General features: G+C 40.6%; 1 protein-coding gene across 1 annotated transcript; it reads right to left on the reverse strand.

Annotated features, from left to right (window-relative positions):
- Window positions 1-5062: 5062 nt before the first annotated feature.
- On the reverse strand, window positions 5063-49770 carry slco4a1 (solute carrier organic anion transporter family, member 4A1). Its single transcript, XM_067591327.1, has 12 exons — window positions 49616-49770; window positions 47161-48339; window positions 43842-43932; window positions 43409-43530; window positions 25348-25459; window positions 24567-24721; window positions 23398-23668; window positions 15715-15874; window positions 11358-11533; window positions 9296-9360; window positions 9066-9214; window positions 5063-8447 (listed from the first exon to the last, which is right to left on the reverse strand). Exons 2-12 carry the CDS (start codon window positions 48005-48007, stop codon window positions 8277-8279), a joined length of 2319 nt encoding a protein of 772 aa, XP_067447428.1. The 5' UTR covers window positions 48008-48339; window positions 49616-49770; the 3' UTR covers window positions 5063-8276.
- Window positions 49771-72089: the final 22319 nt, after the last annotated feature.

The following is a 72089-nucleotide window of genomic DNA, read 5'->3' on the forward strand; positions in this document are numbered from 1 at the left end:
AAAGCGATTTTTGTTTATATACTATATAATTAAGGCTAATTACTTGCATAACACTTACTGTGACAGTAAAATGTAACTATTTCTAAAGCCATCCAATCTCAAGCATGACACCTCTGCTACTCACCACCTGACCTCATCACCTGCCTGCCCAGCTGCTTCATATCAGTAATTAGCCACAGTATAATGTATACCAGACTCTTCATACTCTGCCAGCCATGTGTGTTGCCTCAGTTTTTCAACTCACATAATCTGCTGACCCACAGTCCTTTTGACATCTGCTTGCTTTAGCCCTATGTTTTTAGGCTGATCTGACTTCCACTCACATTGTTGAGTCTACGCCTGCCTTTTGACCAATTAAAAACTGCTTTTATCTTCTATCTGTCTCTGTGAGTGAGTTTGCATTTAAGTCCTTCTTCCTGAGCCCAGTATTCATAGTTTTTTACACTATGAATTCATGACAACCTGTTGCTCTTGGCTTCTTCACAATTTTTCACACTCCACTGCCAAAATGAACATGTCCAGGGCCCTGACACACCAAGCTGACAGTTGGCTGTTTGGTGTGGTTGGGCCATTGTGAACGTCTGTGGCTGATGATTGCCTATAGCTTTTGGGTTATGTCTAGTAGCACTGGCATTAATCGGTCCTTATCAGTGGCCTTTTGCCTAATGGAGTGGTGAAGGCAGTCAGTCAGCTGGCCTTTTCAAGAAAAAATCTGTTGGCAGTCCTTGTAGTGTGTCTGAGTGTAACTTTTCAGACACTTGATGTGTCTGAACTAAACTCCACACTCCATGGAATAAACATTACTTTATGTTAACTTAAAATGCAATGTGCAGCATTTTATAAATACAAAAATTACTGTTTTGCAACTCCACAGCTGTCAGTCATGACACAAAATGATGATGATGATGATGATGATTAATTTACTTCTCACTAAAGAACCAGTCCTCCCAAGAAAATGAGCTAATAGGTTGTGATGTCAGTTGCCAAAAACGACCTATAGTTACATTAGAGTGACAGACGCCATCTGGCAGCCATAGTAATTATGACCTGGAGAAGTGGCACAGTTCAGATGACGTCTAACATTAACCCTGCCGACTGGGGTACCCGCAGACCCCAGCTGTATACTTTTTGTCATATCTCACAAGTGCTTTATTCTATCATTCCAGTTTTTCATGACTTTGTCAATCACTTTGTTCCTAATGAATTCATATCATTGTTTTTCTCTCTGTTTCTGTTTTGAATGAGTAAACATTCCTAATTAGAAAACACTTCTATGTGTCATTCTGAAAATGCTCCTATGGGTCATCTTGGAGTGCATGGTCAAACAACCTATAAAACACAGTAAAAATCACGACAATAACAGTTATGGCAAGGTAATAACACAAGAACAGATCCACCCAGGGCTGAGACTGAACAATACTGGAAGAGCATGTGGGAGAAGGAGGCATCACATAACACCAATGCTCAGTGGCTAGTGGATCTAAGAGCAGACCACAGCAATCTCCCAGAACAAGATCCAATAACATTGACATCCAAGAAAGAGTGTTAGGTATGAAGAGCTGGACAGCACCAGGCCCGGACATGATCCACACCTACTGGCTAATCATCAACCCTAGACCTAAATTTAATTATAACTCATTCGAAAGCCTTGTTCTTAGTCTCTCTCAGCCAACCTGGAAAACTTTACAGCCAGTTCTATGTGTTATAGTGTACAGTCCTCCTGGCCCGTACTCTGAATTCCTATCTGAATTCTCAGAGTTTTTGTTGAATTTAGTCCTTAGTACAGTACTTAGTACAAGATCAATAGAGGTGGGGATCTACCACACCAGACAGGACCCCAGGTGCAGGCTGTGCAAAGATGCTCCTGAGACAGTTCAGCACATAATAGCAGGGTGTAAGATGCAGGCAGGAACAGTGTACATGGAACACCATAACCAAGTGGCTGGCATAGTGTACAGGAACATCTGCACTATGGGCTGGAAGTCCCAAGGTCAGAATGGAAGACACCTCCTAAGGTGGTTGAGAATGACCTAGCCAAGATCTTGTGGGACTTCCAGATCCAGACTGACAAACTGGTGATGGCTAACCAACCAGACATTGTGTTGATCGACAAACAACAGAGGAAGGCAGTGGTGATAGACGTAGCAATCCCAAGCGACAGCAACATCAGGAAGAAGGAAAATGAGAAGCTTGAAAAATACCAAGGGCTGAAAGAGGAGCTAGAAAAGATGTGGGGAGATGTGGGGACCCGAGCTTGAGGAAGACACACCACCACTACCGACCCCCATGGGAGAGGGGGGTAAGAGGGGGGTTTTATTATTTTTATTTTATATATATATATATATATATATATGTGTGTGTGTGTGTGTGTGTGTGTACATACATACATACATACATACATACATACCAACACAACCATGTTGGCTGACTTGTGACAAATGCTGGTTGAAGAATGGGATGCCATCCCACAGCAGTGTGTGACCAGGCTGGTGACCAGCATGAGGAGGAGGTGCCAGGCTGTTGTGGCTGTGTATGGTTCTTCCACACGCTACTGAGGCTCTTGTTTGTTAAATGAATAAATTGTTAAATTGCCAATATGTCTTGTTTCTTCAAACTTCAATCATCCAATCCACCAAACAACTATCAAAGGCAGAATAAGCTGTTTGGCATTGGCAGAGAAGATTTGGCAAATTTTTCATTCTTCATACTCCGCTCTGCTGCTCATCCCACAAATGCATCTTCCTTACAAATGTGGCACTCTTTAAAAGTTAAATAAACAGGCTTTCCAACGATGTAAGATTTATTGCCAAGAAGCATTGTTACAACAAAGAAATAATCTACCAAAAACAAATTTCCTTACTTTTTGGGCTAAGTTTTTATATGTATGTGTGTGTGTATGTGTGTATGTATGTATGTATATATGTGTGTGTTTTATTTGCTCATATTTGAAGGTCAGTGCAAACAGGCTACAAAAAACTATCAAATTGCCAGTTCACAGTTGCACAGTGGCTGCTGAAACACTAGGACTTGGCACCACCTAGTGGTTAGATTGGGTAATGAAAACAACTGGTGTTGATAGATGAGAGGGAGCATATTTTGTAAAAGATAACCTTCAAGACATTCTATATTGTCCTCCATATCAATACACTTCAATTCAAATTCTTTGAAGCTCTAAGAATTTAACATTTTGGATGGAGAAAGTATTCAGATCCTCAGTAAACTTATTAATACTGCAATATAAAATATTTGTAGTAAATGTCTTGCATTGAAAATGTCACAATATAATTATATGTATCAAAAGTGCTCATAATGCAGAAAAATGGCCCCTGTCAGTGTCATACTCTTGTACTGTGTTATTTTGTACTTGTACTGTGTTATTTTGTACTGATGTATTAATGTCTAAGTACCATAGCATTTTAAATGGTAAATGAACTGCACTTATATAGCGCCTTTCTAGTCGTCCGACCACTTAAAGCACTTTTACACTATAAGCCACATTCACCCATTCACACACACATTCATACACTGATGGCAGAAGCTGCCATGCAAGGTGCAAACTTGCTCATCAGAAGGATTTAATCATTCACACACACATTCACAATTTGGGGAGCAATTTGGGGCTCAGTATCTTGCCCAAGGACATTTGAACCGCCAATCTTCCAATTAGTGGATGACCTGCTGTAAATCTCAATCCCCAATTTCACTGTTGTAGATGGTTGAAGCTGTGCTAATTTTGACTATTATTTACTGTTGGGTAGTTAAATCTATAACAGTGCCTCATATTTTACAAGCTCATCATTTGTTGTCTGTAAAATCTTTACTCTATGACATAACTACAGCTGTCAAATAAATGGTGTGGAGTAAATAGTATAATTGTAAATAGTATATTACCTCTAAAATGTAGTGGAGTAGAAGTATAAAGTAGCATAAAATTGAAATACTCAAGTACCTCAAATTTGTACTTTTGTGTTGTAAGTACAGCAATGATGGAATATAATTAAGTACATTTACTTCAGTATTGTACTTACTTGTCCCTAACTTGAGTATTTCCATTTTATGCCACTTTATACTTCTCAACAGCATTTCAGATGGTACTTATTTTTTATTGTAATGTTTATTTGTATAGGGACAAATATAGCATGAACTTATGCCACATATCTCAACATTCATAGCCTGAGCTAGTTTGCAACACCTGGCCCTAGATTGGCTCTATTTTCTTACATTTTTAATTATTATACTTATGTAGCACATTTGAATTGAAAGATTTGAGAGATTCTTCTTCTGTCATGTCATCAGAAGAAGAATCTCATCTATTTGCGCTGTGTTCAAGCCAGATATTTAATTTGTGCATTTCATTTTCGGATGAGCTGCAGTTCTAGTCTGTGTATGTGAGTGTGTGTTAATGATGTCTGTGTGCTTGTGGTGTTCAGTGTCCCCTCTCTCTCTCTCTCTCTCTCTCTGTCTGTCTGTCTGTATGTCGCAGACAGGCTTCATAAAACATGTCAGCAAGGGACCAAAGGTGTGACGGTGGACCTTAACAAGTTGTGATCTGACAGTAGCCATGGAAACACATCCTCTACATCCAGTTTTCCCCTGTTTCTGAGTTTTATTAGGCTGCTAGTGTACAGGTAATATTGTGCGCAATTTAGATCACAAATTAGGGCACTGATCCCGGTAACAGAACAGGGGAGGGAGTGAGATTATTATTGACCATAAAAGTATAGAACATTGTATTCAATTTAGCAAATGTAACATTTTTTAACCCTGATTTCCCCTTTTCATTCCCCTTAAATATCAGTTTCTAGTACTTTAATACAATGTTGTTTATCTCTTTTGTACTGGCTTGTTCCAACACTTCATTGAGGCTATGACATGTTCTTTTAGGCTTGTACAGTCATTAAGTGAATAATTGAAGGAAGGAAACAACTCAAAAATTATAAATAATTTTTGCAGGCTTGAACAATGCTTGGCTGCCTTTTTTTCTTTTTTCTTCATGTGTTATTTGTCCCTTTCTGTTCTCAAGAAGATCACAGGCACACACACAGACACAAAAATAATCCGCTGTTCAAGCTTCTGTAATTAGAAAACTCTTGACATTTAAATCATCCCATAAAAAGATAACTGATTCCAGGTCTTTTTTTTTTAAAAACATACAGTACCAAAAACAAAATAAAAAAGAATAAAAATTAATTTACAGAGTGGTTCGTCAAAGCTCAGGGGGGACTGATTGGAAAGTACTCCTAGGAGGACTACATATACACATTCACATGGAGATCAAACCCCTCAGCATTAGCTGGAGGATGTCAAGTTCAATTCTTACATGAGCAAAGTACATGATAACAACACAGGCAACATACAGTAGTCTGTAAACTTGTGTTTCCCTATCACATAAATAAGAAGTACAAGACAAGGAGTTTTTATGGATAAAGGACGGCAGGAGGAGAGCTGGGGAAGCATTCCTTTTTATCATCGCACATTGAATGCAAAAAACAAATATAAGTGCTGTAAAATTATAAGTAAATAATTTGCATAAAGTCAATGTTAAAAAATACAAGAGTTGTTAGGCAAAGCAGCTTTGGCACATCTGTGGACTCACAGTACTATGATAATTAGGTCCAAATAATAGTGCTGATTTGTTTTTACTGCATGTCATGCCAAATGCACATCATCCTTCAACCTAATCACCAGAATAAAACGTTTCTGCAAACCACGGATATGTTAAATCTCTACGTTTCAATCTCTATGTTTGAATGTTGATCACATTTTGAGCTTTTCGCGTGTTGTTTAACTGCGCATTTAATGGCCGTTATCAGTTGTATAATTATGTTTTATGGTGTGACAATGCTGTGGTTAATGTCTGGTTAGGCCACCTGGTTAGGGTTAGGGTTAACAATTTGATTAGGGTTAGGAAAAGATCATGGTTTGGGTTTAAAACGGTTGAAAATGTCCCGACATCTTGCTAGAAATACCAAGTTTTGTTGGTTGTAACAGGAAGCGAGCAGTGGGCTCTGCTACTTTGAAGCTTTTGCAACTTTCTAGCCAACCACCCAACTGCCTGCTACTAACAGTGGATTGCAGAAACTTATAATGCCAACATTTCATTCTGGTGACTGGGCTGCAACCTTGGCAGTTCCAATTTACAGGCTAGGACTATTTCCTTAAATGATCCTCTTGAAGGCTTGGTCGCACCAGAATTCACAACAGTGAAACTTCATTCCTGCGGCAAAGTAAATCAGTGCAAATTTCAACTTTGGTGAACTTTGACACACAAATGTGTGTTGTTAATAGCAAGCTGTCTTCACAGTGCCAGAGAGAGCCAGAGAGTCCAAAAGGAGAACGCTATCATAGCTTGTTAGCTGTGTTGCTGCATCCACTTTTATTTAATGCCATACTGTTGGAGTATAAACTGCTCCACATCAGAGACATAGTTTGCAGACAGTTATGAGACAGAAATCCATGGCACAATATGTCTTTTAATAGCTTGATTGCTAAATAACAGCAAGCTTGCTTTGTTTTCCTCTTCAATAACTCTTTACTGAATTAAATGATGTACAGCCCTGAGAACAAAATACCAGGAGGAAGCAAACAGCACAGTGAGCTACGGAGAAAGTGGACAAGCTGTTGTGACTGACTAGTATTAGCATGTTTCCGGTTGGCTGGTGTGTTTACGGTTTATCATTTATTGTAAATTTAGCTGGCCAGCTGCACTTGGTCACTTAGCCTTGTGAGTAGTCACCACATCACTGTCCCTGTTTTGTGGAGAAGTTTATACTCCAACAGAGGAGGATTAAATAAAAGTGGATAGTGCAACATAAGCTACAATATAGAGACCTCTATGTTGGACTCTTGGTTCTTCATTCCCTCAAACATCAGTGCCATCCTGGCGGTTTTCCAAATTTGAGTGTTACTACAACTGAACGTGACTCAACAGATTTGCATGTATACTTCACCCCTGCAAGTGAATGCACTGGTTGTGGCATTCTATAGGAATTAAATCATTTCACCACAAAATTTGGCCTTTTTACATGCTGATTATTTTGTCAACACATACTTTCCAAGCTTTTCAGTGCTTTTGTTTTTTCAAAGTGCAGCTATGCAATTTCTATGGAGAAGAAGCTGAAAAGCTCTTACGACTAAACTCTGCAGAGCAGCACAATCAAACCAATGTGTATGTGTGTATATATAGATCTATTTTATGTAGATCACAAAAGCATTGTAGTTTTCTTCTTCTCTGTATTACTACTTTTAAATACAAGCCAATACTTGGTCATACATGTGTCCATGTAGCTATGAAAAATACACATGTGCTTTAATTAAAATCTAATTGAAAATATTTGTGCTGCTGTACTGTGACCAATACTCAATAATGTGCACATTATATTAATATAAGTGCCTTAAGATAATCTTTGCTTAAAATATGACATATGCTATGAAAATGATTTGGCTTCATTATTAATGGCCTGGAGATCTTGTGCAGTATATAAGACCATGGCTTTATCTGTAGGTAGAAAATAAAACTCCTAGAGATGGGAAAAGAGCAGAAGGAGCAGATGGATATACTTTTCCCACATGGTAAATGCTTCATTCACATGGTATATAATATACACCACATAACTCACAGCTGTTTCATTGTCTGTTGAAGGAAAATGACATAAAACATGAAACAAATATGTCATCAGGTATACATTCTAAAAAGTCAATTGAACTGATTTAACATAGTTTTGACAATATTTGTAGAAATGTTTACAAGTACATAAAAAGTTGTGTTGCACTGCCCTGTGAATCATCCACTCAGATGCACACACATGCACACACATGCACACACATGCGGTCACAGCAGGATTTCCTTTCCAGAGAGCAGCATGTTAGAAGTCATTATGTAGTATAGAAAGTTTCTGTGTGTGTGTGTGTTTGTGTGTTTGTGTGTGTGTGTTTGTGTGTGTGTGTTTGTTTGTGTGTGTGTGTGTGTGTGTGTGTGTGTGTGTGTGTGTGTGTGTGTGTATTGATGTTCATGAAGGCATCCTGGGGGTTTCTGAGTTTGCGATTTGCATGTCTGCATTTACTTTCTCCATTTGTGTGATTGCATGTGTTTGCATTCACGCATGTGTATGTTGGGGGATGGTGTAATTATGGCTGATGGAAAGCTGTCAGCAGGAAGCACTGCCTCCATCACCACCAACACACACATTCACACACACTGCATTAAGCAGCACCTACACACACACACATGCACACACACACGCACGCAGAGTCTCAGCAGCTAAGGGTCTCTGATGTCATAACCTAGCATGCAGGTTGATGATGACGCCGTCTTCAGGCAGATCTTTCACAGGCAGGTCGCTCATGTCTCCTACTCCGTGGTCTGTGCTTTCACAGCTGCTCTGAGGCGACTCTGGGGGTGGCTGGTACAGGATGCTGGCTAACAGGAAAAAGAATGTCCCCAAAACCTGGAAAAGAAGAGGACAGATGAAGCAAGGAGGGAAAAATGTGTAGTCCAGATAAATAGCACACAGAGAATAATTCAGACATAGTGCTGTACAGTATGTTTGCATATAGGCACCAAAATGGGTGTAGGCTATAGTTTAATTCTTCATCTTAAACTACATTTATATTTTGGGAAATAAACCTATTTGCTTTCTCACAAAGAGGTAGATGAGAAGATTGATTCCACTACACACATGTAGCTAGCATAATGACTGGAAACACAGAAACAGCTCATCTAGCCACCTACCAACACCTAAAACTGTTACTAATTAACATGTTATAATGCTCTTGTGGATTTATGGGCATTACGTGCTGTAACTTGGTGACCTTTAGGAAGTCACTGCACCCAGCCGCTGTTCAAGAAATAATTACCAAATGGATCCACAAAGTTTCACACTCACTAACTCATTCATGAATACATTAACATGTTGAGACATTCATTTATTTACTCATTCCTTCACTTAAAGTTAACCTTACTGTCTGCTAGGAGCTAAGGCTGTGTGATGAAACACTGTTATTCAGTTTTTAAGTAAAGCAGGCATACAGTGACTTACAGTACCCCACTAGCATATTAGTATTACCTTATATATGATGCCAGCTACTAATGTATACTGACTCATAGCTGAATTCTGATAGAGGTAGCAGGAGCCCTGCTCACCACACTGATCCTGCCACAGTAAGCAGGAGATGTCAATCACAGAGCCAAAAGCTATGGGTCCTGGAATACCACCTGTGAGGAGAGGCGAAAATTAACATTGGGTGTGATTGAGAGGTTAAAGGTAAACTTTGTGAAAAAATACAGTAGGCCTACCAAGTGTGCGCACCACAATCCACTGGATGCCAAGTCCAAAGGATCTCTGGCTGTCTGGCACACACCTACACAACACAGCACAGGCAGCAGTGGTCAGACTGGCAGGCATACTGAATCTTAGACTTCATTACATTTCTGTTTGACTCTTTCCTGAGCTGCATTTGCTGCATTGTTTTTGTCTGTTCCTCTGCACCACAGTTTGCCCTGACAGTACTGTCACAGGCCATGGGATCATTCCTGAGCTGTTGTTACAAGACATCAATAGTGGTAATAATCCCACAGGACTTTTCCCTTGTGCAGCAAAGAGGGTGACTGATTGGTAGCCCTTTTAGAGCATGCAATGAAAGGTTTCATTCACCTACAGCCACAGTGGGAGGATTCCAGTTTTCATAATTTCTTCTTCAAAGATAATGAATTTAAAGACTTTAATGACTTGCTGAATTGACACAACAGAGTAGATAATATTACTGTTTTTAACATTCATGAGTGCTGGGATCTGAAATATAGTAGTCAACAACAAGTCATTATTTACTGGGTGAAATTGCAAAAATTTAAAAGTGCAATGAGTGACATTCAGCCTCACTGGATGTCAGCAAACAACTTTGCTATGTAAAGATATAGTGGGGTAATGGCAACCTGAGCAGTGAATGAAGTCATACTCCCACTGTGTGTGTTATCTGAGCTTCTCTGTTCTTTGTTTTGGTAGCTGGATTGTCCGTGCATGCATGTTAGTGCATGTGAGTGTGCATGTTAGTGTGCATGTTAGTGCATGTGAGTCCCTCCATGACACTAGCTTTCTCAAATTACGGCTAACCATGTTTGTTTTGGTCTGAGATGTTGGTGCTATAGTGCGACATTTAGTGGCTGAATGTCGTGTATTGTAACTTTAATAATGAATAGAAATGGTTATTCAAATTTACATGATAGAAAAGCTACCATCTGGCCCTCCATCTGGCAGAAACTCGCACTGTGAGTACTGTCAACACTGTATGGAAGATTAACAATGCCTATATAAAAACATATAAGAAATAAAGTCAAATACCATACACATTGTTATATGTATTTCTTATTCATGTATGCATTAATTGAAAAACAGGAGCTTTTACTTTTCAGAGATGGAGACTCATCCATGCCCAAAAACAATCAACTATCCAATCATAGCTTAGGGGCAGAACCGTAGTCGAAGCTTGTCATCGCTGACATAAGCTGATGGCAGCAATGAACCTTTCACATTGAAACAGTTTCCTGTGGGCCCAACTTGACACATGAGATAGTTTGTTACACAGAACCATCTGAAAAATCGTCCATGGAGACTGTTTGGAAAAGGGCAGGCACTTTCAAAAAATACTTGGCAGGCAGTTGAATGAACCACCTGTCTATCACCTTCTTACCTTGCGAGGCAACTGGATTCGCAACGTTGATTGGTCTGAACCACCAGTGGTTTGGACACAAGCACATAACTTGAAGCCTGACAGGATGGATTCTTGTGTGCTCTCTTGATGTTGTGATCTTGGAAATCCAGCTGCCTCGCAAGGTAACTGTGGGCTAGCTTGATAAAGAGACTCTACTATTGACTGCACATTTAGTTACATTTGTGATTGATTGTCAGCAGTTTGTAAGGATTTATTGTGCAACTGGAAGCTGTACAAACATATACTTAAAGGGATCTTCTTGACATACTTAAAAGGGAAATAGATATAACAATGCTTATTGTATTTAACTTTATTTTTTTGTTTGATCATTTCAATGAGGCATTTTCAATCTTCCATAGTATTGCACCATCAATATTATGTTGTTGTAAATTGGAGGTTGAAAACATTGCATTGGACAGGGATCAAATCCAAGACAGACTGTATCACTGACTGAAGTGTAATTGAACAGTTATCATATTTTTTCATTGTGAAGACAGTTAATAGCTGGTTATGTGTTACAACATAATTAATGTAATATTAGTTCAACTGAATGGTAACAATACAATTAGTATTTTACTGTATGTTCAACCACAATCCACAGTGCAGGGATTTCTTTTTTCTTTTTTTAAGATTTTACTCTGGCCACCCACCTGAGCGTGGCAGTGAGCGCTGGGATGCTACAGAGGAAGGTGAAGGAGATGATGATGAAGAGGAACGAGAGGAAGGCTGGCATGTGGTGGCAGGAACTGCCACACTTCCCTGCCAGAGCGAAGCCCTCCTTGCCCCAGGACACATTACCCACCACACAACTACATCCAGAGTAGACCTAAAAACGCACATATACTGAACTAGTTATGGTCATGAGATTGTTAGTTCAGATCATGAAAACATTAATTTAACATAATTCCATATGTTAATAATTTGTTAATGAGTTCTGTACACATCCTAAAGCATTAAAGAAAGTAGGTTTGAGTAATAAAGTAGGTTTGAGAAAATATTATTCTTAATTAATGACATATTTACTGTATGCAGGTTCAGGTTTTTTAATCTTTTTTTAGTATCAGCTAACTTGTTAACTTTACTGTTGTTTAATAAACACTGATATACATTTAAAGAGAAGTCTTTTGTCATTATTGTGTTTATATATTGTGAAAAGTGGCTGATTGAGAGAGTCAGAGCTTGAACTCAAACCTTCCTCGTTCACCCATGAATGTTGATATCCCTCAGATATTAGCATATCTAGGTGAACTCTTATGAGACTACCTTATTGTCTGGTTATTGGTCCCAGTTTCCGGGTGGTGCTCCATTACTATTAATTAATATTAATAGTTTTATTTATTTTAATACTGAATAATTATCTCTGATAATTATTAATTATTGCTAATTATTGCAATCATTGAAAGAGCTATGAGTTCTGAGTTGTACCAGCACATTCTATAGGAAAATGTCAAGGTATCCGGCTGTGAGCTGAAGCTCAACAGAAAGTAGGTCATGCAGTAAGACAACGACCCAAAACACACAAGTCGTTCTACCAAAGAATGGTTAGAGCAGAAGAAAGATAATGTTTTGGAATGGCCGAATCAAAGTCCTGACCTTAATCCTATAGAAATGCTGTGGAAGGACCTGAAGCAGGCAGTTCATGCAAAGAAGCCCACCAACATCCCTGGGTTGAGGATGTTCTATAAGGAGGATTGGGCTGATAAACAGTTACCGGAAATGTTTGGTTGAAGTTACTGCTGCAAAATGGGGTCACACCATTTATTGAAAGCAAGGGTTCGAATACGTTTGCCTCCCACAAATATGTAATATTGGATAATTTTCCTCAATAAATAAATTAAGAACTTTTGTTTTTTGTCTCATTTGTTTTAATTGGATTCACTTTATCTAGTTTTAGGATCTGTGAATATCTGATCACATTTTTGGTCATATTAATGCAGAAATACAGAAAATTCTAAAGCGTTCACAAACTTTCAAGCACTGTATATATAAAGTAATAAAAAAAAAATCCTGTTTTTGTTTTTATTACAAAAAAAGACATTGACAAAACATGACAAAACACTGTCATTCGAGGTTTAACTGGTGCTACTTTAATTAGGTCATCATCTTGCACCCTCTTCTTCTGCAATAGTTTAATGGCCCTTGAATGGAGAATAAGCATTAATTCAAAATTTACATTACCGATATTCTGGAAATTTGGTTTAAATTTGTGCTACATTTGGTTGGAAACCTGGCAAGTCTTGTTAATTTGTTACTGAATGCAATACAGGGTTTTTGCAGAAACAGAGATAAAGCTGAGCCACTGACACACGCAAAGTGCTCCCAAGGGACTCTCCATAACCTGTTGCTTTCCTTCTCTTTTCCACAAAATTAGGTTGTAAAAAATAGGCAATAAATGAAAAGTGCAAAGCAATAATCGCCTTTGAAGTTCTTCCCTACATGTTGCACGGTTTGCTGTCTCTGTGCTATGGGCGTATCAATAGGTAGAGGTCCGTTTGCAATGAGGTGATGAGTAAAGTTTTAACTCAGTGGTCAGCACAGTTGTCTATGATCTGGGAGACTCCAGTTCGAGACCCGGTGTGGGGACCTCCTTCGTAAGGTAGTTTATTCATAAACACTTACTGTAACACTTAAATTTTCTAAAATTAAAAGTGTAATAAAAACAAAAACAGGACTTTTAAGCCTCTTTCCACTTTTATTTGAATACAAATACAAATAATTTTGCTGCCTCAACAAATACAGATTCAAATACAAATACTGGGCCCTCTGCACATCCCTACCCTGTACATATACTGGTTTATACCATTCATTCCCTGCTAGTTCGTCTAAATTGCTTCATTGTACACTTGCACTCAAGCAATTCTGTGTCCTGATCCTGTTCCTGTCTGTTATCTGTTCCTGCCATTCCTGTGGTTTAGACCTTTAGCCTGTTTATTACCCGCCTGCCTACCTTGCCGCTTAGGACTTGTTGCCTGCACATTAGGATAATATGTTACACAAAGATTACAAGTTAATCCAGCCAAATTATTTGGAATAAAACACCCATTGTCATGATGAGCCCCGAGTTCCATCTAATCTGTCAGGACATTTCAATTTTAACTAAACAACAACCTCTCTAATCATCAAAGTAAACCATTTTATTGTACCATAAGTTGCAGTAGTTGTGTCCTCATTGGACAGGAATTCATGAAGGTGAATTTTTTTAGTTAATCAAATGCATAGTGGTCTTTTTCATCCCACTCCATTTAAAGAGTAATTTCACCCAAATTACAAATTGTTATTTGTCAATACAGAACACTTAACATCTGTGGCATTCTTAGCCTAACTGATGAAAGAGAGCAACATGGAGTGCTTCTCATTTGCTTTAATCTGTGTCCTCAATCATCATCAACCCAGAAATTGATCTGGTCTGCCATAATTGGGGATGTCTCAATTCCCTTATTTTTGCTTGGAGGCTTTCTTGAGGTGGCCTGAGGATACACAAACCAGCCTTCACAGAAGTCTTCTATCAGAGCACTCCATCACTGCTGTCTGTTGTCTTCCACCAAAGCACGCATCTTGATTGTTTGCGTCCTTTCCATTTAGTCACTGTGCATCACAATTAAACTATTCTGAAATGAGCTATCATTTCCATTTTCCCTCAAATGTTTAGGCCACAAAACACGTCACATGCAGACCTCGCAGTCCCCATTACGTTGGGCGAGTTCAAAGTTGAATACACCCCCGTTTTCACAGGTCTGTCCCTCCCGCCTTCCATCCTGGAAGGCTATCGATGTAGCACTTTTCTCCTTATGAAAGTAACACGGCGATTATTTGACCAATGAGAATTCGGTCGGACGAGAACATGCTGACCAACTAACCGACCAGGAGACTACAGCCCTAGTTCTTATCACTATGGATGTAATCCCATCTCACCACAATGTGGGTTGCAGAGTGGTTCTGTCTGTATTTCCGCTCGTTCAATCCACACACAGAAGAAGAAGCAGAAGCAATGTTTTTTGTGAAGTATTTTTATATATTTCTGAACATGCCTGAGACATCCAGCACTAAGTCTTGAACGTGCATGCCAAATTTCATTCACAGTACACAGTTCAATAGTAGAGCTTATGCCTCTCAAAAATTTTCAAGTCATTAACACTATGGGTGTAATCCCACCTCTGACCACAATGTGGATTGCAATGGCAGAGTGGCACTGTCCATATTTCCGCTCGTTGACTCCACAGGCAGAAGAAGAAGCAAATCAATGTTATTTATGAGGTATTTTTATATATTTCTCAAGACCTGCTCATCCAAACAGCTTCACACATCGACATTGCACTTCTTCATTTCCCCAGCAATCAACCTGCCAGGTATAAAGTAGATCAGATGAACAGCTCTAGAGATGCGCGAAGGACGAGCTTACATACATACAGACACACAGACAGACAGAGATTCCTTGCTTTATATTGAGAAATAATGCAGAGACAACCATATTTTAGTTTCGCCATGTGGGAGGACAAACTAATATTATTATGAAAACCTGAAACCTCAAATACATTTGACTTGCACTGAAACCCCTCAGGTTGGTTTACTGAACTTCTACTGCAAATTAGTGCCTCTGCAGCGGTATTTAGCATTTAAGTTTTTACTAACACTATAAATGGCCATAACTGCATATGAGTTCATTTTGAATGCCTGCCTTTGTCTGATGCTGGGCTGTTTGGCATGTCTTGCAACATCTGGAAAGAAATATAGCCCACACTGTAGGAAAATGTATGTTTCAGCTACTGAGCTTGAAATAATGGTTAAAGAAACCAATAATCAGGAATGCTACAGCATATGGGAGAAAATCTTGGTAACATAATGCTGTCAGCTGTATTTACAGACGTTCCTTCTATGACTTTTTGCTCTCTCCTTACAATGCTTTTGCTTTGAATTACTCTTTAGCATCTTAAAAACACTTCCCCAGACCCTAAAATCAAATCTGATTTTGCCTTGAGTCAGAGTAAAGTGACAGTGTGTGTACTGTACCTGTTTGCCAGTGGAACGCTCAGTGTGGTTGATGGAGCTGCAGCCAGCGTGGCAGGGGGAGTAATACATCATGCCATCTGCCCCACACACTGGATTGTAAAGCTCTCTGACACAGCCACAGTCTGCATTACAGCTTACTGTCAGGTTTTCTTCTAAAGAGCTGCAGACATGAGGGCAAAGACAGAGGAAGCAATGTATAAAGAAGGATAAACAGACTCAGCAAACAGACAAAGAATAGAACAAGAGGATAAAGAAGAAAGTGAAAGGGAGTGTTATTAGTCTTGCACAGGATGTCTCACTTACTCTGATAATTTAAGACACTACTGTAGCAGTCACCATGATGGTAATACTTTTGAAGTACATAATGAGCAGTAGCTGCGTAGAGGTTTGATTTGCTGAACTGTGACTGGGCTACATGTTTTACATGTAAGTGAACTGTACTGTGTATGATATGATGATATGATGAAAAAGCAGGTAGTACTGGTTTATTTCCATCTGTCTGTTAAAGGTGTGTGTTGCAGACTACCTGAAAGGGCAGCACACAAAAGAAACAACATTTTCTATTCCCCTCCATTGATGAAAAGTAAGTATACCTCACTGTGCTCACTGTAGTACACCTGAGAGCTCGCCAGTGGTGGAAGAAGTATTCTGATCCTTTACTTAAGTGAAAGTACCAAAACAGCAATCTAAAAATACACCATTACAAGTAAAGTTCTTGCATGATAAATCCTACTTGAATAAAAGTACATTAGCAGAATTAGCAGCAAAAGAATTAGCAGCAAAATGTAAGTATTACTCGTTTTATATTTCATCAGTATTTTCTACAGCTAATGCCAGTAGAGCAGGGGGCCTAAGTCTTATACCTGGGACACACTGGATGCGTGAGCAGCGCGTGTGCGTCACGGAACCTCTAGCTTTTCATTTCGGCACCCATGTTAACAGGTTAGAGCAGCCACACAGGCTGGGGGGCTGCTGCATCGCGTCATCTAGAGATTCGAGGTCTCACATATTTTCTCCGCATGACACGCGCGGGTCTCAGCAGAAATAGACAGGGAACACAATAGAAAGATAGGGCTGCCAGTGGCAGAAGCGCCGCAGCAGACATGCTTCCAGTGTGGACACTGCAAGCATGAGAGACGCAGCAGTTGAGCGACGCACACGCACTGCTGAAGTTCACACATCCAGTGTGTCCCAGGCGTTAGGGGGCTACGCCTATACTCATAGAATCTGGAGTTATGATACGTAACTAACGTTCTATTTTGTATAGGCTTTGCCCTCTAAGAGCTGTTACTATTGGGTTAAGGGTGAAGGTTATGTAGTCAATGTCCACTGTGACACCAAGGTCCACTAGCAGATAACATACACCAGTTCTTAACCCCATAAATGTGAAGTGTAATAAGGCAGAGAGGCACTGGCTGTGCCATGGTTAACACCATGTCAGCCCTGTGTGAAAAGGGGCTTACACTCCCTCCACACAGCACTGCTGGGAGTGGGGGGTGGGGTTGGAATGTTGATTAGATGCGCACCGTTTGGCATGTACACAAAAGCACCTGATCTGACAATGTGTCATCTACCATCTGACATGTTTAAAACTGTGTTGGGCCTCATACCACGTGCATGAGACAAAAACAGGCCTGCAGGCAGTCGCAAAGCCTGATAAAAAAGAAAAGCGCCATGTTAAACAAAAGGACTTCAACTCCCATCATGCTTTGCTCAACCTCCACCAAGGTGTGAAATCCGGCAGAGTCAAACTCTTGGCTCCCATTGGATGAGACCCGCTGAAAATGCAAAGGGATTTCCCCTTCCTGGCCATAATGTCACAGAGAGTATAAACACCTGAGAGGGTCTCCAAACTGCACTTTAAGCTGTTTGCATGGCTAATGTAAGGAAGTAACTCCCGTACATAACTGTGACTAGGCCACACAATCTCAACCTCGCTGGACAAGTAGAGATTTTCTCTGTGTTCAACTGAACACACGACAAAGGATAACCTCTGTGTCCCGCGTGTCTTTAAGTGAGTCAACTTTGCCGTTCTGAGGATCAACTGCCGTGAAACCTGTCGACAGTGTTTGAGGACAGCCCCTGTCATCCCCCAAGCCTGAGGAACCAAGTCGGACCAGAAAGATCTGTTTTCTGCTTGTTTTGGTTGTGTTTATCACACTACACTGGTTTGTGTTTGTCCAACTGCTTGGACTGCTTTGTGTTGCATGCTTGCATTTTATTTGTGAAATCAGACCGCGGCCGGCTAGTAAGGACATTCGCACGCCATGTCTCTGTGGAAATAAAAGCAAACCCTCTCTCTCCACGATCGCTGAAATCTTTCGTTCTTTGGTGTTGTCACCCTCTCCTTTCTACTAAACCCACTCGCATGTACACACACACTCACACACACGTTTAGACTTTCACACATGCTATTCTGAAATGAGACACGTGTTGCTAAGCAACAGAGATGCTCAGCTTTGTCCAACACCATTGTAGGGATCAGAGGCACGTGTTGACTGGCATTTGCCATTTAATCATAGCTTCTGTTCATATCTCACGGTCAGCCCCATTGACTGGAACTCTCACGTGATGTAACCCCACATGGTTCATGTCCACCACCTTGCTTCTCCTCCTCCTTCACTCACATGCACACACACACACACACGTTTGTTTGAAGCATTATTGATTTATAATTGATATTGCTAAAGTTTCCTGTGCATACATACTGTGAAAGTAGCTGTTGTTAATATCTCTCAGATGTTGACATTCTTGGATGAACACCCCTGTTGACTGTTTTCACTGTTTGGTTATTGGTCCCTGACCTCATGGTGGTGCCCCATATATTAATTCATATGAATAATTTCATTGATTTTTAACAATTTATAATACAGTGGAAACTGCTTATAATGATCACAGTTACAGTGATCAACCGCTTATATGGATCAAAAATGCTGTTTCAATAATTTGCTTATAGTAATCAAGTAGTCAGCTTACAGTGTTCATTTTGGGTCTTTTCATACATGAAAACATGATTTTTTTTTTAAACTACCATAATTCTTTTACTCCCATGATACAGGTATGACATGCAATTAGCAGCTGCGGCACCATTATCAGGCATTGCAGCGCACCTCCGCAGGGTTGTGTGGGGTGTGGTTGTGGGCATGTTTATTTATAACCACCGTGAAACAATCAGAAAATAACATTTTATTCCTCTCATTCACTGGCTCTCTCGCTGCCGCTGCTTGCTCTTAGGGCTGGGCGATATGACCAAAATGTCATATCTCGATACAGGCCATTTCACATCCTGATAATGATACCTATCCCATTTTAATTCAATGAATAAATAGTTGGTCTATGCCCTCCTACTTCCCCCTGTTGTCTGTCCATTCTTTGTACAGATTAAATTAAATTACTCTTCTTGGCTTTTTACTCTCAAAGCTTTCTTTGCACTTAAAGGTACATAACAAATGTAGTTGTCATCAACTCAAGTACTTGCCTGCTTCACTGTCTCAGCCCCACCCGCAGTAAACCATAGAGAGCAGAGGAGAGTAGCGCGACCATAAATGACAGCAAAAAGCAGCAGAGACTCTCACAGTGAGCTGAAATTATACGAGTGCACATACATTTGGTAAATAAAGACAGTCTCTACTGCGCTTTGCTGTCATTTATGGTCGCCGTCTTGCTGCTTCTCTGCTCTTTCTCAGCGCAGGTGGGGCTGAGCCCTCCGCGTGTGTGCAGCGCAGCAGAGGAAACAGACAGTGGTGGAGAGATGGAGAGTTCACAACAACTAAACTTGTTATGTTACTCTAAGTGCAATAAAAGCATCACGAGTAAAAAGCCAAGAAGATTAATTTATCAATGTAATCTGCACAAAAGATGGACAGACTCGAAATGACAAAAATACTGCCATAAAGAATGTGATTTGCATCACAATGATATAAATGATAGACATTTTTCTCTTGTCACATAATATATATTGTCATATTGCACAGCCCAACTCCCTCTCATCATCCACTCTCTCTCTCTTGCTCTCTCTCTCTCTCTTTCTTTCTCTCTCACTCTCTCTCTCTCTCTCTCTCAAATTCAAATAGCTTTATTGGCATGACCATAACAAATATAGTATTGCCAAGGCACTGTATGAATAATGAATGTTGACAATAACCGAATCTATACATATACATTTATGTATATATATTTTGAACAGCGTACGAAACTCCAACAGCAGAATCAATATCTTTTCTTTATGAGGAAACTAAGGTGCTTTTTTTTCCTTTTTAAACATGAATAAGCAAAAGCAACAAAAATCAAACCCCACCCCTTAACCTCGTAATGTGGAAAAAAGAAAGAAAATTTACATAAGTATATTATTAGTTATTGTGCATGTGCAGGATATAGCCAATAATATATACATATAATACATTAAAAAATTTGAAACATGAATAAATAAAAAATAAAATTGTTGGTTATCGTGAACGTGCAGTACACGTCAATCAAACTTTGACCAGGTCATGTGGGTTAAAAGTCTTTACTTTTCTGAAAATAAACTTGATGAAAATTAGGAAATTAATTTGTTTTACACACACACTCATCAAGAGTTTTCTGTTTACTAATTGAAATTCAAGTGAATGGACCCAAAACTTGCATAATTTTGATGCCACAGGTGTGAGCAAGACAGACATGTCTCACCCTGCTGAAAATTCTAATCCTCACACCGTTGAGATTTGATGCTTCGCCATGACAGAGGAAGTTGCTATAACTTTATTGTACATGTTCCAGTCTGCACCAAACTCCCCCTACGAAATAGCAGCGAAGCAGCCCCAGCGGCAGGCAAAACAGTGGACAAAGGAGGTGATGTTTATCTCCTTTTTCCACTGTCTGAAAACAGCCCGGGTCTGAAGACCTCTGCATGCCCATGACATGCGCTGCAGCTTGACGTGCGCGGAGGCGCGAGGGCCCGTTCAACGCTACTTGCAGCTTTAATTAGTTTTTCATTTTCTGAGTTATTAAAATGTGGATGCCTGTGAGTGAATTTTGGGAAGAACTGTTCCCGCACAGGTTTAAATTTTGAAAACTACTGTTCCACTCTCTTGGCAAGTTCATTAAAGTTTTAATGCTGAGCTCCTGAACTCCAGTCTTCCTGAGTTCTTCCTTCATATATTGTCTTTCTTGATCATACTTAGCACAATCTATGATTGCATGTGTAATAGTCTCCCCAGCCAGGTGGAAAAAATGTGTGCATATATTGCCATTGGCAATCGCCAAAAATGAGATGGAAAATATCGGATATCTGCAAAAAATCCAATATTGTGCATCCCTAAAACACATACACAGTGGGATATTCACTAAATGCAACAGAAATAGACTTGAAGTGTAGAAAAACATGAGGGGTCTCCATGCGATGCATGGCGTCAGTGTCGATTGCTACATTTAATAAAATGGAAGTGTTTCTGTTCCATGAGTCAAAAAGTAATCATGTTAAATAATCGTGATCTCAATATTGACCAAAATAATCATGATTATGATTTTTGCCATAATCAAGCAGCCCTAGACCATAGACTCGAAGAAAATTATTTTCAAAAAACAAATGTGGAGGTGGAGGAGTTTAAATACCAAGTCCAGGATAAATGTACACAATCATGGGCAGAAGAAATTTGTCAAATGCCAAAATTGAGAACCTATTGTTTATTTAAGAAAGATTATAAATGTGTGCACAGTTAAGATGTGGCATATTACCACTGCATATTGAAACTGGAAGATACAAAGGTGTTGTTGAAGATGAAAGAATCTGTGAATACTGTGAGCTAAATGAGGTGGAGAATTAAATTCATTTCATTCTATACTGTCCTTTATATCATGATTTACAACAGATTTTGTTTGAAAAAGTTTATGTCCCAGACTTAGATCTGAGAATCTGAGAGTGGAGCTTTAATTGAATATCTTTTTGATAATGTTTTTGTATTTTCTGAATACCTTTCTAAAGCATGGGACAGGGGGAGAAAAGTAACATAGTTAAATTCCATAGACTATTGCACTGCAGACTATTGGTTTATGTACAAGATCCTGTAGCATCATTTGTGGGAGTTTTATGTTTATGTTTTTATTGGTTTATGTATTGGATCCTGGAGCATTATTTGTGGGAGGTTTATGTTTCAAGTTTGATAATGCCTATGTTCATGTTTGGCTGATATGTATGTATTGTGCTGTTATATTATGGTGGGTAACATGCTGGAATGTTTGGTTTGTTGTTGGTTAATGTGTCTGAATAACCCCATGAGGGTTGGATCATGTAAACCAGACACGAAAATAAAAAACTATTCATTCATTCATTCAGTCAGTCACTGCGCTCCCTTCGTCTAGTAGGGATAATAGAAATGCAGGACAGTGAGATGGACAGCGTAGTCCGACAGTTCACTTCCTCTCTAATGTCAGGGCTAAGAGGAACGCTGTTTTAAAAAACAGCATCTTGAGAGAGATTTGGGCTATCAGCTAGAAAGGGGGACGTCCGGAGCGAGCAGCACCAGTGATTAATCCCACTGTGGTGCTAGAGAGCACACAAGAGGTTTCTGACATCTGACTCTCTTGAAAAAGCACTTCACCAAGGGATGTGCAAACACTGATCTCTCTCCATAGCCTTTATGGCAGGATCAAATGGCTGCAGCATACGCATTAATCATAGATGGAGCCAAATTGTTATCTACGAACATCTAAAGGCAGGTTAACACAAGAGACAGAGGACACGACATGAGATCTGAGCCTCTCTCCACACAACAGTGCTGAAAAGCAGACTATCTACCCACATAACATGTTGTAGTGGAAGGGGCTCTCACGCCCTGGATAGTACACACTACTGCAGGGGGCAGTCCTAATCTTTTCAAGCGCTCCTGTTCAGCAGCCAGGCCCACAGCTGTTGGCCTACGAATCTGTGCACGGTTTATAAACTTAGCAATGATTGTTAGCTGATATGTTGCATGCTACATGCATGAACCACAATGTTTGTACGAAGATTTGTGCCAATCCATCTAGGAGATGTTGAAATATTTCAAGTTAAGATTAATTTTAATTATCATTATGCAATGCAGGATTACGAATTCAGTTGTGGCCCCCTCCAGGCTACACACATAGACAATGTATTTACACATATTAAAACAGAACTATATACATTGGCACTAAACTATATACAAAATACAAGAAATATACAGTCATACTGTATATAGTCACAAGTTTTTACAATATGTGCAAAATAAATGTAATATGCAAGTTATAGTGCAAAGAAAAGGAAAAAAAAAATAGGTAGAAGTGGGAGTGCGGGTAGTGCAAAGGTAATGGTATGTAATGTACATAAGAAGACCAAAAATAACACATTTCAATGTAAATTTCACAGATGCAGTACTATATACATCTTCAGAATCATGCAAGTCATTAGGATTCAACTTCTGGGAAACATAAATGTACCATATTTCATGCCAATAGTGGTTAAGATATTTCTCTAAAACCAACAACATCAACCTCATGGTGGTGCTAGAGGTAAAGTCAGGAAATAAGTCAAATTAGGTTTCATCCTTTCAGGACCATAAATGCCTGTACCACCACTTCTCTTGTAATGGGTATATAAACTTCCTTAGCAGAACATAACAGTCTAATAGTATTGAGTATAAAGGATTTACAACAGGAGTTATAAAACATAAAGAAGACATTCCCCACCTGTTTCTGAGGCGCAGCCTGCTGAGCTTGTCATAGAGATGTTTGTACTGGTCCAGTTCATGCTTCTCCATCAGACTGGACTGGTATGGTGCTGTGACACCAGCCATGGGTACATTGGGGCAGTGGATGAGAAAGATGAAGATGGTGAGTAGGCTGACCATCGCACACATCATGCAGAAACGGATTATGCCTCGACAGCGCAGGTTCAATCTCTTCACAATGTAGCCACCCAGGAAGGTGCCACCACCTCCTGCTGGTACCACCATGTATCCTGGGAGGGGTCAAGAGTAGCATAAAGAAGCATGCAGTCAGACTGACAGGCAGTAAAAGCAAGACATGTTGCATATGGGATTGCATATAACACAACTTTTTCAAGACTGAAAAGAAAAAAAACTCTGCTCTCACTACTGTTGCAATTTATTTAAATGCAGTAACTATCTATTCTCTATACATTGCTTAAAAGCATTCTGGATATGTAGTAAACCTCTGAGACAGAAAATAAAGATGTGGGCATTAACCTTATGCAGCTTGTCCATATGCAGCTGTATAATTAACCTTATGCAGCTTAAAAACACAGCCCCAGAAAAGACTGGGGCTGTGTGTTCTGAGTTGAAAGTGATAAGTGACTGTTAGGCTATGTTCACATTGCATGCTGAAGTCCTGAAATCCCATTTTTTTGCCTCCAAGATTAGATTTTTTCATGGAAGCGTGAATAAACCAAACACTGCCACGGACCACCCCTAAGAGTATATCCCAGCCCATGAGGAATTTAAGTTCTTTCAATCCCCCTTCACCAACTCTCCCCATTAGTCAATAAATTTATGTTGCATTTGAGCCTCATTCCTGTGTCCAAGTAGTGATTCACTTGGCCTCCAATTACCACAAGGCCATCAATAGAAATAAAGTAAAATACAACTATCAGCATAGTTTGATTACATAAACTAGTGAGAAAGTGTTGAATTTTACAGTAAATAATTAATTTCTCCAATATCTCCAATAGACAGCTCAGTGTCCACTTATGACTGTAACCATGAGTGAGAAATAAAAAAAATAATACAGAGCTAAAGTGTCTTTGTAAGTGTGAACAATTTGACCAACCTTTAAGGTTGACACTGGGTTTCACATCTCAAAATGTATCATATGATTTGACCTATTTACTAGTTACTCACCAAACCATGTGGCAGCCTCTGATGCACTGAGACTGAACTGTGACTCCAAGAACTTTGGACCAAATGTGGACATGCCAGCTATGAGGGTGGCCTCAGTAGCCCCAGCCAAGCACAGGAACAGAAAGGTGGGATTCTTTAAAAGGAGCAGCACAGATCTGGAAATATAAAGAGAAAAAGAGGGAGGGAGAGTGGTTATTATTATTATTATTATTATTATTATTATTATTATTATTATTATTGTTGTTCTCCCAGAAAAAAGCATGTTTCCTGTGCATAAAATAGCATAGCAATAACATTCCTGAAATTCAAAATAAGATGTGCTTTTATAAATTTCTAAAATAAATCCAGAAACTGACTGGTATGATTTTGAACATTTGTTGTTCTTTGTTATCATATTGCATCATGCAGCTCTGAATTGAAAGTGAACCTAAGAGGGTTAGAGAGAGAGAGAAGGGGAAAGTAGAGGGTGTCAATAACTGAATAAATCCTTTGTAATTGAACCAGTCTACTCTAATCTCAACAGCCTGGAGACACATACATAGTCATGTTACATAATGTGCTGTGATTAACGTCTTACTCTATGTCTGTAATCCCCTGTGCTGGAGAGATGAAATCACACTGCGGTTGTTGAGTTTGTGGTAAACACGGTTTACTTCAAACTTACACACATTCACATAAAGTGAATGTGTGCACTGTCTGACTGCATATTAATTCATTAGCAATACTACATCTAAGGTAACTCCTTGACTGTCCCCTGTGGAATACACAGAAATTAATCTACCTTGGCATGTCTTTGACCGATTTTCCGAACTGAGGGTCTGAGGCTGTGGTGTGGCTGCCATCTTTAAGCTGGTGGGCCTCAGACACTCGCATGGCCACGTACTCCTGAGAGCCTGCAGGAAGATGCAAGGAGCAAAGGAGGAATGAAAAAATGTTATGTTATATCAATCACCGAATTTATAATAATAATTTATATATATATATATATATATATATATATATATATATATATATATATATATATATATATATATGTTGGTACTGGCAGGAATGTGTGTGGTTATTAGCAATAATTAATAATTATCAGAGATCATTATTAATTATAAAGAATAGTAGAATTATTAATATGAATTAATGCTGAAGGGGCACCACCTGGAAACCGAGACCAAACAAAGTAGTCTCATTAAAGAGTTCACCTAGAATGTTGATATCTGAGGGATATCAACATTAACAGGAGAACAAAGAAGGGTTTTTTTTCGAGCTCTGACTCCCTCAATCAGCCACTTTTCACAGTATATTAAACACAATAATGACAAAAAACTTCTCTTTAAAGATATAACAGTGTTTATTATACTTAGCAGAATTAACAAAGTTAACAAATATTTCATTCAATAAACCACTGTCCTAAAATCTAATTCTACCTAAGCAAACAAACGACAGGTGAATGCGTGTGTGTGTGTGAGACAAGATGGCGACATGATCTGATGTGATGACGTCAAGGGTTTAGACGCAGACATGACTATGTGAGGAAGTCACATCACACGAGAACCAAATGGCGGAAGTAATAGCCGTGTCTTGGCGCCACCTGGTGATCAGCATCTCACCCAATTCCGTGTCAAAAGAGAGGGAAGAAAGAGGAGGGAAAGCAATCGTGAGGGGGAGAGAAGCAGTTCCTTTGTCAACAGAGAGCGCGCGTACAGATGGCAGTCTGTAACGCACGTTGTCTGGTTTGGTTGTCTTGGTATTTTTTGAGCTTCTCGTGTTCCTTCTTCCTGATGTTGCTGGGTTTGAGATTGCTACGTCTATCACCATTTGTGCTGCACAGCCTGCACCTGGGGTCCTGTCTGGTGTGGTAGATCCCCGCCTCTATTGATCTTGTACTAAGTGCCTGTTCTTGTGCTGCCATGATTAATGCTTCTGTGCTGTCCTTCAGTCCAGCCTTTCCCAGCCACTGGTAGGATTTCTTGATATCAGCCACTTCTTCTATCTGTCGTTGGTACATGCCGTGTAGGGGCTTGTCTCTCCATGATGGTTCCTCCTCCTCCTCTGCATCATCGGGTTTCTGCTGCCTGAGGTATTCACTTAACAGTTTATCTTTGGGGGCCATCTTCCTGATGTATTCATGGATCTTGGTTGTTTCATCCTGGACAGTGACCCTGATGCTCAATCTCCCTCGTTCTGCTTAGTGTACAGTCTCGGGGTGCTGAATGTGGGATGAAACCCTCCATGCATTGTGAGGAGCTTCTTGTCTTGATATCAGTGGCCTCTATCTCCTCCTTTGGCCAGCTTATTATACCAGCAGGATATCTGATGACTGGCAGGGCGTACGTGTTTATGGCTCGTATCTTGTTCTTCCCATTCAGCTGACTTTTCAGGACCTGCCTTACTCTGTGTAGGTATTTGACTGTGGCTGCCTTCCTTGCGGCCTCCTCATGGTTCCCATTTACCTGCTGGATCCCAAGGTATTTGTAGCTGTCCTGAACATCTGCAATGCTGCCTTCTGGTAATTCAATCCCCTCGGTTCTGATCATCGTCCCTCTCTTTGATACCATCCGATCACACTTATCTAGTCCGAATGACATTCTTATGAGGCTGCTGTAGATCCTGAAGATGTGGATCAGTGAGTGGATGTCTCACTCATTCCTGACATACAGCTTGATGTCATCCATATAGAGGAGATGACTGATGGTTGTTCCACTTCGCAACCAGTATCCATAGCCACTGTTTGAGATGATCTAGCTGAGGGGGTTCAGGCCTATGCAGAACAGCAGTGGGGATAATGCATCACCTTGGTATATGCCGCACTTGATGGTAACTTGTGCAATTGGCTTTGAGTTGGCCTCTAGAGTCGTTTTCCACAGCTCCATTGAGCTCTTGATGAAAGCTCTTAGTGTCCTGTTGATGTTGTACATTTCTAAGCATTCCAGTATCCGTGTGTGTATCATTGAGTCATAGACTTTCTTGTAGTCAATCCAGGCGGTGCACAGGTTGGTCTACCTGGTCTTGCAGTCTTGTGTGACTGCTCTATCGACCAGTAGCTGGTGCTTGGCTCCTCTGGTGTTACTACCAATTCCTTTCTGGGGAATTGGGCCATGTGCCTATTCATCTTAGCCGCTGTGATGCCTGACAGGAGCTTCCATGTTGTACAGAGGCAGGTTATTGGCCGGTAGTTGGTCGGTGCTGTCCAGCTCTTCATACCTGACATGTCTGGTATGAAGGATGTCTGCCATTGTAATAGTTACTGGATCTTGTTCTTGGAGATTGCTGTGGTCTGCTCTTAGATCCACTAGCCACTGAGCATTGGTGTTATGTGATGCCTCCTTTTCCCATATGCTCTTCCAGTATTGTTCAGTCTCAGCCCTGGGTGGATCTGTTCTTGTGTTATTACCTTGCCACTGAGAGTACATTTTGGATGGTTAGGTGGAGAACATCCTATTTATTCTCCTGGCTTCTGCTTCTCCTGTGTATCTCTTCAAGTGGGTAGCCAGAGCTGTGAGCCTTTGCTTGGCAGTCTCCAGTGCCTCAGGTATAGACAGCTTGTTGTACTTCCTTTCGTCCCCACACCTTTCTGTAGCTCTGAGAGTTGACTAACTTCTCTCCGTGGCATCTTGAACTTGGCCTCCAGCCTCCTTCTCCATGGAGGGTAATGCTCTTTGTGGCTTATGGTGTTCATCTTGTAGCCAAGCATCTCTAGGGTCACTGCTGCTGTGGTGTATATCAGCTGATTGGTTTCAGTTATGGTCCTCGTAGGGATAGTACGTAGTGCTGCATTCATGTCCTCTAGCAGACTTTCAGAGGGTACTTTGTTACTTAGCCTTGGTAATCGGCTACGGGGGTGCCAGGTGTCCAGCTTGGTCATGATTTTCAATCTCAGGTCAGTCGCCCTTTTGTTGGCACCCAATCTCGGAGTGTGGCGATGATGATGATGATGATGATGATGATGATGATGATGATGATATCTCCCTTCTGACCTGTCATCCTGGCTCCCCCTTGCCGTAGCATGTTCATTGTACCTCATCAATGTCTAGTTGCGATTGTAGTTGCCGTTTGCGGATGTTGGAGCACTGAGCTAGTAGTTGTTTCTTTGTCAGCTTAGATATATCCCACAACCTCACATTCCAACAGATCCCTATTCCCTGCTGTACTCCATCTATATCGTGTTCCAGGAGCCCATTTCTTATCAGGATGTCCTGGTTCCCAAACACCTGACATGGACCTTGTTGACCCGACGACATCCGAGCCAGTATGACTTTTGTGGTTTCACTCATGCTGAGGTAGGCTAGCAGCATCAAGGACCTTGCCTAAGGGTCCACACTGGATATGTGTTACCCCGCCCTGACCAGGAATCAAGCCTCCGACCTTCTGCGCCAAATTAGGCAGTGTTAACCACTGAGCTATCCAGCTGCTTATATATATATATGTATGTATTAAGAGGGAATAAGTCTCTGATTTCAAGTCATTTTGTGCAGTAATGGCCTTGAGGACCAAGGGTTGGTGAAGCACAATTTCAATTTCAATTTGTCATTGGTTCTGCCCATATGTCAATCAAAAGGACACAATCAAAACCTAATTGTGTTTTTTCATGGACCAATCAGAGGCATAGTAAGGCGGGTCATGACTTCACCATCCTAAGAAAAAAAAATTTGGCAGACCGGCACAGGGCACAGCGCCACTAGTGCTAAATAAAGGTAAGATAATGATGTAACTCACCACATTTTAAATTAATATAAGTAAATATTCAGAAATGATGAAAATTTATTAGCAGTTATTATTTTCATTAGTTATTACTAGGCCCGTTGTTCTTGTTTCGTTTAAATGTTATAACTAATGTTAGATACAGTAGCTTGTCCTCCAGCGAACGTTATTAGTGTTAACTGTTCACTGATGTGAATGGTAAATTAGCCTGAGAAATGCTTATTTTAGCAGTTCTCTTATAGAGCGATGACAAGACACGGTAACTGAGGGCTGTTCATTTTCAGTAAGCACAGAGAGACAGGAAGAGAATGGGCGAAAAGGATTAGTTCAGGATGATGTGTTTTACTTACTAGATAGTCATTTGTGCATACAAAATGAAGGCAAAAGTAGGCCTAAGTGTTGGAAATTATAATGCATTTTGCTTGCCATGATAAAGTTACAGATGGCAACAGTGGTGTTATATGTTGAAATACATGTTATATGTGCTATAGTTTGCCTTATTCAATACCATTACCAAAGACTAATATATATAAATAAAAAAGTAATAATTCCCGCTCTAAGTTTTGAAGGTTGTGCTCAGCTCTGGGTCTGTGCATACTGGTTATTGTCCTGCTAAGTTAATGTTACTTATATTAGAGTGTTGGCTCACCATTCAAGGGTTTCATGCAAAACATTTTTCATATTGGAAACATGAAAAGCTATTTAAAATTAATTAATTTTGAGAGACTGTAGGGCTGGGCAATTAATTGAATGTATTATTTTGGCTTCTAACGATTTTGAAATAAGATAATGGAGATAAAACGATTATTGTGCCGCATTCAATTTTACAGTGATGCTCTAGTTTTGTCTTGTGTTATAAATCCAGCACATCGTGTGGTGGAGCAGCCGGACAGCGTAGTGAGAGACAGACAGGCGGAGCAGAGCTCTCCCTCATGGCACCAGTGTGTCTGAATTTAACAAACAGTCAAATGTTCAGCAGTGGAAATGGACTTATTTAGACACCTAAAGACTACTTTGTTTTAGTTTCAGTCAGACTTTGGATGGTATTATTTTAGATACGAAGACGCTTCGCTCTGTGTAATGATCCCCCCTGTCATCCACCTGCTCCGCACCGTGCTTTCTCTGTCTGCAGTCTGATATGGTGCACATGCTTACTAGTAAAAAGCTGATTGGTTATACGTATACATGGCAAAGAAATCTGTGTTCTCCAAGCAGTAAAATCTACTTGTGGAAACCAGGTTGCTCTAATCCCATACTCCGATTACAGAAAGCAGGTTTCTTGTTCAAATGACAGTCAAGAAATCAGCTTTCTGGAGAAAACCAACTGTAACCTGGTTACTCAAGTGCATGTAAACACACTGTAGGATAATACAAGTCAATGATTTCTGTCAAACCTCTTGTTTCTCAAAGTACCATGATGAATGATCATTTTTTACTATTGATCACTCTTCACACAACATGCATCACTACAATAATATGATCTCAATTATTTTGGTCAAATTTATTTTTATTTATTATTTTTATATATTAAATATATTTTTAGTAGTTTTCAGTGGGTTATGCAAGTGCACTACAACATAGCTGATCTTCTTGATATATATTTATATTTTTATTTAGTTATGATTATTTAGTATATTTTATTTATTTACATATTTATTTACATATTTATATGCTATTTAATTATATATTTACATATTTACTTAGCCTTTTTGGTCATATTTGAAATTAACTGATGCTTCATAATTAAATTGATTTCATGAAAAATCTTTTATAGAGAAAATTGCTAACATAATTAAAGCTGCAAGCAGCATTGAACGGGCCCTCACACCCTTGCGTATGTCGGGGCACGGCACAGTCGAAAGGTTTCTGTCATGGGCATGTAGATGTTTTCAGACCCGGGCTGTTTTCAGACAGAGCAGGAAGGAGTTAAACATCACTTCCTTTGTCCACTATTTTGCCTGCTGCTGGGGCTGCTTTGCTGCAATTTTGTAGGGGGCGCTTTTCAGCCAGTTCGCATTACTGATGGGATATTGTTATGTAGACGTGTTCAGGCCAGGACTCTTATCAAACATGTAAAGTTTGTTGCAGATTGGAGCATGTACAATAAAGTTATAGCAACTTCCTCTGTCATGGTGAAACATCAAATCTCAATGGTGTGAGGATGAGAATTTTCTGCAGGGTGAGACATTTCTGTCTTGCTCATGCCTGTGTCATCAAAATTATACAGGTTTTGGGCCCTATACTGTAATTTCAATTAATAAATTGAAAACTTTTGATGAGTTTGTGTGTAAAAGAAATTCTAGTCTATTTTTAGAAAAGTAAAGACTTTTAACCCACATGACCTGGTAAAAGTTTGATTGACATGTGTACTGTCAGGTGTGTAGAGACAATAAGTAACTGCAGCTGGACACAGAAAAATACTCATATATTTGAATGGAGAGTGTGAGCAAACCACTAGGTGCTCTGGCCCTAATAAACGAAAAACTGCAGTACAGAGCTACAAAATGTAGTTATGATTTTATTTTTCTACAGCACTTTATCACTAAACAGTCACCCTCAGTCCATTTTTTCCCTTCCCCTTATAGGTCATCCCCACTACTGATTATACATATAAGACCTATAATTATTGTAAAATAAATGATAATAACCCCAAACTTCATACAAAGTTTGTATATAATGTACTGTATGTATATAGACCTTTCTGCTGTATCCTATAAAACTGAGCTACATTCAACTGTCACACCCATCCCCCGCCTTTCTTCTCTCCTCAGATTGAGAGCAGGATTTCAGAGCAGTCTTCTAGTGGAAACATCTTCATAAATCCCATGACTTTGGCCAAATCTTACATTAAAAATCACATTTTAGTCGGAATTTTCGTTGCGAATCCATTGATACAGGTTTGAAAGTGGTCTGACTTATAATTAAGACGTCAGACGTCTCAGTATGGCACAAAGTCCATGCCCAGAGATTGCCTCCCCATTGGTTTACATTGTAAGGTGCGATGTGGCACTCCAACTTTCGGGGCTTATAAAATCCAAACCGTTCGACTAATCAGATGAGGTCTCAGACAATTAGGCTATTATTACTATTTTGGTTTGTTTGTTTTTTTTGTTTGGTTTGTTTGTTTGTTTGTTTTCTCTCCTTCTCCTCTTTCTCATGCAGAATGAATTAGCCTATTTGTTGTTGATCATTACTTAAAAAATGAAGAGTTTATCTCTGGCATTACAATACTAATCATAATCTGTTTTGGTCTTTTACACTAGATTTAAAGAGGGTCCTTCTGCATGGCTGCATTTATCTGCAACAGCTAAGCAGAATGTAAAATTCCGCAAATTTGGTGATTAAATCAATTCATCAGTTAGTTAATTATAAATAAATAAATAAATATTACTATTAGTCGACTGAAATTTGTCTTTAGTCAAAGACAGCCCTACCTTCCATTAAAACTGTAGGTTTATCTCTTCTTTAAAACTTTTTATATTTGTATTTACCAATAGTAACAATGAAGCCTTTAACTATTTGTATGTGGAATATTCAGTCTTAATTCTTCACTGTACGGATGTAAGAGTGTATCCCCTGAACTCAGAGAAAACACCAAAGACACAGACATCATCATCCTCCAAGAGACCTGGTGTAGATCAGGCTCTGTCACTCACTGTCCCCCAAACTACAAAGAAATCATTCTGTCATCAGTCAAACTCCCTATTGTCAAAAGAGGGAGGGATTCAGGAGGGATTATTATCTGGTACAAGTAAGAAATATCAAATTACATTACCCTTATAAAATATGAACGCTCACACTTATGGCTTAAGGAATCATTAACCCTCCAGCAGACATATTCCTATGTGCTGTCTATATTCCCCAATGTGACTCACCATACTATGATGAAGATATCTTCCCCCTTCTCCATGAGCAGATCTGCAGCTTCCAGGCCCAGGGAAGTGTGCTAATCTGTGGGGACCTGAATGCATGCACTGGCTCTTTACCTGACTACAATACAGATCTGGGTAACATTCATATATTTGGACAAAACTTCCCACAAAACATAACTAACCTTCCCCGCTCCAAATCTGACCCGCAGGTCAACAAGAATGGCAGAGACCTCCTGCAGCTCTGTCAAAGCCTGGGTCTGTACATTGTTAATGGTAGGTTACAGGGAGATTCTTTAGATAGACATACTTTTTGCTCACCTCTTGGCAACAGCACAGTTGATCACATGCTAACAGATCTAGATCCTTTCTCTCTCAGTGCATTCACAGTTAAACCAGTGACCCCTCTCTGACCACAGCCAAATTACTGTGTTTCTCAAAAGGACAAAGACAAACAACACCACACCTCCACAGCCCAGTGAGCTGTTTAATATCAAGAAATCATATAGATGGGCTGAAAACAGCACAGAAGAGTTCCAGAAAGCAATAGGCACTCCTGAAATTCAAACATCATTAGATTCCTCTCTGGACACCACATATGTTCACAGTAAAGAAGGCATAAATGATGCAGTTAGACATGTCAATCACATCATCATGCAGACTGCAAAAAAATCACAATTGGAACAGTCCAAAAATAAACCAAAGAATCCCAAAGATGACAACTGGAGTGATAGAGAATGTAAAGAAATTAGACAAAAGCTTAGAAGTTTATCCAATCAAAAACACAGAGATCCAGGAAATGTGGACTTGCACCTTTTTTACTGTGATACACTTAAACACTACAAACGTACACTCAGAATCAAAAAGGCACAATACACACACACAAACAACTGACATTAATTGAGGAATCCATAAAGACAAATCAATTTTGGGAAAAATGGAATAATCTTAAGAAACCTAAATCTGTAGAATTGGCAATACAGAATGGAGAGATATGGGTCAGTCATTTCGAAACGCTTTACAAGATTTTACCAAGCAATCCAGACCCAAATCAAAACCAAATAATAACAAAATTAAATGACCTAGAATTGGCAATAAAAGAAAATCAGAATCCCCTGAACTCTCCCATTACTGAGCAGGAACTGAAAGAAAAAGCACTAAAACACAAAAAAAGCCAGCGGGCTTGACGGCATCATGAACGAAATGCTGAAATACACAAGCCCAAAATTCCAAGTGGCCATCTTGAAACTCTTCAATTTGATTCTGAGTGTAGGTTACTTCCCTGACATCTGGAATCATGGTCTCATCACACCAATTTTCAAAAACGGAGATAAATTCGATCCGAATAATTACAAGGCATCTGTGTGAACAGTAATCTGGGGAAGCTTCTTTGTAATATTATAAATTCGAGACTCATAAACTTCCTCACCAAACACAATGTCTTCAGTAAAAGTCAAATTGGATTTGTACCAAAAAATCACACTTCAGATCATATTTACACCCTACACATCTTGATTAACAAACATGTTAACCAGAAAAATAACAAAATCTTTGCATGTTTCATAGATTTCAAAGAGGCATTTGAATCTATTTGGCACAATGGTTTATTCTACAATTGAATTATTATTGAATCTGGTGTAGGGGGGAAAAATGTATGACATAATTAAGTCAATATACACAAACAATAAGTGCGCTATAAAAATTGGCAACAAAATGACAACATTTTTCTCTCAGGAACGTGGAGTGAGACAGGGCTGCTGTATGAGTCCGACTCTATTCAACATCTATATTAATGAATTGGCCGCAATTCTAGAGAAATCAGCAACACCTGGTCTCACTCTGCATGAGTCAGAGATGACTCATGACCTGGTTCTGCTGGCTCCTACAGAACAGGGATTACAGCAGAACCTGGACCTGCTAGAGCAATACTGCCAGACCTGGGCCCTGGCAGTAAATGACTTTTCCAAAAAGATCCAGATCTCAGGGAAACACATATATCTTCACATTAGAAGCACACATGTTAGACAGCTGCACAAATTATAATTATTTAGGACTGAAAATAAATTCCACTGAAAGTTTTAACCCAGCAGTAAATGAACTTAAGCACGTAGGGCATTCTATGCAATAAAACAACAAATTTACATTAAATTTCCAATTCGAATCTGGCTCAAATTATTTGAATCTGTCATAGAACCAGTTCTCCTCTATAGTAGTGAGTTCAGGGTTCCTCTTTAATACCAGAATTTGGCCCAATTGGACAAACACTCAGTCGAAATTATGCATTTAGAGTTCTGCGAAAGCATCTTGCAGGTGCACAGAAAAACCAATAATGCCTGCAGGGCTGAATTAGGCCAATTCCCATCATACATCAAAATTCAGAAAAGAGCAATCAAATACTGGCTTCATTTAAAAACCAGTGGCCCCCACTCCTATCACTACAAAGCCCTGCAATGCCAAGAGCTGAGTCTTCTCACTCAGTTGGTCCTGACACTTAGTTTACTCTCTAACCTTGTTCAACTTCAGGACCAGTCTGAGAATATATCAATTAGAGTCAACCAAATTATAACACACCGGAAACAAAACTACCTCACTAATTGGAACACACAAACAAAAGCACAAAGCAAAATGCAGTGCTATCTGGCCCTAAAAAGACAGTACAGTGTGACTGCAGTGACTGACACTGAACATAGAACTACCTTAACAAAGTACAGACGCAATGAGCACAGCCTGGCTATCGAGACAGGCCGATACAAAAAATCATGGTTTCCCAAAGAGGAGCGGTTCTGCCAGCTGTGCAAGGAAGACAAAGTTGAGACAGAGCTGCACTTTCTAACAGAATGCACAAAACTCTAGCCAGTCCAAACAAAATATTTCCCCAAATTTAAATACATACACCCTGAATTCGACCACATAACAAACATAAACAAAATACCAATCGTATAGATAGCTGCATAGAGAGCTGCAGCCTGGCAGCAGAGTACATCTTTACCTGCCACACTACTTTTTAAACATTTTTTAAATTATTTATTTATTTTAACTATTACTATTGTAATGTGTATATATATATACATATATACATACATACATATATATATATATATATATATATATATATATATATATATATATATATATATATATATATATATATATATATATATATATATATATATATATATATATATATATTTATATATGTGTGTGTGTGTGTGTGTGTGTATGTATATATATTGTTTTCAAATCAAAACTATTACTATAATTATTATTATTATTATTTCCAATATTGCTGATATTCATCAGTTAAGTTCAGTTTTCTTCCTTCAAGCAAAATATATGTAATTTGCATTCCAAAAATTGTTGACATTGTTGTTGTTTTCAAACTGTAAGGTTTATATATGTTTATATGTTAAAACCTGTACTTGTCCCTGTTTGTACTACTTTGTACAACATGCTTTGGCAATACTGTACTTCAATATGGTTATGCCAATAAAGCCTCATTGAACTGAACTGAATTGAATTGATTTAATGTGAGTGCAGACAAAGTAGATCATATACTGCATCCTCTTCTTGTGACAGCTATAAAATGCACGTTTTCAGGGATGTTGTGTCATATAGTTTTGCCCATTATTATTACGATCAACTGTTTGGTCAACTCTGATATGTCACATAACATGAATGCTACTTATCCTGGCATTGTCTGTGTTCTTCTCTCTTTACAGCATGGATTTCAAATTGGGCTCGGTATGTCTTTTTGGATAACATTTTTTCCTTTTTCCTCTGTCCTCTGATTTTTCATCATTAATTTTTTTTTCTTTGTTTCTTTTTTTCTGGGGTTTGTTGAGGATTTTGGAAAGTTGTGACCAAATAGCTGCATCAGAGTTTTTACGACAAACATTCCTCTTCAGTGTGCTTCACTGCTTTATCAACACCAAGAACATACAGGAGAGGGAGCCTCTGTGGAACAGAACTGTGCAGATGAAAGAGATGTTGATGATCTATTCTCTCAGAGCAGTAATAGTAGCAATTTGGAAACTAACACCATACTCTGACGTTCCATTGCATAGTGGGCAAATGAATTTCATGTAAAATACAATGCAGTTGATTCTTTGTTGAATATTTTGATAGAAAATGGACACTCAGAGGTGCCAAGGACAGCAAAAACACTGCTTGACAATTTCTAAAGTGTAGAATTTGAAGTGAAATCAGGAATGCAGTATATCTACCTCGGCTGCAAAGACCAGCTCCTGAAACATTTGAAAATGTAATCTCTACAGGACATTTATGGATTAGATTTAATTGACATTTCTCTCAACATCGATGGCTTGCCGCTTTTCAAAAACAGCAGCCAGATTCTGTGGCCAGTATTGTGTCAACTATGATCATATCCGTTTGGGTCAAATTGATCACTATCAGCGGATGATTACTATAACCGATTTTTCTTTTTTTTTTTTTTAAGTTTCTCATGCAAATTACCATCTAACTGACATTTCTATATTTAGTACATGAATATAAAGTAATGAAATGGGCAGCTTCACTATTTACTATTTACTATAAAATGCAGTACAACTGTTTCAAATACTTGATTCGCTGCTGCATCTTGTCGGCTGGTTTTTGGCAGTTTGTCATAAGCTTCAAGGAGACTATATTTTTCATTGAGAGAAAACAACTTTCTTTCTCCCATCATGATTTCAGTGTGCACGCAGCATGCGGCTCAGGTAGCCAGCCGGCAGGCTGACGGGTTGCGTGCTTTGGCTGCAGGGTTGGGGGCCGCAGGGGCGCTACAGTGAGAAAGTTGAACCAGAATAAACTTTTGGAGAGACGCAACCTGTAACGCTGTACAATCCTGCCATGAGGGAAGACAGAAACATTACTAGGAAGAAGGGAAGACATTCCTCTTCATTTGAGAATGTTAAAAGTAAAATTAGGCTTTGCTGGCAACTTCCCGACTCATTTTAAAAAAGATGAGAGAGAGAGAGAGAGAGAGAGAGAGAGAGAGAGAGAGAGAGAGAGAGAAGCAGTGGTCGAACGAGCTGGAGAATGAATGAGGAGAGCAAGCAGTGGTAGAAAGAAAGCCAGTGAATGAGAGGAATAAAACACCTGATAATGGTGCTGCAGCCACTAATTATACATCATATGTGTACTATGGGAGTAAAGTAAAAAGAAAATAGAATTACTGTAGTTTTATATAAAAAAAATTTCCATATGTTTTCATGTATGAAAAGACCCAAAATGAACACTGTAAACGGACTGTTTGATTACTGTAAGCAAATTGTTTAAACAGCATTTGCATAGGAATGATTCTGTCCCAAGCTATCTGACCCATATAAGCGGCTTATCACTGTAAACATGATCACTATAAGCTGTTTTCACTGTATTATGGAAAATGGACTAGATACAGACAGTGGTTTGATTAGGGTGAAGCTGCGTTGTGTTACATGTGACACCCCAGCCAAGGCTCTTGTGAAGTCCATAAAGCTGTGTTCAGGCTATTATGGGTGTGACAAATGTATACAAAAAGGATTGTGGGATGGCCATCGGGTGATCTATCCCGAAAACATCTAACATTGAGAACTGATGAAACATTCTGAGATCAGTCTCAGGAGAAGCACCACCTGCATTTAGTTGAGTCACCATTTTGCCAGCTCCTGATAAATATGATGATATCCCTGCAGATTATATGCACCAGTGTTGTCTTGGGGTCATGCGCAAAATTATCCTTTTGTGGCTGAGGGGACCACGGGGAATCAGATTGCCATCTGGGCATGTTAAGCAGGTTAGTATTCAGCTTCTGAAGCTAAGATCATGCATTCTAAATGTGTTTGCAAGGAAACTGAGAGGCTTGGAAGATATTGACAGATGGAAAGCCACAGAACTGAGACAGTTTTCCCTCTATACAAGAAAAATTGTGCTTAAGGGCATTATTTCAGAGCAGCTCTATGAGCACTTCCTGGTTTTCATTGTGGCATTATCCATCCTTGTTTGTCCAAGACTGGCAAAACAGTACAATGACAATGCAGAAGAGTTGTTGGTGTACTTCATTGCACAGGGAAGGCATTTGTATGGGGATGAGTTCCTTGTCTACAATGTCCACTGTTTGGTACACCTTGCATCAGATGCAAAACTTTATGGCTGTCTTGATGAGTGCAGTGCTTTCTCTTTTGAGAATTACTTGCATCAGCTGAAAAGATTTGTTCATTCTGGGCAAATTCCTCTCTCACAGATTGTGAGGTAGCTTGGGGAAGCAGACAAAGTGAGAAAGATACAACCTGAACCAAAAAGAGTGTAGAAATAAAAAAACAACAACAACAATGTCTTCACTCTTAGTGAACTAGTGTTCTGTGAAGTTGTTGCAGTCTCTGGTGAGATAGATAAAAGATGTTGCTCTGTTGTGTCTATGATCGACTTGAGCCATACTTCATGCAACCTTGTGACTCAAGGTTGATTGGTGTCTACACAGCCAAAGACAGTCAAACTTGCATGAAAACACTATCTGAGAGACATTTGGGCAGGCAGGCATCTATAACTGAGGCAGACAGTGGTTTGAGGATTGTAGTTACCTTGCTCCATTCATTCTAAGGAGCGCACAGACTTCATATTACTGTAAATACACACTTTCATAGTATTAATAGTATTGTTTATGTATCATTATCTTTTTTTGAGCAATGCTTTCTAATTAATATTGATAGGTGGTGTGGTTTCAGAGGACACATTTGGCTGTGTGGCTTACAACTGTCAGTTGCCTATTTTTTTTTCTTTCTGTTTGAAGCCAGATTTCCATGTAATGCCTTATTTCCTCAAATATATTTTTGCTCCTGTTTTCCAATGTGTGTAAATAAATCACTATCAGATCCCTCACATCCAAGCTTTAAGTATATGGGAGTATATATAAATATAAGCACTTTCAACGGAGGGAAGACTATAATGTGACATTATTTCATTTTTCTACTTCCAGAACACTGACAATCAGTTTGCGGTTGTGAAATTCCTGGAGACCAACACAGTGGATGCCATGCCAACTAACTGGCTAGAGGAAATTAACAAGGTATTACCTAATTTATGTATGCAACCTATAATGTAAGCTTGTAATGTCATTAAGAAAGTCATGTACATGCTAACTGATGATCATTTATTCTTCATTAGCATTCACATGAATTAAGCTTAATGTTTGCTATTTCCTTCAGATGAAAAAACAAAACAACTTTTACTAAGATAAAATTAAGTAGGATATATCTCTATAAGCATCTAAGTTGCAATTTTCAAAAAAATTGGGGGAAAAATATGACCAAAATCTCATAACGCGATACAGGTCATTTCATATCCAGATAAGGATACATATAATGATATAGCACATGTTCTCTAAATTCAGTGGAATTGCATAATTTGCTAAGTATGGTTTTCTGGTCTGCCTGTCCATCTTTTTCATGGGTTTCATTAATAAATTACTCTTCTTAGCTTTTTACTCACGAAGCTTCTATTGCACTTACAGTAAAATAACGAGCGTAATTGTTGTCAATTTGAGTACTTCGCCTGATTCATTGCCTTTCCTCTGCTCCACTGTGACTTTTAAATCACAATGTTATGATGGTAGAGGCTCAGAGGTTGATGCCTGGATAGAAGCTAATATTTTAAGCACTGGCCCCATGGGTGACCAAGCCCCTAAATTTGGTGGCCAAGTACATTTTTGATGGCCCACATGTAAACTTATTTTAAAACAACACAGAAAAGTCAATTTAACTCAACTTAACACAAACACAGCCTTCCTTAACTATGACACTTCAATAAATGAAAATAATTGAATGTGCCACATAAATAAAAGCCGACAAAAAAAAGTTTAGAAGAAACCATATTTATATTTATATTTTAAAACCATAGTTATAACATGTGAACACTGGCTGCAAGTTGAGTTCCTTGAACAAGCCTCTGATGAGTAGATCAAATTCACCTGAGTGTCATCTGAATGCTTCAATGGAAGGAATACAACTCAAGGAAATCTGACCTTTTGTACAAACAAGTTAAGTTGGTCAATGCCACAAATTTGCTGACCTAGAATAGTTCAGAATCTTAAGTGTTTCATCTTTGTTTTACATGTGTGTTTTAAATGTTTCTGAACCCTCAACCTTTCTGATTATTTCCAGTTTTACGTGAAAATATTAGAGATTTTCAATATGGTCTCAGACTTTTGGACCCCACTGTATATTATTGGTTTCCTAAGGATATAATGTTAAAGGATAATTGATCATAAATGCACATGAGCTGCTGCTGATAATATTTTACTTTTTAGACTGAGACTTGCAGCTTTTGTATGAAATCCCTGATGCAGTGTTCCGATGCAGTGCCACAGTGCCACCAGAAGGGGGAGCGAGGTGTCACCTTTTTCAGCTCTACCTGCCTCAAGCGGCAACCTCCAGGACTGAAAAATGAAGCCAATGCAGAAGTGCCAAAAACCTGCATTCTATCTAACGGCCATCAGGGGGCGACTTCACTGGCTGCAAAAAGAAGTCCAATTGTACAGAAGTCTATAAAAAAATGACCCTACTTCTTTCTTGATGTATTACCTCAGTTAACTGTTTCCTAATGAGTTTATGGTCTCAATTGCTAGTTTCAAGTCTTCTTCAATACTGCATGATGTTCATTTAGTAAATTATGGTCCCATTTAAAGTAAACGTAATAGACGATAAAGCAGTGTATGCTTTAGGGCGTGGCTACATTGTGATTGACAAGTCGCTACCATGGTGACAATGATGCTTACGTAATGTAACCATTGGGTATAGGCAGTGTGTTTTCAGTTCACTAAAGTTAATTGTAACATTGTGATTGCATAAAAACACTCTTGTTCAGCATTTGGTTGTAATAAAAGATCCATTATTGAGTCGGATGATCAGTTTTTCCGGTGAGTACATTTTGTTTTAATGGTTTTAGGCTTGTTTTTCGCGAGCGAAAATTAGCATTAGCATTATCACTGTTAACCATAAAAAAATCAAACATGGCGACGGCCAAATCCAAGATTGTGACGGTCAAATCACTACACACGAGGCTTCAAAACAGCAGTTTGTAAACCAGTAGGTGACGTCATGGTGACTACGTCCATATTTTTTACAGTCAACCTGCCTACAAGCTCCTATGAAGGGCACACATTACATGGCAGCCCCCGTGTATTTCTTTGTGTAATTATTATTATTATTATTATTATTATATTTATTTACTGGGACCATGTACAGTGTTAAACATAAATGTTACCATTTGATGTACTATACCAGAGTTAGTTTACAGCTCATTTTTATCTGCAGTCCCTTTGGCAGGTCACAATTAAAACATAACAGCAAAATAACAAACAGTACAAAGCAAAAAATACACAGAACACATAATACAAAATACCAAGCAACACACAACAGCACATCATATACATCCACAATGTCAACTAGAAATAACTGATGTATGCTTGTCAAATTAAAAGCAAGATTATTTGCATTCATGAGAAGACCATGAAATCAAATTTAGAATCAGTGGTTACAGAGCTGAGTAGCTTTTAGACTTTTTAATTTGGTTTTAAATGTACAGATGGAACTGCTCTTCATGTCATCAGGTAGGGCATTCCACTGAACTGTGGCTTTCACAGAGAATGCTGACTGCCCAAATGCAGTGCGACAAAATGATATAGTACAATCTCATACAGAGGATATTCTGGAAGTTCTAATAGAACTTACTGAGCGGGTCTACGCAAGGTCACGTAGTGGAGGAGGGGCCAAACCATTTAAAATTTCATAAACCAGGGACTGATTGAAAATAATCTAAAATCCCAAAAGCTCAGTAAATTAGATTTAGTACCCAACAGTGATGGAAATGCATTGGCTTTTTGTCTAGAGTTTTTAGAGTTTGTTTGAATAAGGACTCAAGAGGTTTTATGGCTCTTTTTCCAGCCTGCCCCCAACACGTAATGCAATAAGACAAATGGGAAAGAATCATAGCATGCATAAATATGTTGGCTGTGTCCAAAGAGAGACAGTTTTAATATGTCTAAAATTTGCTACGTTGTACTTTATGGTTTTAACCATTTTTAACATGTTTCTTGAAGTTCAAATTCTTCAGAACCAAAAGCAACAGGAAAGGTCTAAATCAGTAGTATTTGACTCATCATTAATGTTAGTACTGTCATTGTAGTGCTTTGAAAAGTACTGTGGAATGATGTCATCACCTGTTTCTGCTCTGTGCTGAATTCTACACGTGTGTGTGTGTGTGTGTGTGTGTGTGTGTGTTTTGTACAGTGGATGAGAGTGGTACCTGGTAGCTGTCGAGGGTAGCCCAGGATGGGGAATGCTACCAGCAGAGCTGCTGCTCCTCCTGCTAGGAAACCGATCCACCAAGCCCCGACCCACAGAGGGTTCTCTGGAGTAATTTCTGTCCTGTGTCAACACACCCACACACACACACACGGCATGAATCACTTGACAATACTAATATTGACCACTAAACACTATCTGACTCCTTCTCTGTGGTATATATATTTCTATTCAATTCTGTCTTACATTTTTCAATTATATTCTATCTATTCTATACTGTTCTATTCTACACTTTTCTGCTCTATTATATTCTACATTCTTCTGGTCTGTTCTAGTTAACAACTCTTCTATTCCATTATACTCTAGTAAATTCTATGTTGTTCTAGTCTTCTCTAGTTTATTCAAGTCTGTTCTGTCCTCAAAAGCAGACTCACGTCTGGTGGATTTCGGTGTAAATGTTGAGGAAGTATCCTCCCAGCAGGTAGCCCGCTGCTGGACCCACAATGGCCGCTGTGTAAAAGATCCCTGGAGATGGAGAGAGACCACAGACACAGAGACAGTCCATGGGTGTGTCAGTACAGTGACAACTTCCTGTTTCCCTCTCACCACTTCCTGTCCTACAGGTTAAAAGGGTCCCATTGTTCTTTACAGGCTGGATTATTGCAACTCATTATTATCAAGCTGCCCTAACAAGTCTCTAAAGACCCCAGCTGGTCCAGAATGCAGCTTCACATGTGCTGACAAAAACTGGAAAAAGAGATCATATTTCTCCCGTCTTAGCTTTGCTGCATTGGCTTTCAGTAAAATCCAGAATTGAATTTAAAATCCTTCTCTTCACCTACAAAGCCCTTAATGGTCAGGCACCATTATATCTTAAAGAGCTCATAGTACCCTATTACCCCACTAGAACATTGCGCTCCCAGAATTCAGGCTTATTGGTGGTTCCTACAGTCGCCAAAAGTAGAATGAGAGGCAGAGCCTTCAGCTATCAGGCTCCTCTCTTGTTGAGCCATCTTCCAGATTTGGCCCAGGGGGCAGATACCCTCTCTACGTTTAAGACTAGGCTTAAAACTTTCGTTTTTGATAAAGCTTATAGTTAGGGCTAGCCAGACTCGCCTTGGACCAGCCCTTAGTTATGCTGATGTAGGCCTAGACTGCCGGAGGACTTCCACTGATGCACTGAGCTCCTCTCTCCTCTTCTCTGTCTGTATGTATTCATTTACCATTAATGCATGTTACTAACTTGACTTCTTCCCCTTCTTCGTGCTTTCTCATCCGCAGGAAACCCCATAAATCATGCTGACGTGGGGATGTCCTTCTTCTGTACTTCTTCTGTCCTTCTCCAGCTGTTCCTGTTGTGGTTGCTGTTTGTTGCTGCTAGTCATGTATCTATTGTTATTGTTGTTGTTGTTGCTGTTGTTATTCTGCTTCTCTGTGTCCCCACCCTCCCACCCTCTTCTCTCTCTCTCAACCCAACCAGTCAATGCAGATGGCCACCCACCTAGAGCTGGGTTCTGCTTGAGATTTCTTCCCGTTATAGGGAAGTTTTTCCTTACTGCTATCGCCAAGTGCTTGCTCATGGGGGAATTGTTGGGTCTCTGTAAATTAAAGAGTATGGTCTAGACCTGCTCCATGTGAAAAATGCCCTGAGATAACTTTTGTTGTGATTTGGCGCTATATAAATAAAATTGAATTGAATTGAAGTGAACAAGGCCTATTTGATTATTTCTACCCAATAACCTCTTTCATCTGTATCCAATTCTTAGTAATAGAGGTATGAACAGTGCTATGATTGTCTTCTGGATGGCTGCTGCTAATTGGAATCATTACACAGCGTCATTAGGGAGATATATTGGTACCTTGTTTGATCCCAGAGGGAAAGTGTCACAGTAGTTGCACACATTCGACCAATTTACAACATAAAACACTTTGAAACAATATAAAAATTACAAATACAAAATAACAAGGAAGAGGGAAAGGGCATGATGCAATGTGACAGACAGCTTGTCAGAAAAAATAGTGGCTATTGTAACAATTAGATTGCAAGGTCAATGTGTCAACTCACACTGACAGGTGTGTTGACATTTGTATGCTCACACAGAAATCTGTGTTCATATTCATGCAAACAACACAAATGATCACTTGCACATCATTTAATTGCATGCCTATTGCAGATGCAAACTCAAATATCACAAAAAGATGCAGGCCTGCTATTTGTGCATGTGTTCTCATTATTGTATGTAATAAAAACAATTACATTCAGAGGCAGAAAAATCTGCACCTCCAAGTCCTTCCCAAACTGCCAATATGAGCTGAGAATGAACAGAAGCTTGCTAAGTACCCAGCTCTATTCATGTCTACACAACTCAAGCCTATAGTCTTCATACTGTATTCTAAACCACTTGTTCGTGTTGAGAATATTAAGCAGGCATAATATTGACATAATATTGAGTTAAAGTCTTTGGCCACAGGTCAGTGTTGAAATTTGTTTGGCAAAGCTAATGTGAGATCAATGTAGGGCTGCACAATTTGAGGAAAATATCTGATTGTGATTGTTATGACCAATATTGCAATTGTGATTTAAATCCCTATTATTTGAATGACTTGAACTCCAGTCCTGTAGCCGTAGCCTACATTGTTTTAAACAAGATTTATGCCAAACACAGTCATAAACCTGTCTTGTTTCTACATGAACAGTATCCAATCAAATAATGCATTTGTTGTTGACTGTCAAAAAAGTCAAATTCTAAGTAAACTTGGCTAGTATTCTACAGAAAAGGCCTTGTTCACAGCTATGTAGTTTGCTAGCTATGTTAATAATGACTAACTGCTATTTTTGGATATGTATATTGTTTTACAACAGGATGAAACTAAACTTTTGTAAGTAGCCTCTGACAATGTTTGATGCAGATGATACAGATGACAGCTCTGAACTTAAGCTAATGTAACAGCTCTGAGTCCTTAGGGCCCTGTTTCAGCGATTTTGAGGTGGTAAGCTTAAACAACGATGTTACCTGCTTGAAAGTTTAACTGGGAGATTTAGACATTCCATTCACCTGCTGTCTATGTCACTTACTCAACAACACATAAGCTACCTGTTTGATTACCTGACATGAGGTGATCATCTTGATCATTTATCTAGATCAAGGTCAACCACTTAGTTGGTGTTTTTGTACAGTAAAAAGGCTCAGATCACTGTCTATGTTTCCTAGCATTAAAGTTACACAGAATAGTATGTCTGCTGCTTTGCTGAAATTGTCTTGGTGAATTGTATTAACCAGACAACAGCCAGGAGTTTCTTTTTTGTTGTTTTGTTGTACCACCTATTTTACATCTTTTAGCTGCAGCTAAGCAAATCTGCCAGAGGCAAAAGTCACTGACTACAACTGTCAACAGCATGTTAAGATACCATTAAATGTAAGTTCTAACTGAAATTGTTGCATTTGCAATTTAAAAATTGCGAGATTGATTTTAAAATGATCGTTCAGCTTTAAAACAATAGCTCAGTGTCTCCATCACAATTTGTGACCAAAACAAAAACATATTCAAATTGCAAACACACACAACATGCACTTAATACACAAACGCAAAGGAAAAAAGTGGCAAATTAGTAAGTAATGATTGATATTTCAGTAAAAGTAACTTTAATTAAGTATGTATTGCTGTTTTTAGTGATATTTTGACTTCAAAAATTTGATGCAAAGCAAAACCAAACAGCAACATGTCCTGAATGAATTACGGAGTGTGACTCACCTATATAAACAGGCGCATAGTTGGACTTGACGTTCTCATCCAGATACGTGACCCCTAATGTGTAGAGAGGCGTAGCACCCACACCGTGTAGAAACTGGCCCAGCATGAACACAAAACGATAGCTGGACAATCCTCCTCCCTCCTTGTCCCAGCATGGGCTGGTACGGTTGGCAGAGCACATTCCTGTTCGCTCGGGCAGACTGACCTGGTAGGGGGGTGTGGTGAAGTGTGGCAAGGCAAACACCAGAGAACCAAGCGCCATGATCAGCACCCCCCATCCCAGCCATCGAGGCTTGTGTCCCGTCCCACCGAAGTAGCTGACAAAGGCCAGGCAGACGCAGGCAGCAATGTCGTAGGAGCTGGCGATGAGGCCAGCCTGGTAGCTGCGCAGGTCGAAGCGCCTCTCAATGGATGTTACCACTGTGTTAATGAAGCCATTGATTATCATCCCCTGGAGGAAAGAGGCAACACACAGGAAGAACAGCACCCAACGATGGGTGTTGAAAACTTGGATAGCTTTGGGTGTCAGAGCCCCCCAGCCACATAGCTGATCTGAGTCTGTGGAGATCAGCTTTAACCCCATCGGTGACTCTGCATGGGGTGTTGTTTGCACCCCATACAGCTGCCCTGGGAGTGTGGAAGCCCTGGTGAAAATGCGGGGCCGAACAGGGCCATCAGCTCCAGGGCTGCCAGGGCTTCTGGGGCCTGAGCCTATGGGGCTGCCTGTCTGAGAGTCCACGGGGCTGGGGGTATCCAGAGATGGACCCCCGTTGAGTGGGCAGTCTTGCAGGTCCAGGAGCTCCTGCTTGGAGCTGAAGGAGGCATCGGCATTAAGCAGGACTGGCATCGCCCCTCTGAGGGGCACTGTAAGGCTCCTGTGGCACAGATGGAGGGTAGATGAGGGAGGTGTTTGAACTAGGGAGAAATGTTTACAAACACAAGGTAGAAAAAAGGGAATGTGAATCAGCTGAGGCTCAGTGTTAATGCATTGTAGTCTGGGCTGTTGTGTTATAGTTGGGCTTGTCTCTGATATTATCTATTCTTGGCTTGTGTTGCGTACTCCATCTGTCCACAGTGCTGAATGTTTGTTAAGGCTCTTCAGGTGTTCCTGTTTAACTATCTGTGCAAGGTTGTGCAGCTTGGAAGGACTGTTTCATATTGACTTTGAGTAATGACATCCTATGGAGAGAAAACAGAAGGGGAGATGAAATTAGTTAAAATGAACTTTTAATAAGGCACTAAAACTTTAAATAGTTGCCAGAATGAATGACGCATAAAAATCTGAATGGACTCAGCTGGGAAAATCTCCCATGCCTTTTTTTCTTTATAGAATAATATGATCCACCGAGAAATCACATCAAATATATCAACACAGTAGAACTATTCTGATTACCAACACAATCTACAGAGAAAAAAATATCAGAGGCTGAACAAAAATACAAATGCTTACACACACAACCTATAAACCTTCAAATCATACACACCACTAATGAACCATAAGGAGCACTGTCGGCTCCAGCAAGCACAAATACAGATCACAGCTTTTATTAACACAACCATAAAAACAACGTGCAGATCTAGCTGTTGCGGAACAAAACTTCATTTGAGTAATTAGTGCAGCTTGAGACATAATATCCACATTATAATTCCAAAACACATATAATCACACATATAGTCATATAATAATACACTATACAACTATAAATGCATATTTGACTCATCATAGCAAATTTAAGCATGAACATGAGGGAGTACAAAATGATGCCGCTTAATGTTTGTAACAATAAAGGAGACCATTTTTATTGTGTGACTAATTTCTCTCATGTCGGATATAACTTTGGTGACAGTTGGGCAATTGAAACTTTGTCCACTGTAAATCAATGGTTCATTATTCTGCTACCATCTGCTGTCAGTAAGATGCTGACACAGAAGCTGGATAATCTTAATGGATAACCCCTCCACAATTCAACAGCAAATAATCAACTAAGCATGAGACGAGCACATGCACAAACATGTGCACGTGGATGTGAGAGAGAGGGAATGAGTGTGATGTTATGCGTTATACTTTAGATAAAGTCAGGGCTATCTATATACATGTTTTATATGTTTGCCTCATACAACCTTACCTTAACAGAACTGTGCATAATGAGCTGTCACGATGTCAGTAACTTAAAGAGGCCTACATTTGTGCATCCACAGTACTTAAAACCACTGCTTCCAAAGTAGCTTTCTATTTTACGTTACTGATGAGAACTATTTGTCTCTCTACAAAAAAAACAACAACAAAAAAAACAACGCTCCCCTTTTCTGTACACAACAATAGATTTTACACTAACAGTAGCATTCAGGCTTTGGAAATAAAATATAATAATGGGTGACATCGCCTATAAAAATTCAACTTATGCATCAACACACAATTTTAAATATATAAAAAGAAATCAAATTATAAACATACTGTATTTAGCCTCCTCCATTTTTCCAAGTATGATAATCAGCAGGTCTGGTGACATTTGTTGACAGATGAAAAGATGAGACAGAGACAGAGTAAAACAAAGATGGAGAGTCAGAGAGAGATACCCATGCTTGGTCTTAAGCCTGTCTCTCAAAGCCTCTTATAGTCTAGTGCTGAGACAGCACATCCGCACATTCACGCCCTATCAGTGGAGGGAGGGGAGTGCTCCCAGGCCACATAATCCACCTGAGAGATAATGCACTGATATTGACACTTTGCTGCCTCTCACTGGAGGTAAACTATATTGTTTGATCCATCTTTTCACACTTGTATGCACAAGAAGGTTTGGAAGCAAATAAAGGAATCTGCATTTGTATCTGTCTGCTCTGTATCTGATCTCCACTCTATAGCCTCTACAGCCACCCATTACAAATCAACACTTTTAGTCTAAGTGCTGTGAGAGGTAATGGGAAACACACATTGTCATATTAATCCCAATGCTGATTTAAACTTATGTTAACCAAGTATGTTTTATATGCCTTGTTCAATTGAGGAGTGATATCGAAAGGTCATGTCCTTTGCTTGCCACTGTCACTGTCAACAGGATGAGTTATGCAACAATAAGTGGAAGTTAAAAGTTCACTGTTTTCTGAGTATTGTGTCTGCAGACGCATAAGCAAGAAAGTAGAAGTATGTGGTTAGATATGTGGATTAAGAGCATATAGAGAACTAGATCAAACCAGACTGAGGGAGACAGAAATAACCTTAAGCGTGGGTGGTGAATTGGGGTAAAAAAAAATGAAGGAGGAAGACAGCTCCTTTTCTAAGAAATGATAGACAAAGAGCCAATTTGGGTCCAAACAATAGATACACCCAAAAAGGGGGTGAAAACAAGGTATAAAATGCTCTGGCACGTAGACAAAAGCTCAGAACACAGGGCGCTTTGCCAAATGCAGGTTTTTCTGTGAAGTGTTCTCCGAAGATCTTCGATAAATAAATTCAGCTGATACAAAGACATTACTCGACTGTGATTTCGTTCTTCTCGCATCAACCAACTCGGGGAGGTTGCCTGAAAGGCTTCCTCAACAATTTGGGGGCTCGTCCGGAATGTGAGAAAACGTTTTGATTTGAACAAATTGATCTCAGGAATTTATCTGCAAGGACAGAGGTCGACCTCAAAAGAAAAGGTAAACAGAAACCTGTTTATAAACAAATTCTGTAAATTGGATTAAAACCAAATTACTTTGTCTGAACATAATATATTCTGAGATTGTCAAATTCACAGTTTGAGTAAAACAAAGTGAACTAAATAATTAGGAGTAATGCGTTTAAAGTCGCTTACGTGAAAAGCGTATAAAAGCAACATAAGGGAAAAGGAAAAGAGGGTTCGTATGCGTTTAAAGTCGCGAGTGGTCGAAAGCAACAGTCAAGTACTAGAACCCACCAAACTTGAATTCGGAGTAAGGGTGTTTTGGCACACATATGTGAAATTCGTATGAAGTCCAACGCATGATAGTGGCGAATCCTGCTATAATCTGACGAGGTTATAGTGTCGGATCCATGGAAAAGGACCGACGCTGGGTGTGAGAGTGTCCCGGGGAAGTGGCGCCCCCTAAATCTATCTATTGAGCATTTAAAATGAAAAACAAGTTTGGTACCATAAACTAATCACTTTGTTTGAAGTCTTATAGATCGGTGTTACTGGAAACAAAGAAGAAGTGGAAGAAGAAAAAGAGTAAGGAAAACAACTCACGGGAGGTAAAGTATCAAACACTAACACAAACTTAGAGGGTGGGAATTGTTTCAGTGTCCTGACGAAAACTGTTTAAAACAGAAACTGTTGAGTCACGGAAACCTAACGGTGATAACGAAAGTGACAAGAAACAGGAAAACTGAGTCATGGAAACCTAACGGTGACAACGAAAGTGGCCAGTTTTCGTCACAAGGGTCAGTTGCTCGGAACGAATGTGTCATACAAACTGACTGGCTGAAGCAATTAGGAACAATGGACGGAGAATTTGATAGAGAAGTAGGCGATGATGGGTGGGGTACACCAAATTGGAAACCATTGTTAGTACAGGTTCAAAGAATGGTAGAAACCGAGGAAGGACTACACTCTCCAAAAGAGAAAGAGAAAAAGAAAAGGGAAACCTGGGAAGAACTAAAAGTGTTGTTAAAAAATAAAGGTAGAGACGGAACAGAAAAGGAGCCATTGGGGAAGGTAATGTGGGAAAAAGAGAAGGAGTATGAGGCAGAAATAAAACAAGCGGAGGAGGAAGAAGAGAAGGCAAGTATAATACAGAAGGGTAAGTGGAGGAAGATAAGGAAAGCATTAGAGGAGCAGAAAAGACAGTGGATGAAGAGCGCTCTGAACTGGCAGGGCATAAGACATCAAATGAGAGAAAAAACGGAGAAGGAGGACAGGCAGTTAGAAAAGGAGGAGTCAAAAGGGGGCCGTCCCCCTGTTAGCCCCCCCCTTTATTCCCCCACTCAGCCCGGAGGGAGGAGGGTGCTCATCTCTTTACCCCGTACTAAACATAGAAACAGGAAAGGTCTATATTAGTACTCCAGCAGAGGCACCCCGAAACACCACAGGGAAAGGAGTAGTGAAGGGACGGAGACAGGAGGAGGAGGAGCTTATCGAGTTTTCAAGGAGACAGGGAGGGGAGGTAAATGATGAGGAGACAGCAGACAATAGAAGTGAGACCACCGAAATGTCCGAGCGAGCCACCGTGAAAGATTATATAGGACATATGACAGATCTTCCCTTTCAGGGAAGAAAAGAGAGGGCTCAGAGTACCCCATATTTGAGTAAGAGCAGACTGTGTCAGGGAAATGGAGAAGTAACGTTCCAACTAGAGGGTGAATGGCGTGAAAATGAGAGCCCAGGGGAAGTGAGTGGCACACTGACAGGCACATGGCGGGGAGATGGGAAAGGGGTACAGGAAAGACTAGCACAACGCCTTGACATCCTATCAGAACAAATAGAGATAGAGAGCAAGTTAGAAGCCATATGACAGGACATGGAGAAGACAAGGGAACAGATTGAGGTACACAGCCGCAAACCATCCCTTAGGCCGCACCCCAAACAAACCCAGCATTTTGTGATGCCTTTGATTACAGCAGGGAACGGAGGGCAGAAGTACAGACCATTTGGATTAGGGGACGTGCAGGCTATTGTGGATAAGATGCCACCCATCTCAGAGGGAGGAGGCAGATGGTTAGGGAAATTGGATAGCTTGACCGCAGGACAGACGATGGCGCTAGGGGATTTCCGAGCGGTTGCCTGCAGATGCATGAGTAGCGCAGACGAAAAAGAAATAGAACAGGAAGCTAAAACGCACCGTTTGGATGACAATACTCCATTCTTACACGTAGTCGATAACATAGGACAAGCATTGAGGAACAAATACCCCCTGCCAAACACTGCTGCAGTTCCAAAGATGAAGTGAACAAAACCCCACAGAATATTTGGATAAATGTAAAGATAGGTGGACCCAACAGACAGGATGTCACCCAGGTAAACCAGGAGTTCAGCAGGAGTGGTATCGACAGGCGATATTAGAAGGAATTCCTGAAACAGTAAAAAACGCCATGAAAGATAACCCTGACATGGCGGGGTGCGACTCCCACACCTGGGAGAAACATCTCATACATCATTTGACTAGAGCGCTAGACAAAGTTCAGGAAGAGAAGGCCACCATCAAAGATCTGCAGTCCCAGTTCCTTAAGCTTCAGCTAGGGGAGGCCAGACAGAAAGTTAACGAAACAAAAAAGAAAGATGGGAAAAATAACAAGGTTATGGTGGCAGCAGCCACGTCAGACACACCTGATACCTTCCCTATTCCACCGTGGGAAAGAGAACCAACACGTAGGGAAAGAGAAGGGCGAGACCCGCCACCTAGTTGGCTCTCCTCTGTGATGTACCAGGGGGGATATGGACGGGGGTCGAGCGGGGGACGCGGGGGCTTCGGGAGAGGCGGATTCGGCGGCGGCCCGCGCCAACAAAGGGAGGAGGGATGCTACATCTGTGGGGACCCCAATCATTGGTGCAAATCATGTCCCCTTAAACAAGGATGGCAGTCCGGTGGACCACAACCTCCACAGGGACCCCCTAGAGGCAGGGGATACCAAGGTCCAACTGGGTCTGGGCGAGGTGGCCCAGCAAGGCAGATGGCCGTCGCCAGGGGAAGAGACCCATGAGACGGTTGGGTCAACCAGGATTGACACACCCCACAGGAAGACCTGAACAGCACGGTTGCGGCGGAACCGATGCTGCTCGTCCGGGTCGAACAGCAGATTACACTGCACCATTCCATTTGGATGTTTCTGGAACAGGGAAAGTTGTAAACGGCGTCCTGTTCCAGAAAAAAGGGGGAGGTAGACAGGTATTAATGAATGCCAGTGTCATGCTAGACAACATGGAACAAAGACATCCCACATGCACACAATATGCGGCCGGATTGGCAAAACTGATTCAAAAGACAGCTCACATAGTGATGGGACACGGCCTACAAGTACTGACAACACACGACGTAGTAGCATACGTCAATTCACAAGCATTCACCCTCACATCGCTGCGCCAGCAAAAACTAAGCAGAATACTCGACGCTCCAAACATCACGTACACTCATGAAGGCATCAATATGGCAGACAGAATAGGGACTGGAGAACCACACAGGTGTACAGAGAGGGTCTGGGTAGAGCTTAAACCTAGAACAGACCTGCAGGCGGAAGCCATAGAAGGGGGAAGGAACTACTACACAGATGGGTGTTGTTATAGAGATGAAAAAGAGGGACTCAAAGCAGCATACGTGGTAGTGGAGGAGCAGGAAGGAGGGTTTCAGGTGAGAGTAGCAGGGAGGCTGCAAGGACAACAATCAGCACAAAGAGCAGAAATTAGGGCGCTGATCGAAGCTCTGAAAGCAGGGGAGGGAGACATTGTAAATATTTATACAGATTCAGCATATGCAACAGGAGCCGTGCATGTAGAACTAGGACAGTGGCTGAGAGCAGGGTTCCTGACAGCCACTAACAAACCAATAAAGCACGAAGAGGAGATGAAAGAATTAGCGGAAGCCTTAATGTTACCATCTCAGGTGGCGGTGATCAAGTGCAAAGGCCATGACACCAGTAGAAGCCAGGTAGCATGAGGAAATGCAGCAGCAGACAGGGCTGCAAAGGAAGCCGCGGGATATACTGACAGGGCAATGTTAGAATACTCCACCCAGGCCCTTCAGAGGGATCGGGGCCAAGAGAGAGCAGAGGTGGTGCCCACAGCCGACTGGGTTCGTTTGAGAGTCATCAAGCGGAAGTGGTCAGAGCCAAGGTGGACTGGCCCATATTGAGTCACAGAGAGAACATCCCACGCGGTCCGCTTGCAAGGTAAAGGGGACACCTGGTTCCATTGGAGCCAGTGCACAGCAGCAGAGGAGCCTAGGAGGTTGCAGAGACAGGTCCAGGGGGACCTGTTGAACCAGAGCTCAGGACCGGCTGGTCCTGAGACCGAGCTTTCCAAGAAAGGGGCAGAATAATCCCCTGGAAAGCTCATTGGGGATGTAGGGCAGTCTACCCCTAGGTCCCAAAGAGGAGAGATCACGCACCCTCCAACCAACGACAGGAAGAAGAACTATATGCAGCTCGTACCAAGACGAGTGAGAGAAAGAGCCCTAACCCTAACGAACTATCAGGCAGAGTTTAAAAGGGCTCCTTGAAGGGAGTCCCTTGGGGCTGAAAGATTTGGAAGGTCCATATGGGGCAGATGAGTGATCTCTTTAGTAGAGATCAAAAGGGGGAATTGTGAGAGGTAATGGGAAACACACATTGTCATATTAATCCCAATGCTGATTTAAACTTATGTTAACCAAGTATGTTTTATATGCCTTGTTCAATTGAGAAGTGATATCGAAAGGTCATGTCCTTTGCTTGCCACTGTCGCTGTCAACAGGATGAGTTATGCAACAATAAGTGGAAGTTAAAAGTTCACTGTTTTCTGAGTATTGTGTCTGCAGACGCATAAGCAAGAAAGTAGAAGTATGTGGTTAGATATGTGGATTAAGAGCATATAGAGAACTAGATCAAACCAGACTGAGGGAGACAGAAATAACCTTAAGCGTGGGTGGTGAATTGGGGTAAAAAAAATGAAGGAGGAAGACAGCTCCTTTTCTAAGAAATGATAGACAAAGAGCCAATTTGGGTCCAAACAATAGATACACCCAAAAAGGGGGTGAAAACAAGGTATAAAATGCTCTGGCACGTAGACAAAAGCTCAGAACACAGGGCGCTTTGCCAAATGCAGGTTTTTCTGTGAAGTGTTCTCCGAAGATCTTCGATAAATAAATTCAGCTGATACAAAGACATTACTTGACTGTGGTTTCGTTCTTCTCGCATCAACCAACTCGGGGAGGTTGCCTGAAAGGCTTCCTCAACAGTGCACAGAAAATGCCTACTGGTTTATCAGTGTAGACTTAGTTTTTGTGAATGAAATGACTTTGACTCACTCATTTTTGTACACAACTGTGCAGCTTTACAGGCATTTATAACCTTCTTTGGTCTACTGTTTTGGTTTTACAGTTGAGTGTTGGGCAAGTTATGTGGAAAATGTAATCACTTACTCATTTCATAAATCATTAAAAATGAAAATTACATGTATAACAAGTAGCCTACTCAACAGCAAAAGTAATTGGTTACATCACTCATTACATTTCTATCATTATACAGCACAGCTCCGTCAAACAACTCTGAAGTCTCCACACACAGGGTGAATCTTCTGTAACACATATGGCAATAGAAAAAGGTTGTGGTTTAAAAACCAGCCTTCAGTTTGGAAGTATTTACTGACCATCAACAGCTACCTAAGCCCTGGTGACTGCATGCAGTACTCCAGAAGTGCCAACCTCATTGTTAAACTGCAGGAGAAACACGTACTCCAACTCTGAACAAAACCCAGTTGACTCCAGAATGTAACCTTTGGCTTACCAGCACCCATATACATATAAACACAACACAGCATATACAATAGACATCTTTTGAATTACCAGGAGGCATATTTTCCCTCTTTTAGGAAGGTTAACTACCCACTTCTAGCCCCTGAGCTAACATATCCAAGGCGAGTCTGTTGATGAGTTGAACCTGTTACTAACCCTCCATCAAATGCCTTACAAGACAGTAAACACCCCGCCCCCCAATTGTTGAAGTAACAGAATGTTACTAAGTTTAGTAACTGTACAGATTTGTACTGTATGATCAAATTTCAAATTGTAACTCCTTACACTACTTGTTACAGAAAATAGAAGGCTAATCGCAACTACTTGTTACTAAGTAATGTATTACTGGCCAACATTGATGGTTGAGTATGCACAGCCTTTGCAGCACCTGTGGACCAACATATATCACAGAACTAGCTCTGATAAACTGACTGTACTCGACTTACGCAGCACCAAATGACAGATAGCAACTAGCAAGTTAGCAACTAACATTTACTGGCTGAACAATGGCTAAAGAAATATTTTCTCAGGAATTGGTGACCAAAACAGAGATAAAGTGCAGTAAATATGGACATTTGTCAGGTGGTGATGATGACCCCAAATGAATGCTAAGGCTAATGCATGAATGTTGATGAAGTCTTACTTCATGACCGCTGGATGTATGTAGCTAAAGTGTAAGTAGGCACCTGTTTGCTAATTGAAGATGATGATACATGGTGGCTGTAATTCACAGCTCTTTTTGATTGATTTTTTTTTTTTTAGTCCTCAAGTCAAAAATTTGATAAATGCATCTTTAAGAAACAGACTACCATACATCTTCACACTGAAATTAAAAAGTGGTCTGTAAAATGGTTGGTGCCAAGCTACCCCAGCTCATTATTCTGTGTGAACTTCACTGAGTACTGAATACCATAAGGTCCTGACAAGCAAAACTGTTTGCTGAACAACACAAAATGAATAGGACTATCCAACCGTGCTGCTGTGAGCTGTTGTCTATTCTGCTGATCACTCTTGAAAAGTTGGAATAATAAGGTTTGGGAAGAAAGCCAAAGCATAAATCCAATTAAAATCTTATTATGCTTAATTGACAGGTTGATAGATGGCCAAATGAAGTTAGACTTTGTTGTTTCCTGTCCTCTGTGGTCTGAGGTAGGGTTGTATTTTTCAGTATAAAGTTTTAATATAAAGGCATTTAGATTGTGAGGAGGTCTTGTAAGGCATCAAGAGAGGCAGACTAGGCGAGAGTGAGTGGATGATTATCAGGTGATGATGAAATGACCAGGGGTGGGAGTTTACTGAAAGTTGAACCAGGGCACTCTGTTAACAATGCACTATGGGGATGTAATACCCTCCTGCCCCACTGTTTGTTATTCTGTCCCTGACTGCTTATGAATCAAAAGAAGCCACAAATGGAAAGGTTCTCACCGTTTTTTTTTTTGTTTTTTTTTAATTTTTTTATTGCATTCATATCTAATTTTCTATCTTGCCTTTTCATTTCTGTTTTCAAAGTGAGATCAGAGCGAGGAGTTGTAATATTAATAAGCACAGGGCTCTGCCCTGCCGACTGGGTCCTTTATCTTCACAGCAGAAACTTATTTGCTTTGGACCCGGAAGTCTTTCCTCCTCTGTGGTAAACAAAGGCTTTTGAAGTATCAAGGGGAAGGCTTTCCTGTGGTTATTACACATCTAAGAAACAATAGACTTAGATGCAGTCTCAAACTGTCAGTCTTACTTAAAGACACCAGTGTTAGCACACACTGCTATGAGATGCCACAACAATCAAGTGCAATCTCTCTTTGCTGGGAAGAAAATATTTTGCAGAATTTCCCGAGGGTATAACTATAGTACAGGACAAATTGCTGTGATTCAGTTAGTCAACTGTGAGAACAAGAAACCCTGTTTGAACCTAGCACTGATGTAATTCCAGGAACCAGCTCTTTGAACCTCAAATTAGAAAGGCATACATCCCGAAATTAAACCACAGCAGGTATTGTGCATTTGGCCTTGTTGACCCTGTGCATGTTGTGAGGCTGACGTAACTACATTACATTTGACCATTGTTTGTCAGAGACATGATAATCACAGCCTTGATACCAACCTGAGAGCTCTTAGTCTCCTGCACACAACTGATACATACAATTCAGCTTAAAGGTCCAGTGTGTAGTATATAGTGGCATCTAAAAGAACAGATACAACAGACTAAAAATTGAATAGATTATTTATAAGTATATTTTAATTAGTGTCTAATCAGCTGAAAATAATAATTGTTGTCTTTTCATTACCTTAGAAATAAGCCCTTTATATCTACATAGGAGCGGGTCCCCCTCCACGGTGACCGCCATGTTGCATCGCCATGTTTCTACAGTAGCGCAGAACAGACAAACCTAACACTGGCTCTAGTGAGAGCCTTACGCGTTTTTAGATTCAGTGGGTGGCCACTGGAAATGCACCGGTTGCAATAGACGTGAGAAGTTTTTGAAACTAAACTCTGACAAATGGAGGATCATACTTATTTAGGAAATCACAGGAGTGTAAATTGTCGTGGTCAAAGAAACGAAAACACAAAGAAGTTAAACAAAATCGGGACAAGCGACGGCATAAAATGAGGGTAAACTAAGATGGAAATCCCTGATGAGAGAAATGTTTGCAGACTGATGCCAAAGTTGCCTGTTTTCTGCTGGACAGGTAGGAGTGTAATGTATATTTATTTTGCCCTCCTGCTAATGGTTCAAAACCTAGATGATGTACAATGCTTATTAGCAGTACATTAGTTTCCCTGAAAAGAAATGCCGCTACGTGACGTTAAATATTAGCAGACTGTAGCCTCAGTTTGTGTCTCTCACAGAGCTGGTGGTCTGATAAGAGACAACAGGGAGGCAACGTCATGCTAATAACCCAAGGATTTCATTTTCCGTGGCAGTAAGACAACACATGGACTGATAACTAACTAAGATATTTAGGGCTGGTGATGTGCTAAAGAGAAATTAGTTAGTGTGAAAGATAAACTGAGGAGAAGTCTGCTCATCACCCAGTTAATACATTCTGTGAATATTTTTCACAGTGCTCGATAATTTCATTGTTTGCTCCTAATTTGTCATTTAGGAGCACATGTACACATTGGGAGGTAAAGTTAGCTTATAGTCCAACACAATTAACCTTTTCCCCATTTCAATGTTGAAAAACATGTAGTTGCTACCAGAGTTTTAATTTTACATTTATCAGTCAGAAGTAGAATATTTCTGTTATTTGTTTTGGTATGTTTATCCAGGCCAGCCAAGGCTCCCAGCATCTTAGGACGTAACATAATGTATTACAGGGGTATGTGACTGGATCATGCAGCACCTATTTTCTTGATGTTGTTGCTGTTTCTCCAGCTATGAGAGAGGTCCGCAGCATCGATGCATGGTATTGCCTATATCTTCATCCTAAAGTGACTATGTAATAGGTCAGGGGTATTTCACCATGAGCCATTGATGGCTGGGAGTACATAGGTTTTCATTACAACCAAAGACAACAAAAGTTAATTTCACTGAATAGCTACTTGTCTCTGACCGAAAGTGTGTTAATCAATTCAAAAATATGATCTAGTCTGTTGTTCTGATGAAAATCTGCATACTGTCAGCCCTCCATGGATTACGGTTGAAGACCCTTGTCTGAAATTATTATGTATGTTTTGTTTCTTCCTTCAAGGCAGTAAAGATAAAAGGACAGTCCATTCTCTTCAACTGGTGGAAAGACATTAACCATTTTTGGTGGTGTTGTAAGACAGAGAACGCAACCAAGCAGTTTCTGGCAAGTACACAACACATATATAAATATGATTTCTAATCGTAAGTTCATTCATTTCTATGTGATGGGACATTTCATTGTGCTGTTTTATTTTTCTCAGGCACTATGGGTCGGCATTATTCATCATGTCTGTGACATTCACACCCACCATATCAGAAGTATTGCAGAAACAAGTCAGGAGAGGTCTAGGTAAGTGATACACATCTGTTTGCCTATGTAGCATATTAACTTAGCCTGTAAATCCTACTCTTGGTTAAATAGCATAATTTTCACATGTACAACTGTATAAAATGTATGAAATAGTAAATTATCTCTATGTGTAATGGTACTGTCTTCCACATAAGCAGTTTTCCATGCAGCTGCTGCTCTACACACAGCTCCTGGAGCAGATGAGGAACAGCAGTGCCAGTGAATCATGGGTGTTGTTCCTGCCAGGAGAGCATCTTCATCCAGAGCAGTAAATTGAATACCTTTGGTGTGGTATTGGTCTGACCCTTATCAGCTATTATATGTGCAGCAATTTGACTGCTGGAAGGTGATCAGATAAGTTTAATCACACTGCTTTTAGTGTTCAAACAGACTAATGATTTGATTGCTTATTCTGTCTTTATCAGTCAACTCTGAAGAACACAGAATAAGCTGTCAAAAAGTTTGTGTGTTTGAACAGTAAAAGCTGTATGTTTATGTTATCCTTTTATTGTTCAGATTGAAAAGGATGTCCAAATTTTTTCTGTTAAATAAAATATATTTATATTACAAATGTCATTATTCTTAGTGTTGATTTTTACATATTAATTTTGTGGGTCAAACTGGTAAATTACAGTTTACATAACCTGAGGTGGTAATCAAAATTAATCCATAACATGTACTACATTGCCCTGTTCTGAGGATCAGTGGTATTCAAACTTCACTACTGTTTTATATTTCTTTATAATATACAAATAATGAAAATATATATATATATATATGGTGGAAGTGGCAATGACAATATACTGACACTACAGGGAAGTACTGTCATTGTATCAATATATATTAATATTTATATCACTGCAATAATTACAGGATGTACATTTGATGAATATCTTTTATTTAGTAAACTTGCAAATTTAAATTGAACAAATGTGAATATATAAACAAAAAAATTAATTATCCAGAAACTATATAAATATAGAAAATGTGTAGAACAAGTATAAAATATCAAAAATGTAACAAATAAATATGAGATGATTTAATGCCTTGATGATGAACAGGCAGGTGTGTGAGTACCTGAGATACTGTGTGGATACTGTGTTCCAGAGGACCTGGAGGGAAACTCAAAGGTCAGGTGTGAAACCAGTGTATCAGGGAACTTGTCCCTGATCCTCCAAACACAGCAACTGGGGTTGACAAGTGGGTTTCCCTGGCCTGAAGGCTGTCATGCTGTCAATAGATGAAATGTCTATAGGCAGCATAACGGTACTCCCTGTTGTCATCCCCAGGCTTCCTGGTTTGGCCCAATACCATAATGTCTCCCGGTACTGCCTGTGAATGCATAAAAAGCATGTTCAAGGCAGTACTGGGAGAAGTGCAGTATTAGGCTCACACAATCTGCAGGGTCCTGGCCACAGCATTTCCTCTCATGGTCCGTAGGCATGTCTGTACAGTTACTACAAGTACACCATGGTACCCCTGGCACTCCAACAAACGATGGGACACCATGCCTGCACTGATGCATCACCAAAGCATCTAAAATAACCCTGGCTGCCTCTGAAAGAGCTCGCTGGTGAGCTGCCTGTGCTCCTCCAAGGTCATCTCTTCAAGAAGTCTCTGAAAAAATAAAAAACAGATAAGGCTTTATAGGTTCTAAGTTTCATGATATGTTGGAAATATGGTAATGGTAGTGCAGAATATGGATTGTAGGCTGTCCAGTGTTCCCAAACATGTCTACAACAACATGATTTTTAAAAAAGTCAAAATATTGCTGCATGATACTGTTCCTATATAGTTTTTATATAATCATTCAGTGGTGTTGCTGATGTTGTCAGTAGCCTCTTTTATACAGAAAACTGCATTATAGCCGTGAAGAAGAAGATTTGCTTTTTTACACTGAACCACACAAAGCCGGTATAAAGCAGCCTCCCTGTGTGGTTTTACCGCATGCCAGCGTTAATCAAGATCAGACTGATCAGAGCTGTAAACTCTGCAATGAGAGAGGACAAAGACATTACTAAGACACGGGGAGGACATTTCTCTTCGTTTGATGACATTAAAAGTCGAGTTAGACTTTTCTGTCGGCTTCCCGACTCATTTTAAAAAGGTGAGAGAAAAAGAGAGAGAGAGAGCAGCTGCGGTCGAGTGAGCTAGAGGGTGAATGAAGAGAGGGAGCGCTAGTAACGTTAATGAGGAAGCCGGTGAATCAGATCAATAAATGTTATTTTCCGATTGTTTTACAGTGGTTAGGTTGTAAAGCACAAACACCCCCACACACTTCCTCAACCCTGCAGCTGTATGCTGCGCTGCCTGATTTGGTCTGAATACAGGATAAACAGAACAGCTAGGTGGATTACAGTCGCAGTATTCCCGCCTTGAACGGGCTGTGTAAATAAAGGGGCTACTGACTCACGTTACACTGATAATACATCAAACTAGACAGACTACAGTGATGTGAAGCACAGAGCTGCTATGTAAATACCACTTTGTGCAGTATTAGTATTTTTTATATCATGCAGTACAGGTAGGAATATAATAAAATAATTGTATAAATAACTTCACAAACCTCAGTCGCCTCCCCTCGGTCCCTATGGAGGGTTTCCAGCCTCTCCTCCTCTTCTTCCCCGTGCTTCCGCGGTGCCGGTGTTTGCTCTCCTCCCTTGCCTGGCCCTGCCTGCAGCAGCACTGCCAATTCGCCTTCTTTCTCTCCCTCTTCCTCTCCCTCTGACCCCCGGTACTTGACTCTGCAAACAGATAATAAAATATGTAATGTTATCCTACCAACACTATCTCGCTATCAATAATGCCTAACATTAAAATAAAACAACCGTAAGTTTTGTTTAGCATTACGTTGCTAATGTTAGCTTGTATTACCAAGACAATAAAACCCTTATAATTGCTATCTTACTTGTGAGCTATAGTATAGGGATATAATAATACCTATAGTATTATAGACTAAATAATTAAATACATCTTCACCTCAGCTTGACTTGTTAGAAATGCTCGAAGCTGTCGTGATGCCATCTTCAGCAAATAGCTTCTTGTCCTTGAAGGCCACCATAGCTTCTGGAATTTCTCCGAAGGGGAGGGGTGAGTGGTGGAGAGTTTCAATCTAGAACCTCACCGTTAGAGGCTGCTAAATACCACACATACTACACACTGGACCTTTAATTTATACCTGTCGGGGCTTGTAAAAGTGGATTTATGACTCTTTTTGTTCCATTTCCTCTGTCCAGAGGAGATATAGATGTTTGATTACCAAAAAATGATGATCACTGATTGATGTTAGTGACTAGAGGGTCTATTACCAGCTGTGGAGCCACCTAGGAGATGCCCTTGAGGCCCTATTTCTTTGTTTGGAACACCAAATGTGAAAGCCTCCATGAATAGGATATGGAGGATAGGATAGGAGATGGACCTGTATCTTTACCACAACCATGGCAAATGCTTGTGGTCTGGCAGATGTCAGTTTAACATTTGTATGTCACAACACCTCAAGCATGGCTGAGCTTTTAATCAAAAATACAACGACAATAGACTTTCATTATGTTACTAGTTGTGTTCACTAATGTTTAAACCAAGCGATTGCCAAACCAAATCTAACTCAAAAGGTGTTTTGGTTAGATGGCCAGAACAACATCAGACCCTTCCTAAAATCACGTCACAATCAAGTCTAAATGTCTGCTGTGAAAAAGGCCTGTGCACTCTCTGTTGTCCTGATAAGGGAAAATAGTCCCAGTGGAGGGAACATTTTTGAGTGCCTTGGAGAGAATGCTTTCGTCTTTTCTGCCAGGACACCTCGGCGTCATCCAAAATCATTCTTTGTTCTATCTCACACTGGCTCCGCCCTCTACCGGTCTCTATGGGTAATACTCCTCTCCAATCAAACACATGCAATCACTCACTGAAATTTGCATGTATGTAGCCGGCCAATCAGGACCTGCCTACCGATAACATGTGTCCTGCACCCTATATAAGCACTGTCTCACTGCTGTTCACCATCCTCTTTTCTTCAGCGACAGCAAATTAGCTCACTGATCTCTTTTCTCCAGGGATGGAGTCGCAGGTAACTGCTCATTCCTGCCCATTGTGTCCAGGCATCACTTCTGCTTCGAGTGCCTTGGACGGGACCATGCAGAGAGCGGCATGATGCAGCCACCGCCCTGCGGTGGGAACATCTTCAAATGTTGTGACGTCTCATTTTGCTGTGACAAGTGCCAGCCGGAGTTAGAGATTAATCTCCATGGCAAAGATCAAATCACCTCTCCACCTGGCCCTCTGCCACCACTGCCACCAGATGCCTTGGCTGAGACACTCTGAGCGGCCTCTCCGATGGTTGATGACGACAACCCCTCATCTGTCTCAGCGACTTCGGTGATCTTTGGAAATCGCCAGGATTTCCCAAAAGTTATGACCATGGCAGCGGAGCATGTTGGGCTTCCCTTGCCCCCCCTCCATCCCACCCAAGCCGGTCTGCTGGTTCTGTGAAGGATTTTATGGCCTAGCTCATCCTGCTCAACCCACCTTTGTTTCGCCTCCTCTACCAGACATCTGGCAGTGCATCAAAGCATCCTGGAAAGAGTCGCTGAAAACAAAGTCACCAGTGGCAGGACTGGTATCTTTCCTGAGAGTGCAGGGCCACATGGACACAGGCTGTCCTGGTGTGCCCCCCCGGAAAAAGCCCTCACAGCCCTCCTGATTCCCCACACCACAGCCTCCGCTGATGCAGGACAGAGACACCCTGGAATATTTCAAAAAAATATTCTGGCTGGGCATGCAGCTGGCTGCAGCAGTGAGCAATCTCGGTGTGTTGTGTTAGAACAGTTACCCACCAAAAACCACATAGAAACTGTGTCTGTCCCATGACCACTTAAATCAATTAAATCCAAAATAAACAAAAGAGGAGTCAATCATAAAAATCTAATAAAAATTAACACCACCTCTGCAATAGTACAACAAAATAGATGAATTGTGGGCTCTTAAACATTAGATCACTATCATCCAAAGCCATATTAGTAAATGAACTAGTCTCACATTATGGTATTGATTTATTCTGTCTTACTGAAACCTGGCTATGTCATGAAGAATATGTCAGCCTAAATGAATCCACTCCCCCAAGTCATATTAATACTCACATTCCTCGAGACACTGGCCAAGGAGGTGGAGTTGCAGCCATTTTTAACTCAAGCCTGATTATCAACCCTAGATCTAAACTTAATTATAACTCATTTGAAAGCCTTGTTCTTAGCCTCTCTCACCCAACCTGGAAAACTTACAGCCAATTCTATTTATTATAGTGTACCTTCCTCCTGTCCCATACTCTGAACTTTTATCTGAATTCTCAGGGTTTTTTATCAAACTTAGTCCTTAGTACAGACAAAATAATTATAGTAGGTGATTTTAATATTCATGTGGATGTCTATAACGATGGTCTTAGCAATGCATTTATCTCATTATTAGACTCAGTTGGCTTCTCTCAGAGTGTAAATAAACCCAATCACTGTCTTAATCATACCCTCGATTTTGCTCTGGCTTAGGCCATCGAAATTGAACATTAAATAGTTTTTCCACAAAATCCTATTTTATCAGACCATTGCTTAATAACTTTTGAATTCCTCTTACTGGATTACACGCCATTAGACAAAAATATCTTCACTAGATGTCTATCTGATAATGCTTAAGCTAAATTTAAGGAAGCAATTACATCAGTATTGAATTCACTGCCATGTTTCAATACTACAGAGGACTTTTATGCTAATTTTAGTCCCTCTCAAATTGATAATCTTGTTGATAGTGCCGCAGGCTCACTGCAAATAACACTTGACTCCACCACCTATTTAAAAAGGAAAATTATAAAACATAAGAGGTTGGCTCCATGGTATAACTCACAAATCTGCAAATTAAAGCAAACATTGTGAAAATTTGAAAGGATTTGGCGTTACACCAAACTGGAAGAGTCTCACTTAGTCTGGCAAGACAGTCTTAAAACATATAGGAAGGCCCTCTTTAATGCCAGAGCCACCTATTACTCAACATTAATAGAGGAGAATAGTATATTATAATAGATGTTATATTGTTTTATGACTCAGTATGTTTTTATGACTAGTTGAAATGAAGGGGAGGACTTTGTATAAGCCCTTTGGGCTTCCTTCCTCTCCTGCACAATTTAATATAACTTTTTACTGTGTAATATTTTTATTGTAACCTTTGTGCGAATAAAAACAAACAAACAAAAAGAACAGCTGTAGGTTCCTTTTCAGTACTTTGGCCAGGCTGACAAAGAGTCATAACTCTATTGATCCATATAATTCCTATAGCTCTCAGTAGTAATAACTTCATGAGCTTCTTTAATTATAAAATTCTAACTATTAGAAATAAAATTCATCACCTCCTGCCCTCAACAGGCACCGATTTATCAACACAGGTTTTTCTCCAATTGACCTTCCTGAACTAACTTCAACGATTTCTTCATTTAAACCATCAACCTGTCTCTTAGACCCCATCCCAACTAGGCTGCTTAAGGAAGTCCTACCCTTAGTTAGCACTTCTTTACTAGATATGATCAATTTGTCTTTAGTAATAGGCTATGTATCACTGTCCTTTAAAGTAGCTGTAATTAAACCTCTTCTTAAAAAGCCTACTATCGATTCAGGCATTTTAGCCAACTATAGACCTATATCTATCCTTCCCTTTCTCTCTAAGATCTTTGAGAAAGCAGTTGCTAGTCAGTTATGTGACTTTCTACATAAAAATAGTTTATTTGAGGATTGTCAGGATTTAGAGCACATTATAGCACAGAGACAGCACTAGTGAAAGTTACCAATGATTTCCTAACTGCATTGGACAAAAGATTTCTCTCTGTACTTGTCTTGTTAAAACTTAGTGCCGCATTTGACACAATTGACCATCACATCCTATTACAGAGACTGGAACATTTAATTGACATTAGAGAAACTGAATTAAGCTGGTTTCAATCCTGTTTATCAGATCGATTTCCGTTTGTACACGTTAATGATGAATCCTCCATGCACACAAAAGTTAGACACGGAGTTCCTTAAAGTTCTGTGCTTGGACCAATACTTTTCACCTTATATATGCTTCCTTTAAGTAATAATATTTGGAAACACTCCATAAATTTTCCTGCTCTACAGATGATACGTAATTATATTTATCAATGAAGCCAGATGAAACCAATCAGTTAACTAAGCTCCAAGCATGCCTTAAGGACATAAAGACCTGGATGACCTGCGATTTTCTGCTACTAAACTCAGACAAAACTGAAGTTATTGTGCTTGGCCCTACACACCTTAGAAACATATTATCTAATGATTTAGCTAATCTAGATGGCATTACCCTGGCCTCCAGCACCACTGTAAGGAACCTGGGAGTTATCTTTGATCAGGATATGTCCTTTTACTCCCACATAAACAAATCTCAAGGACTGCCTTTTTTCACTTATGTAATATTGCAAAAATCAAGTACATCCTTTCTGAAAAAGATGTAGAAAAAATAGTCCACGCATTTGTTACTTCTAGGCTGGATTATTGCAATTCCTTATTATCAGGCTGCCCTAACGAGCCTCTAAAGACTCTCCAGCTGGTCCAGAATGCAGCTGCACGTGTACTGACAAAAACTAGAAAAAGAGATCATGGCTCTCCCATTTTAACTTTGCTGCATTGGCTTCCTGTAAAATCCAGAATGGAATTTAAAATTCTTCTCCTCACCTACAAAGCTCTTAATGGTCAGACAACATAGCACCCTATTATCCCACTAGAACACTGTGCTCCCAGAATGCAGGCTTACTTGTGGTTCCTACAGTCTCCAAAAGTAGATTGGGAGGCAGAGCCTTCAACTATCAGGCTCCTCTCCTGTGGAACCATCTTCCAAATCAGTCCAGTGGGCAGACACCCTCTCTATGTTAAAGAGTAGGCCTAAAACTTTCGTTTTTGATAAAGCTTGTATTTAGGGCCAGCCAAGCTTGCCTTGGACCAGCCCTTAATTATGCTGCTATAGGTATAGACTTCCGGGGGACTTCCCATGATGCACTGAGCTCCTCTCTCCTCCTCCTCCTCATCTCCATCTGTAAATGGTATCATTTACCATTAATGCTTGTTATTAACTTGGCTTCTTCCCCAAATTTTTTTGTGCTTTCTCATCTTGCAGGAAAGCCTGGGACCCACGCTGAGCCTTCGCAGTCCTGATGATGTTCTTCTCCAGCTATAGCTGCTGTTTGTTGTCCCTAGTCACATCTCCATTACCATTATTGTTATTGTTATTATTGTTGTTATTTTGGTCAAAGCAGATGACCGCCCACCAAGAGCTGGGTTCTGGTTGAGGTTTCTGCCCATTAAAGGGGAGTTTTTCTTTACCGCTGTCACCAAGTGCTTGCTCATGGGGAAATTGTTGGGTCTCTGTAAATTAAAGAGTACGGTCTAGACCTGCGTGAAAAGTGCCCTGAGATGACTTTTGTTGTGATTTGGCACTATAAAAATAAAACTGAATTGAACTGAATTGAATTGTTGGGTGTCGCAGCGGCAAATACACCGGTAAACGCCTCCTCTATGGCAGAACAGGATGAATTTCTGGGTCACACCATTGGTCAGATTAATATCCTTGTTCTGGGTGTTGCCACTGCTGCAGCATGAGTGATGTCGCTTGCCACAGTAGGCTCACATCATGTGTAGTTGGGACTCACCGCCCTACAGAGGAAAGACAGAGAGGACCTCCTGGGAGATCCCATAACACCGGACAGTCTCTTCGGATCCTCTGTCACTCAGTGCTTCAAGCGGCTCGAAAAAGAGAAGGCGCAATTGAGCCATCATCTGCTGCTCGCCCCTTTTTTGAATCAGAGAGGAGATGAGGTGCAATGCCGGAACGCAATGGTGAGGAGGAGAGCACACAGGCAGGCTAGAGCATTGGCAGCCTCCGCTGCTTCAGCCACCTCCAACACCACCTCAACGGAGTCAGCACAGTGCCAACCCTCCGCTGAAACTGAGTTACGCTCAAGGAAAGTCAGCAGCACTGAAATGACTTTCAGCAGCAGTAGGAGGGAGCGTCACATCAGCACGGGCCACATTCAACAGTCCCCCCAGATGTGCCGGTAGAGTTCACCGCCACCGCCCACCCCTGTTCAAATTCATGTTCTCCATGTTTGTGCCCATCACGCTAAAAACGCTGATCGCGCTACATTTGTGGAAAATGTTGAAAATGTTTTAATAAATACAAATTACATTTTCCAAAGAGCACTATCCTCCACTCTCGGCTCTCTATGATGTTGGGATGATAACAGCTCAGTCTGCTTCATCCAGCCAATCACAGAGTCTGTGTGGTTCAGTAAGCACCTGCTCTGCCAGCGCCCCTGCCTCTCCTCTCTGTCAGAGAAGCACACAGCAGAAGGCTTTGTTTAGCTGCAGACAATGTGAGCTGAAAAAAGCCCAGCGCTGAGTGCATTCATGAGCGCTATGTTAGGCATGATGTGGTGAGAAAAACATACATCCCGCCCGGCATAGCAACACTCAAAAGCAGGTTTGTGTCTTGCTGCGCTGGCTGTTACCATTATTTTTCTGACCAGCCAGCACAGCGTGTTTCCCCAGGAAACTGCTATGCAGCGAGTGGAGGTATATCCATTCACTGGAATAATGCCACATGCCCATACACTGACCAGAGCAAGATGACTTCATGTGTCGGCTCTGTCTCCCACTGTTCACACTGCCCTGCTCAGGACTGGTGTACACAGCACTCCACTCTGGGTTATGTTAGCATGGCTGATAGCATAACTTCTTCATAAGAGAGTAACACTGCAGGCCAGCTCATGCACCGTGGAGAGGAGACACCCAGCCTGCTCCGCTCCTCTCCGGTTATTTCTGTGAGAAATGTGGAAAGTGACGGACACACTAACACAAACACAGAAGCTGTGTCAGGACAGCTGACAGTGATGCGTTCATGGACCACTCCATCAGCTCGGCCCTTTCGAAGTCGGCCCCGCTCGAGGGCTACCACCCCCCAGCTGACCACCCACCTCCTGATGCAGTTTTACAAGGAATGGCATCACAGCTGCATCTTGTTGGAGTGAATGGACAAAACACTGAGACTGGGTTATTCTCTCCAGTTCTGCTCTGTTCCTCCTCCATTCTTTAGCATCGAGGAGATAAATCTATCCTCCCTAGAGGAAATAGATTTTCTCTCTGAAGAGATCCAGGACCTGTTATCGAAACAGGCTGTCCCAGTCATTCACACTCTTGACAGACAGAAGGGGTTTTACTCTGCGTACTTCCTGGTTCCCAAGAAGGTTTCAGACCCATTTTGGATCTTTGCATTCTGAACCAATGCATCGCCAGAAAGATGTTCTGCATGCTGGAACTGATTCAACCAGGTGACTGGTTCACTACCATCGACCTGAAAGACATGTATTTTCACATCGAGGTGACTGTCATGCAGGCATTGTGGCTCATGGCAGCGGGCCATCCAGTCATTCCACTGGGGCTTTTGTGCATGTGTCGCCTGCAACAGTGGTTCGCCAGCCTGTGCTTGGATCCAAAGAGGCACAAGCATTGCATGGTGAATGTCCCCCTATCAATGCAGGAGCTGCACTACTGGGGGTCCCCACCCCATCTGTTGGCAGGCATGGTGTTCACAGATGCATCCCTGATGGGGTGGGAGGACCTGTCTGGGGAGAGCTATAGGTTTGTGTGGCCTTCAGGGAAAAACTGACACATCAACCTCCTCAAACTTCAGGCAGTGCTCCTGGTTCTCCAACACTTCCTGTCTCTGGTTCAGGGGGGACACGTGTTGGTGAGAATGGACAACTGTACCACAGTCACCTACATCAACAGGCAAGGTGGAGTCCGGTCCGCTGCCCTGTTGGTGTGGGCCTCTGAACACCTTCTGTCTCTGAAAGCCCTCCACATTCCAGGTCTGGAGAACATGGGTACCAACCTCATGTCAAGGGGCGGCCCTCTGCCAGACAAGTGGGTGCTGCACCCTGGGTTGGTGCAGCAGATTTGGAACCGGTTCAGGAGAGAGGAAGTGGACCTGTTAGCCAGTCGAAACAACACCCACTGCCTGCTCTGGTTATCCCTGACGCCGCACGACAATCTACCCTTGGGGGTGGACATGTTTGCAAACGCACCAGGGCCAAGAAGGCTGCTTTATGCCTTTCCCCCCCTTTGTCTCATCCCCCTGCTGCTGGAGAGAGTGAGAAAAGAGTGGTTGTCAGTCATCCTGATAGTCCTGGACTCCCGTTCGGACTCAGATGTTGGCAGCCCAGCCCTGGTCCATTCCCCAGGTGTGGGGGGTTTTGTTCCAGGAGGCGGGCTTGATAGGTGCGCTGCCCACATTAGGCCAACCTCTTCGGGCTTGGCTCCTGAGAGGGATAGGCTGATGAGGACTGGACTGTCCGCACAGGTCGTGCAGACTATCTAGACAGTGAGAGCAGGATCCATCATTGCTTGCTGCAAGGCAAAATGGTTAGGACTCCAACGCTGGTGTGAGGAGAGGAGGCTGGGCCCCCTGAC

The sequence above is a fragment of the Thunnus thynnus genome, chromosome 6, assembly GCF_963924715.1.
Source record: "Thunnus thynnus chromosome 6, fThuThy2.1, whole genome shotgun sequence".
Lineage (NCBI taxonomy): Eukaryota > Metazoa > Chordata > Actinopteri > Scombriformes > Scombridae > Thunnus > Thunnus thynnus.

What these genes read in the sequence shown, in the direction of transcription:
- slco4a1 (XM_067591327.1), bottom strand. Translation starts at nt 48,007, where the DNA reads ATGCCAGTCCTGCTTAATGCCGATGCCTCCTTCAGCTCCAAGCAGGAG. An exon ending in TACACCGAAATCCACCAGAC is followed by an intron (nt 43,531 to 43,841) that starts GTGAGTCTGCTT and finishes GTGTTGACACAG; the next exon opens with GACAGAAATTACTCCAGAGA. An exon ending in AGGCTGCGCCTCAGAAACAG is followed by an intron (nt 15,875 to 23,397) that starts GTGGGGAATGTC and finishes TCATGTCTGCAG; the next exon opens with CTCTTTAGAAGAAAACCTGA.